Genomic DNA, 60064 nt, shown 5'->3' with positions numbered 1-60064 from the left:
AAAGAAAATCTTACAGTGGCTGATATACTCTCCAAATGCTGACAACACTAGCCGGAACTGGCCCCGGCCAAAGCCAGGAGCCCGGAACGCCATCTGTGTCTCCCATGTAGGTGGCAGGCTCCCAGGTACTTGGGCCATCACCTGCCACCTCCAAAGCACATTAGCAGGAAGCTGGATTGGAAGCAGAGCAGCCAGGACTCCAATTAGCACTCCAGTATAGGGTACCAGCCTTTCAAGAGGTGGTTTAAGCCACCGTATCACAACACTTGCTTTTAATCACCCCCTCTTTTGAAATAGCAGCTATTTTATGTTCTCTTTTACTTTAATTTTCTCAAATGAATTCAAAAGTAATAATATGCACACACATTAACACAATGCTCATATATAAATGAAAAGGGAGCAATTAATTAATGTACATTTCAACATGTTCACAGATGCAACAGCCCAAGAAGAGCTAAGGAAGACATTGGAGCTTGGGGTGTGGGTTCACGAGGTGTAGGCAGCTCAGGCATCATTACACACAAGAATGCGGGGAAACAAAAGCACAGGAGATGGTAGGATCAAAGACAAAACCTGCTGGTAAGGTGAGACATCACCAGCGCCCACTGTCTGTGTGCAGATGGAGAGAGGAGTCACTTCCACCCAAGCGGAGGATGTGCCAAGAGCCAGAGCATGTTGGTAACTAATGCTCTGCTGAGGCCATGGCCAAGGGCAGGGATGCGGCCTGGCAGCAAATAACTGCACAGGGAGCAATCCAAGCTCTGCCTCAGGCTTTGTTCTGCCTTCAAGTCTTAAAGAGCTCCTCTTGGCCACTGTCCTTGTCAGGTGGAGGTGACTGCTGGAAGCTGGGCTGTGTCTAGCGGAGTGGAGAAGCTGCCTGCTGATCATTCCAGAGTGAGATCATGAAACAACAGATAACCCAGAATAATCTCACCTGTCCTCCAATGTTGATCCAAAATAACCCTCCTTAGAGGAATGCAGGGAGTTGTCATTGACTGCTACTCAGCTCTAAGCCTGTACAACAGGACCCCATATATGTCTTTCACTAAATGTTTGCATCTGGTTTCACCATTGTTAGCATTCATGCCCTAGAAGCCTTTCCTGTCCATACAGAGTCGGAAATGGCCAAACCATTGACTAATGAAATGAGGAAACTCTTCAGTCACTGAGTTGCTGTCCGACTCAGCAACAGCCTCCCCTGGGTGGCTGGCTCTTCGTGTGGCTTCTGCAGAAACCTTCAGTGTCACAGGGCACTGCCACCTGACACACTTGTGCTTCCCATGGGCTTCCATCACAGGTGCACTGGCACACTGTGAGGGTGTGGGCCGGATTGTTGCTGTGTGACTATTCCACGTGTTGTGGGCTGCCCAGGATCTCCAACTCCTGCTCCCTGAAATGTCACTACTGCCCACTTTGTGGTGGCAGCCAAGAAATGCTCCCAAGAGATCTGTGCATTCAAATCCAGTTTGTTTCACTCCCATCCTCCTCATCCCCGACTCTGCACTTGGAATTTGAGCCCAAGGTCAAGGGCTGGCTCACAATCTCTCTTATTATTCTCCTTGTCCTTTTTATTTTTTGAAACATTTATTTTCATTTGAAAGATTTGAGAGAAAGTGAAAGACACACACAGAGATCTTCCATGTGCTGATTCACTCTCCACATGGTTGCAACAGCCAGACCTGAACTGAGCCAAAAGCCAGGAACCAGGAGCTTCCCCATGGGTGCAGTGGCCCGAGGACTTGAGCCATCCCCTGCTGCTCTCCCAGGCCGTAAGTAGACAGCTGGATTGCAAGTGGAGTATCCAGGACACACCCATATGGGATGCTTGCATTGCAGTCGCATGATTAGTTTACTATGCCACCAAGATGACCCCACCTTCTTGTTTTATATTGTGACCATGTTTCCTGCTGGCCAGGCCTTCAGACATTCTGGTGCTAGCATTTCATGTCTTAATGCCCCTCTGCAATGCTGTAGTGGCTAGAGCTGTTGGGCAGGTTGGGGCTGTGGCTGGAGCCCTGAGATCGCCAACTGTAGACCCTTCCAAAGGCTGTCATGAGCTCAGCCCCTCTGACTTCTAATCACTTGGTGACCTCCTAGAAGACAGCCCAGGTTTTGGATATTTGTTCTTGGCTTGAATGTTGGTACCCCACGGTGGGGGTGGGGATAGGAAGCCGGGAAGGGGGGCGGGGGGAAGAAAAGCCACTTGCTAGGGTTACAGGCCAGTCAGAGGAGTCAGGGCAATGCAGACTGCCCTGAGGCCCACCCATTCCTCACGTTCCTCTGTAGGCTACTCAGCTGCCCGCAGAGGACCCTGTTTTGTTCCCATCTGGCCTAAAAAGGGCTGGAATCCAGGGCCTGTCTGGCCAAGTGCACAGTGTCCATAAGCCTGTTTCCACACTGGGCTGGCCCCTGGAGAAGGGACAGGGAGCCAGCGCTCTGCAGGCTCTGGGGTGAGGGACCTCAGCTGCAATAAAACAGCAGCAGCTGGGTGTAGTGGATAAGGCCCTTATTGTGGGGACCCTGGACTCCAGACCCAGACACAATCCCCACCTTCTCCTGCTTATCTCCCAGAAGCACTGTAAGTACCCAACCAGGAGGATCATTCTAGAATATTCCAAAGACATTGTCAGCTTCCAAGTGGTCACAACGACCAGAACTGGGTCAAACTAAAGCCAGGATCCAGGAACTCTGCTGTTTCTCCAGTTGTGTTAGCAGGGAGCTAGATTGGAAGTGGAGCACCTGGGTTTCAAACCAGCCCCCATACGGGATGCTGGCACTGCTGGCAGTGGCTTACCTGGCTGTGCCACATGCCAACCCCTGCCTCAGGTGCTCTACATGTCGGCCAGCTGCCGAGACCCAGCAAGAGACAGTAGTGAGGAAGGATCAGAGTTGGACTCATGTGATAGAATCACCCACAGACTAAGTATGAGCCCCAGGAGCAGACCTCAGCCAGGGGAGCTGCTCTTAGCTGCAATGGGAAGTCAGTGGGAGGAGTGGGTTTAGTACAGGACATGGGAAATATGAGTTTTCCCAATCACCCAAGTGAGCTCTCAGGGTTGTCTCCTCCTACCAGTAGGGCACACAGGATGGCAACTGCACAAGCTGGGCTTCCTGAGGCCAGCAGGTGCCCAGTGAGTGAAATGCCCACACCATGGGCATCAGCGCCTATATAGCTGTTGGCCTTGGGATGCCCTAGGTCAGCTCCTGTCTTCACTCCCTGGGCGGCGGGGGTGGGGGGGGTGTCCATTCTTCTGGATGCCTTCAGGCCAGAAGGTGTGCTACATGTCTGGGCCAGACTCTGAGGCAATGGTTAGGTACCCAATAAGGTGTCCAGAAATGGCACGGGCTTAATTGTGCTCCTGTGTGTAAATGGTCAAAGGCCCTCTCACCAAGACATTATTGGCAACATTAACTCCCAAGCTCACATCTGTTGCAAAAACCATCTCACACGGGCAAACAACAATGCCTCAATAGATTACAGAATTCTTAGTGGGGCAGTTGAGTGTCCATGCAAAAGGGGGTGAGACTGTGTCAAGGTGGTTGCAGAGACATCCGCCGGGCCTTGCCAAACAGGGGAGCTGTTCTTTTCACACCCTCATGTCATCCACACCCAACTGCATGGACCCCAGCACCCCACCTTGTGTATACCTTGGGGTCTCTGAGAATAGCCCATCCTCCCGGTCAAGGAACACATCATTGAAGTAAGCAAGAAGGGCTTGACCATTGAGGTACCAAAGTGGCCAAGCATGGGAGACAGCGGGATGGGGAAGCTGAGGCTGTCCCCACCCACCAACACACACACAGAGCACAGGGGAACCCTGGGCCATGCACACTGAGCTGAGGTTTCTGAATGGTTATCAGAGGAATGAGTGGAATCCTTGAGAAAGTCTCTTTGGAATTCGGTGGAGCCTAGGGGGACAGGCAGTGGGAGGGGCTGCCCAGGTGTGGCCCTGGGCCCATGTGCCTCGCTGTATCCTCTTGATCGAGACCCACAGTGGGATTTTGGGTGGAGATGGAAGTCAATTCTGTTTCCTGTGCTGTCTGGTCTTTACACAGATAAGCGAATTCCAGACCAACTACGAAGTGGGCCAGGAGCCGCGTGAAGCCACAGCACCACCGAGCTCTGTTGTCCAGAACATGTACTTATCATGGTCAAGCCCCATGACCACTGCTGCAGGCAGGCCCCTTGGGTTCCCACCCCTGAGTGTCCCTACCCCTGGGAGAGCCAGGCCTCTGGGAACAGCCCTTAAGGAAGATATGTTCAGGCTAGTAAGCAAAGAAAGGCAAGGTGGGGCCAGCCTGTGACCAGAGAGAAGGAGATTAAAACCAGGATGGGTTTACTCCCATCCCCCCACCCCCAGGAACCTCCTAGCCCCAGCTGAGGCTGGCTGGGGTCAGGGGTGGGCCAAGTGCTATGGCTCAAGGAGGAGCTGCCACCAGGGAAGGCCAGGCCCTGAAAAAGCAAGCCTCCTCCCTCTGCCAGCTCAGCCTGGCAAAGCCACTGTTCCCAGGGGCCAGGCCAGGCCTGGCAGGATACTTTGTTCCAGTCCTGAGACATGAAGTCCTTCTCAGACCTGTCCTGAGCCCCTGCCTTCTCTCCGGACAAGAGCCCCTCCTTCTCCCATCTCCTTATTTCACCCATTGGCAAGAAGCAGCCTCCAAGGTGTTCTAAGTTGTCTATTTAACTACTGGGGAAACTGAGGCACTGAGCAGGGAGGCAACTTACCTAAGTTAGCTTAGCTAGGAAGGCAGTGGGCCTGGGTCTAGAACTCACCTTTGTGCGCCTTTCAAGTACCCACCCCGCAGGGCTGCCCAGAGAAGCTGGGGAGGGCCTGGAAGGGCCAGGGTTGCTGGGGACTCCTGTGGGACTGGGAGTCGGCCACTATCCCACACCTGCCAGATGTGCACATGACACCAGAGTCCACACATGACACGAGAGTCCACACTTCCCTGGTAATAACAACGTTGGCCTCAGGCCCTTTGAGACTGAAGCCATTTCCTTAGAAAAGGGAAACAAAAGAATAAAAAAATAAACAAAGCCATGCTGAGCTGTGATCCCCACCCGTGACCTGACTAGCAAGCCACAGGCTTACGGGAAATCTGGAGGAGGCTCGGTTTATTCCTTCACTCATCAAATCTTTGTTTCATCACCATCTGTGTTCCCAGTGGCCGCTTGGGATTTAGCCAGTTCCAGCTCTCCTGGGGACAGGCCAGTTGAGGGGCAACCACAGATAATGCACCAAGGCTGGGTTGAGGACACTCAACCCAGCCTTGGGGAGCAAGATCGCGGTCAGGGAAGGTGTCCCTGGAGGAGATGGCATTGGAGCCATGTAGGAGCTGGCCGTGCAGGTGCTGGGATCCAGACGAATGAAGGCCTGACGGCAGGTTCTCTGGGAACCTTCTAGAACAGATCACTGGACTCCTCTTAGCACATGGTTGGCTCAGTTAGTGCAGCTGCTTCTCTGAACTTCTGTGAAGCGAGAGATCTCAGGATGTTTCAGGTTGGAAGGTGATGGCCATGGCTGAGAGCATGTACCCCTCACAGAGTGCTCACTGCGGGTGTGGCCGGGCCAGCTGCCTCACTAACACCGCCTGTGCTTCTTAGCTGCAGTAGCCACCAGGGGCATCAGGGAAGCCTTGCCCGAGGTCATGGAGCTGAACAAGAGTGGGGCTGGGGGTTGGGAAGAGCTTGCCTTCTGTAGGACCCCAAGGCTGACACTGATCCAGGATTTGTGAGTGAGGGGCTTATTAGGGAAGGGTCCCAGTCGCAGCTGAGCTAGTGGGACAGCAAGGGAGGAGGCTGAGTGTGGGGGAGCCATCTGAGCAAATCCTCTGCTGGGTGGATGGCAGGGGCTGGAAGCCATCTGGTTTTGTACCCCATGGCGAGGGACTGGGGCAGCCACTCTCAAGCATTTCTGCTCATATATACAGCATCCATGGGGACCTGGAGAGAGACCAGGTATGGTCTCCTAGCCATGAGCACAGAGCAGGTGCTGGGCTGGAAACCGCAAAGAAATCTGGGAGATCTAAAGGCACCCCGAGGAGCCGGGAGCCCCTCCCAATCCCTGTGCTCACTTGTGCTGTTCTCACCCACTGTGCGCCAGGCTCAGAGATCTAGCAGAAAATGGAGCAGCCAGGTTTGGCCTGACTGCACGTGGAGCTTGGAAGGGTTGACAGAGGAGACATATGTCACTCATCATTCACTCACTGTCAAGAACTTAGGGTGGGGTTAGGGGGGTGCGGTTCCGCAGGGAGCCAGGACTCCCTGAGAACAAGAACTTGACTTCACCTGGGGGCAATCTGGGAGGGCTTCCCTGAGGAAGTGACTCTTGCTTAGGCTTGCTGGAGCCAGCTGGGGTGTGAGGAAATGGAGCAGGCACAGTTAAAGTCATGGAAACAAGCTGGCTGCCAGCACTTCCCTGCCAGCACTTCAGGGTCCACAATCCCAGGAGCACCTGGGGGAGGTGGACTTGGGTCCTGTCCAGGAGACCCGGATGAGCCTCAGCCTCCTCCCCTGGACAGGGCAGAGGGAGCTGGGGCTGCCGGTTCTGACCTCGGCTTAGGGCCGCCCCACTGAAAAGTGAGCACTCAACTACCTCGGGCCCCCCACAAGTGACCTCTGACCCTGTGGCCCCAGCACCCATCTGCCTGAACTTTCCCAGCTCAGACTGTGACCCTCCAGGGCTGGCTGTGTTGCAACACCACTGCCTGGTTCCCCAGAAAGTTGCCAGCTCAGTCACACATGTGCCCATAGAACTCTTCCTGTCTGCTGAGAAAATGCAAGTCCTCTGAGGAATATTCCAGAAACAGCTCAATTTCTGGGTAAAGCCTGGGCCAGGGGCAGCAAGACTGCGGGTGTCTGGAGCCTGTCTTCAGGCAAGCCTCGCTTGATGCAGTCCTCATGTCCCACTCTTCTGGAAGCCTTCAGGCCTGGGCTGGGCATGCTCAGTAACTGCACAGAAATTTCCCGAGCACGCATCATGTGCCAGGCACTACCCCCAGGCTCCAGAAATGACAGCAGAGAACAAGCAAACAACAGAGCAAACACCAGAAATGGTGATCCTGCCTGGGAACTCGCGGTCTGCTAAAGGGCTCCAACAGACAAGCACAGAGGCTTGTCCACACCTATGCAGAGTGGGCAAGAACTACAGAGAGCTAGAAAGCAGGGAGGGCCAGAAAGCCCTGTCTCAAGAGGCCTGAGTGCAGATTCAAAGGACATGAGAGAGGACACCACGTGGCTACCTGGGGAAAGGTTATTGCAGTGGGGAACAGCACATGCAAGGGTACTGGAGCAGCAGTATGCTCCAAGCACAAGGAGAGATGGGATGGCCGGTGTGGCTGAAGGCCAGTGATGGAGGTGAACCATGTGCTGAGCATCAGGGCTGCTCTGGGACAGTCGGGGTGTGTGTGTAGGAGAAGGGGAGGGGGAGGAGGAAAGAGGGAAGGGAACAAAGAAGAAGATGCAGACAGATTCGGAGACGAAGAGCTTCCTATCTCTCACCACCACCTCCCCATCTTGGCATCATCAAGATTAAGAGGGAGAAAAACACAGATGATTAAACAATTTAAATGTGCAAGTAAAATGACACCTCAGTGAGCACATTATGCAAATCTATTCAATTAACTTGGCAAATGCAGCGAAGCCACCCCGGCCAAAGAGTGAATTTCTCCGGAGGCTCCTGCTTCTTTTCCTATCCCTCCCTGAATGCCAGAAACTTTTTGGGTGGAAGGGAAGGGGTGGGATGCAGCCCATGAGAGCTTGGGTGCATGACGCAGTGAGGGAAGAGGTTAACGGATCTGCCCAGCTCCCACAGACTCAGGGGCAGCACCACCCCCTGGGGTAGAAAGGAAAACTGGGGATTGAAAGGGGAGCAATTAGAACCCAGGTCTCCGGAGAGCATGAGAACCTGCCACATTTACCATGGGGAGGTTTGAACTTCTCTGCAGGAGCCAATATAGTCTCTGGCTCAAGTCCTGGCTGCTCTACTTGCAGTTCCCTGCTAACATGCCTAGGCAAGTAGTGCAAGATGGCACACGTGCTTGGGCCAGTGAACCCATCAGTGAGACCTAGTTCCCAGTTCCTGATGTCAGACCAGCCAGCTCTAGACGTTGTGGCCATTTGGGGTGCTGACCCAGCAGATCGGAGATCTCTCTCTCTTCCTGTCTCTCTGTAACTCTGCCTTTCAAATAAATAAAATAAATCCTTATAAAAAGCCCTTTATTTATATGTCAGGATTGCATAAGGAATCTGGTTTAACCCGAACTCCCTTGTAGTTGTCCAGTAGCGAATGAAGGCTGCGGGTATTTTCCTTGCCTGCTGACCAACTTTCCTCACCTGAAGAGGCAGTGGAATGTTCTGGTCTCCTAGCAAGAGGAGGCTAAACCAGCCAGAGGTAGGGGAGAGTTCAAACAGCAGGACTGGAGTGTTGGGGTCTGGGTTCTGCAGGTGGAGGATTCAAAGAGCTTGTCCTACACCGTGATGTGAGCAGACTAAGAGAACTGAGTGGACATGACTTCGATGACAGCCTTTGAAGCACACAGCGTCACTCATGCCACATGCAACTGTCAAACCAGCTTCTGTGCAAAGGGAACAAAAAACCTATATCCCATAGGGCACAAGTAATTTACACGGCAAGAGAACCCCATGGGGTGGGGAGATGTGCCTGGTACATGGGGGGTGAGGTCCAGGTCCAGAACCTGGCTTCACTGGTCCAATACAATGCCCACCTCATCACTGGCAGCGCAAGTTGTTCTGACCCCACCCGGCAGCTCCAACCCAGCCTTTTCAACTCAGAGTTGTCCCAAGCTCAATCGTGGACCTATCATACAAATTCCGGGCTCGTCCTACTATGGTCCTGAGTAAACAGTCCCCATCCACTCAGCAGCCCCCGCAACTGGAGCCTTGTCAGGAAACGTGGCCCGGCAGACTGGGAAATGGGGACAGCCAAACCAGCTGGGAAATACCTCCCCTAGCCAGAGGATGCGCTGACACCCCAAGGGCTGGAGGGTGGAGCTGAGGTTCTGGCTGACCCGCAGAGAGATCCTAAGAGAACAGCTGGTAAGAATGAGCTCCCCTGCCAGGGGCTGGGTCACCCCAGGGTCACACAGTTGTCAGCAGGTGGCAGGGTGAAGGGATATCGACACTGCAGGTATCCTCCTCCCTGAAGATACTAGCTCATCTCAGAATTCTACCATGAGACCCTCTCCCCAGCCATGGGAGTCAGTGGGAAGAGGCCCTGGATGCTCAGCTACAGTCTTAGAGCTGAGCTGGATCTCAGACCTGGGTCGTCACCTCCTTCCCTTGGAGCTGTGCCATTGCCCACTTGTGGAGTTCTGGGTGCTGGATATTACAAGCGTCATCTCCCCTCCCCTCACAGCAGCCTGAAGGACAAGACTGTTACTGACCCCTTCATTTTCAGAGCAGGGGGTGTGGCTTTCATGTGAAGACATGGCTGATCTGGGACAAGACTGCCAGGGTTGGCAGTCACTCTCAAAAGCACATGGCAGGAGACCCTTGTTCGGTGTGCAAGGGATGCTGGGGTATTTCCTGCTCTGGCACCAGGCACCTTGGGACATCCTGTCCTGAGCCATGGACCCCCTAAATTCTCAGGAACCCCAGCTGGACGTGACTACATGGGCAGAAGTGCCTGAGAAGTATGGAAGCTGGTGGGACCTGGAGGCATTCCATCCCGGGGCAGCCCAGAAGTTAGAGCCAGGATAACTGCCCCATTTTAACCAATGGACAAACTGAGGTGCAGTAAGGTAGCTAGGACACTCTTTCCTGGGGGAGTAGGGAGTGGCAAGCCACAGCTGGCCCCTGGCTAACATCCTGCCCACAGCTCCTTCCCCAGGGCGAGCTGGATGCGTGGGAACAGGAGCAAGGATGGGCCAGCTGCTCTTTCTCTGCAGACATGAGCTGATCAGTTGTCCCCATGACTCATGCCTACTTCCCGGTGGGCGGACCTGAGGCTGCCCTGGCCCTCAGCACTGAGGGGGCATCTAGAGCACACCCTCTCCTCTCCCAGTATCTAGAAGATGTGGATCTTCAGTGAAACACATGGACTGGATAGGGTGTGATCAGCACAGGAGCTATTAAGAATTACTCAGGGTCAGTGGGTGTTGCTCTGGCTGCCAAGGGCCAGCAGATGTCTGGTCATCCTACTGGACAGTCCCTGCTAAACTCAAAAAGTCTTAGCAGCACAAATGTCACAGTCAGGTGTCAGCCACAGGCCAGGGTCAGGAAGTTCTAAGGCAGCTATATTTGTGAGAACTGCAAGAGATGGGGCATCCCTAGGGAAGTTCAAGTCTACAGGCAGAGGTTTGGAGAGAGCACCTGGGAGTGAGGTTCCTGGGTTCGCAGCCTGTCTCTACCACTTAGGGACTGTGTGAGCTCAAGCATGTTAGCTAACCTCTCTGAGCTGGTTTCCTAATCCTTCAAATCAACCTTCCCCCACAGGAGGACTGTTACACAGATGCGACTAAGTTAACTATTCACCAAACAGGCACAGAATGAACACTCAGGAGACAGGAGGCAATATTGCAGTGGGTTAGAGCTGCTCTCTGTGATACCAGCATCACGTTAAGAGTGCCAGTTCGAGACCCAGCCATTCTACTCCCCATCCAACTCTCTGCTAATGTGCTTGGGAAGGCTGCAGAAGATGGCCCAAGGGCTTGGGCCCCTGCCACCTATGTGGGAGAGTCCGGTGAAGTTCCTGGTTTCTGGCTTTGTCCTGGCCAACCAGGCCATGTGGAGACTAAAGAGTGAATAGAAGATCTCTTGGTGTGTCATTCAACCTTTCAAATAAATAAACAAATCTTTAAAAAACAAACCCAAGGTCATTATTACTTAGCATCTATTCAATGTTAATATTCAACATTAATTAACTCTTCCAGACACTGAGACATGAGAGCTAAGACGTAGCCCTGGCCTGGGCCACACACAGTTGAAGACCTGGTTAAGAGGGTTAGGCCTGGCCCTAAAATACAGAGCCAGACCTACAGGGTGGCCTCTCTGAGTTGGGTGAGGGTATCAGAGCAGGCTTCCAGAAGGAGGTGGCCTCTGGGCAGGCCTGCATCAGGCTCCATGGAAGACTAAGTGGGGCAGGAGGCTAGACAGAGCCAGGGCTGCTGCTGCCTTGGGGCCTCTAGGGACTGACACTCTTTAGCAGACGGTGGCCCCAAATAACACATATGCAGGGGGATCTATAGCAGACTGATCACATAGGGTTCATAAAGAGTTCAATACGGAATTCATTTCCCAGACAACTCATTCCTGGATATTAGATGTTTATCGGATTGATGGGACCCCAGGTGATTACAAAAGTTCCCGGTACAGAAGTGACGAGTTAATTCCGAAAATTCCTGGCACAGGGGGCCACTCCTTTAATGATTAATATCTCATTCTGTGGAGCCTTCTTAACTATTTGCAGAAGCATTTTTACAGAAGCAAGAGTTCAGCAAGTTAAACCATATTGTTCCTGTCCTAGTTATGACGTAGTGCCCTAAAACAATGGTGAACTTCAACAGTAGCAACTCCAGGTTGTTATTTTTATTTTTGCATATCTTAAACAATAATGACCTCACATCATCGTTACCTACACATTCTACTTTTACAGCAGTAGTACTTCCCCAGTAAGGACCACTTTCTTCCTTTGGTGGACACGGCTGGATGCAGTGACCTCTCTGCCCCTCAGCTGCACATGCTCAGTTCAGAAGCTGTCCACCTTCTCCAAAGTCAACCTTATTGGCTAGTTTAAGTCATGGGTGTGTCTCTTAAATCAGCCTATGACCCAGGAGTTGGTGGCACAGTGAAGGGAGAGAACTAAGGGCTGGGAGTGTTGGTTATTCACTGTTTATTCTTTGAAAAGTCAAAAAGCAGAGAGAGAGATCTTCCATCAGCTGGCTAACTCCCCAAATACCTGCAACAGCTGGGACTGGGCCAGGCTGAAGCCAGGAGCCCCAAAATTTATTTATTTATCCTAAAGGCAGAGTTACAGAGAGAGAGGGAGAGAATCTTCCTTTTGCTAGTTAAAGACCGCTAGAGCCAGAGCTGGGCCTGTCACAAAACCAGGAACCAGGAATTTCTTCCAGGTCTTCCACGTGGGTGCAGGGGCCCAAGCTCGGCTGTTTTCCCAGGCATACCAACAGGGAGCAGCTGGGATTGGAACTGGAACCTTTATGAAGGGTGCTCTCGGTGGCTGAGTCAGGCCAGTTGGAAGGGCAGCTCCAGGGGCTGCAGCCCACCCTGTGGCTGATGCTGCAGACACTTCAACCCCTATTTCCTTTCCCCATCCTGGGGTCAATGTCTGAGGTGTAGAGGGTGGGAGTCGAGGCAGAGGAGCAGGGATAACGAAATCAAGAAATAACAGGCTTCACAGGAACGGTAATGACATTTTAACTTGAAAATTGCAGAGATGGGGCTGTGGAGGCGTATGCAGATTTCATGTAGATGAGATGCAAATGTGCCTGGCTGCTCCTGCCTGGCGCACCTGGATACAGCTCAGCGACAAATCCTTTCGGGCACCGCGTGGCTGTGTGATTGATTATCGAGGCCAACTGGGATGACAGCCGCTCTTCTCTCCTGGGAGCTGGGAGAGAGGTCGGACTCTTGTTTCCAATCAACCCTGAGCGCCCTCTGATGGGGGACCATGAGGCATGACGAGTTCGGGACAAGTTGGCTACCCACAGCCCTGCCCACACCCATGGCAAACCTCGTTAATCAGCAATAGGATTCTTTCTGACTGAGCCAAGCAGGTGAGCTAGGAAGCCCCAACTAACCAAAAGGACTTGGCGTTCGTTCATTCGTTCATTCATTCATCTGACAAATTGTATTATGCTGCTACCCTGTGCCAAAAATACATTGCACTGGCAGGCTCAGTTCCGGCTCTCATGAAACTCCCCCAATTAGTAGGGGATGTGAGCATTAATTGCTGAACAGTCAAGGTCCACACCGTGAATAGTATTTTAAGAGTGTTTTAAGAGGATTTACTCCTTTACTTGAAAGAGAAATCGTCCATCCACTGGTTTACTCCACAAATAGCGGCAACAACTGGGACCAAATCAGAATAAAGCCAAGAGCTAGGAAGGCCATCTGCATCTCCTATGTGGGTGGCAGGGGCCCAAGCTCTTGGGTTATCATCTGCTGTTTCCCTAGGCTATCAGCAGGGAGTTGAATTGGAAGTGGAATAGCCGGAACATGACCTGGGGCCAATATGGAATGCCGGCACTGGCAGGTGGAGGACTAGCCTGTTGAGCCACACCATGCCAGTCCCCCCAACTTTACTATTTCTAAGCACACAGTTCAGTGGCATGAATGACCTCAGCCATGTGCGGTCATCATTACTCCCGAGAGAAGCTCTGTGTCCATTAAGCAATAACTCCCATCCCCCAGGCACGGTAACCTATAATCTACTTTATGTCTTTATGAATTTGCCAATTCTAGACATTTCACATCATGGAATCACAATATTGGTCCTTCAGTGTCTGGCTTATTTCACTGACTGGAAAGCTTTCAGGGCTCATGTATGTTGGTGCATGTATCAGGACTCCATGCCTTTAAGCACAGCCAGATGATATTGCAATGTGTGTGTGTGAGAGAGAGAGAGACAGAGAGACAGAGAGACAGAGAGAGAATGTGACCTATTTGTGTATGTGTTGTGTTGGTGCTTATCTGTCCCTCTGCTTAAGGATTTTTGAGTGGTTTGAGCCCTAGTGAATGATGCTGCCATGAACCTGGGTAGCCAGCTGTTGGGGTCCTTGTCATCAAAGCTCTTGGGGACATACCCAGGACTGAAATGACCAGGTCATTTGTGTTTCACCTTCTGAGAAATTGCCAGGCTATTTTCCATGGCAGCTGCTCCGTTTTCTACCCCGCCCCCACCATCCACTTGACTCTATCCACCATCACACCAGGCTTCAATTTCTCTGCATCCTCACCAACACTGGCCTTTTCTGCCATTGTTATTGCAGCCATCCTAGTCAATGTAAGAAGGGTTCTCTGGTGCTTTTCCACGTGCATTTCCCTGATGACAAATGACAAATCTTTGCATGTGCATGTGGGCTAGCCATTTGTCTGTCTCCTTTGGAGAAATTCCAGTTCTTTCCCCATTTTTTAATTGTGTTGTTTGTCTTTTTGCTGTTGAGTTATAGGAGTTCTTTATGGCGTCTAGCTAGTAAGGCTTTGTCACATGTATGATTTGCGAATACAGCTCTAGCTCTATACATTTTTTTCACTTGCTTGATAATATCCCCAGGTGCACATTTTTGATTTTGATGAAATCTATTTATAAATGTTTGCTCTGGTTGTCTGTGCGCTCAATGTCATTGCCAGGAATCCATCACCAAATCCAAATGCTCAAAGATTTACTCCTACCTGTCTCTATTGTATAGATTTAAGTTATATTTATGTTGTTAATCTATGTTTAGCTAGTTTCTATACATGATGTGAAGCAGGGGTCTAACTTTTTAAAAATATTTGCTTATTTATTTGAAAGGGACAGTGACAGGAAGGAAGACGCAAGAGAGAGAGAGAGATTATCCATCCTCCAGTTTACTTCCCAAATGGCTGCAACATCTGGGGCTGGACCAGGCCAAACCAGGAGCCTAGAACTCCATCTGAATCTCTAGGCGGGTGGCAGGGATCCAAGTCCTTGGGTCATCAGTAGCTGCCTTCCAGGGACATTAGCAGGAAACTGGATCAGAAACAGAGGCAGATCTTGCCTCCAGGCACCCTTATACAGAATACAGATTTCCCACATGGCAGCAAAGTCCACTGGACTGTGACAGCTGCCTTCAGCTTCCTTATTTGTGAAAATCCTATAGTCTCAATGCCATTTGGTAAAGACTTTTCTCCCTCCTCCCCCACTTGAACAGACTCAGAACCCGAATCAAAAATCAACTGACCACAGATGTATGGACTGATTTTACATATTTTTATGCTAGTCTTTAAGTTTATCCTGTTGGCAACACATACTGTTTTGATTACTATAGTTTGTAGTAAGTCCTTTCCTCCACATAAGAGTGTTCCAAACTGACCCACAAGTAGCCACCCCACTCTGTGTGTCTTCAGGTGGAGTTTTTAAAAATTGTTAATAGTGGGAGCTTTTAGTATACTTCTGACGCAGAATATTATCTTCAGTGGTCTTGTACCTGCCATTGCTCCCAAGCACTGCTTTGCTCTTGCCACATGATTTTGTAGGGAAACTGAATGATCCACTAGAGTTCCTTCCGCCTGGTGTTAGGGCTAGGAAGTGGTCTGAACTTGAACCCTGGTTTCCTTTCCCTCTCGGTTTCTCTCATGAACACCTCATCAAGCCATCTCCTCAGCTCTGCTTCTGGGAAACTTGATCACAGGAAAGGTGTGCAACGAACTGGCAGGTGGTATTGCCAGAACACACGTAACAAGGGGATGGGATCACGGAGGGCAGAGGTCAACAGATCACACACAGCTACTGTGGGGGTCACGGCCAAAGGTTGAGAGTCTATCTGGAGCACTTAGGGGTGCTCTGGGGTCAGGTAAAGCAGAGGTTGGCATTATTCTGCATTTACAAAGGCCCCCTGGGGGAGGACAGTTGGAAGGGGAGCCAGGTGGCTAGAGGAAGACCCCCAAGAATCCTATTGTCAAGGGAAGATGAGCAGAGGCTGGAAGGAGGAAGGAGATGATGATGAAGGAAGAGGAGACAGAGGACTAGTGAGACAGAGGTGTGGGGTTGGGGAGGGGGACATTGATCAACACAAAATCCGAAACTGTAACAGCAGAAGGATCCAAGCTAGGGTTAGGAACTGCCCCGTTCTTCTGGGATTTTTTGGAGGTGCCAGTACGCAGGTCTGCTGCTGACCCAACCACTGGCCCTTGGTGATCAACTCAACCATCATATATCCCCACTGCAGAGGCTATGGGGGGGGGGGTGCTAAAACGCCCAGCCCTCTAATCAGCCTTGATCTTTCAGGGACAGTCCTGGCTACTGTCCAGGGACCATGGGGCAGCCCAGCAGTTATTCAACAGCATACAACAGATAGGCTCGGCACCTGGAGATTCAGGGATGCTAGGGGCTGTGCTAGGCACCAGGGAGAGAGATAGCAGGTGCACTGGCTTTTTGTGTTAGATCACACTCCCATTTCACTGATGCAGAAATGGAGGCCTGAGGAGTTGCACTGTATCCCCACAGAGTCTGCGACCATGCCACAGACACAAAGGAAGGGGACCCCGGAGTCCGCTCTTAGCCCATACTGTTATCCAGAGGGTCCAGACTCAGAGAGCTATTTTTCAGCTTGGAGAGGCAAACCCTGGGCTACAGGCCAAGTCACAGGCCCTGGAGGACAGAGCAGCCTGTGTCGTGAAGACAGTCTGTGCCCTGACCCTGGCCAACCATGCCCTGACCCCAGCCTGGGTGTGGGATGTGCAGTCTGGGTGTAGGGTGTGGATCCAGAGGGCACGGCCGTGTGGGTGCCAGAATGGAAGTCCCTTACATTCTGGAACCTGACACAGATGAGAGCTCCATCTAGACCCAGTGGTCTCCCTTCCTCAGCTAGCCTCCAGGCTCTGTGAGCTTGGATGCATCTCCCTTTCTAGGCTCCTCATGCATAAAATGGTACACCACCAGGAATGACTTCTGTGGCCCTCAAGGTCATGATAAATGGATGCACAAGCAAGTGCTCTGTAAGCTGCCAAGCACCCCCACTCTGCCCCCATGCTGCCATCTGGCAAATTGGCGCAGCTTTGCTCGAAGACCATGGCTGCTCCAGAAAGGAGAAAGCCCACAAGAAAGGTCTTGTTACCCTCATCCAGAAGGCTTGGCAAACCCACGCAGCAGATGGGGAATTCCGAGGGCAGCCATCTACTCCAAGGCTGGGCTTCATTCAAAGACAGGATGAGAAAGCTCTTCATCCATCCTGCAGATGGGGGTAAACCAAACACCAGAGAGAGGAGAGAGAGAAAGCAGCTTGCGCGGGCTCACCCAGGTCACCAGCAGCAGGGCCAAAGGGCACAAGCAGCTGCTGAGTCCAGGCTGTGCTCTTGTCACACTCGTTGCCCAACTGCCCTTGCTCTTTCAAAGGGGGTCCCATCCTCACATGTGCAGGTTCCATGAGGTCCACAGGCAAACTTGGGGTTCAGCCCCAGCTTCATCCCACCAGGGCCGACTGCCACCTTCCTGTTGAACTCCCATGGAGGCACCCCGCAGCCTCCTCCTCCCCTCCTTCCTCCCCCTCCGGAGAACCAGCCCTGCGGGCGGAGCTTTAGCAGGTTCACAGTTCCTGTGGTCACGTGTGGGGAGTTGCACCTGCACGAGGAATCTCCCTGCCCTGAGCCCAGCCAAAAGCTCAACCTCTTCAGCTATTGGGAAAGAAAAGGAATTCAAAATAAGAAAGCACAGAACCCACAGCATTCAGAGGGCAAAGCTCCTGAGATGCAGCGGGGGGCCTCTAGGGAAATGTCTTCCTCAACTGCCATGGAGGCTGGGGCTGCCAGGACCCGTGCCTAGGTATGGCCCCTGGGTGCCACTGGAGGTGCCCTGACTGTATCCCAATTAACACAACTAGCCTCTGAGAGCCTGGCATCCTCCCTCGGTGGGAGAGAACACCCAGGCACAGCATGCACAGTGTAGTGGAGCCTGAATGGGAGCGTGCTCACCTCAATTCTGCGGTCCATATCGCTAACCACTGGGCTACTTTACCTCATGCGCTAGAATAGGGCTGCTGTGAAGGCTTCCCAGAGGACCAAGCTCAGCCTAGCCAAGGTCCCCAGCACAGCAGAGGCTAGGCCCAGAAGAGCTGTGTGAGGGACACACACCCAGGGTCCCTACAAACGTGGCAGAATGAGTACCAGCCTCAAGGGGTTATAGTGGGAAAGTCACACGCTTTGTATCACTTAGCATAAAGCAAACTATGAAGAGAATACAAAAGAGACGCTGGCTCTCACGGTTATATTTGTATATTGTTACTCATGGTTATGCTGCAATTCTGCATCCCCTTCTCTGCCAGGGTCTGTGTGAGCACACAGGTAGTTGGGGGATAGCTCTTTTGGGAGAGAGAAGGATGTAAGACCTTGGGGACCCCTCTCCAAAGCAGTTCTCTGATCACTTACCCCCCTCTTTGCTAGCATTAGCTATGGTCTCCCCAAGTCAGTTTCTATCCTTGTACCCCAGGCCTCCCTGGCCCCTTGCCTGTAGTCCCCACAGGTTGGATGCTGTTGCTATGGCAACAGCTCTGTAAGAGCCTGTGCCCCCACTCCCCCCTCCCTGAGGCGACAGGCGTGGATGGAGCTGAACTGGTCTACTGGCTCTCTTCACGCATGACTGGGCTTCTGGGTGGCAGGCAGGGAGCGGAACACAGAATTCAGAGCAGGCTCAGGGTGTGGGGCTGACTCAGGCATCCCTGCACTGGTTCTGATGTGTGCAGCCTGCATACCTTCCCTGCTCTCCCGGCCCCTGCCTTCACCTCCATGCCACAACGTGGAGCTGGGGCCCTCAGGAGGTGACTGGGTCATGGGGGCTTGGTCTTCAGGAGGGGTCAAGGTGGGTGAAGGTCCTCAGAAGCGGTGAGCTCAGCCCCTGCCCTCACTCCCCCTGACACCTCCAGGCAGTGGTGCTGGGTTTCACACAGCACACAGGCACTGATGCAAGCCCTCTCTCTTGCTGAGTTGCATGGGGAACCACACAACAAGTGGTTCCGAATGCAGATTCCAGGCCCCTAGCCCCAGGAAGCTGGCTAGAAACATTCAGTGGCTGGGCCCCCGACAGGGCTGCTTTTCACTCCTCTCTGCTCACAGGCAGGCAAGCCCCAGTCTGCACCTGGAGAGATCTTGAGTCTCACAGAAGATTCTTGAAGGCACTGGGGCCCAGAGTATGCGTGATTCTCCACTGAGAGTCCTCCTGGGCCTGCAGGCTCCAGGCCTGCCTAGTCTCCCTGGCCAGACCCCACAATGAGAGGATGTCCGTATTCACTTTGTGCTGAGGCCAAGAAAATTCCAGCTCAGCTGCCAGAGAGCATTATGGGGGTGCATCCCACAGCTGACGGGAATCAGGCTCTAGCTATGGATCCTGACCTACTACATGGTGATGCTGGTCCCTCCTCCCCCTCTACTCCTATGTTATACAGCCCCACATTCCGGGGCACCAGCGGCTAGGCCTGGGTCAGGGATGGAATACGGGGTGGAGACGAGGATGGCTGAAAGCCCTGGATGGACAGGCTTCTTTCTATAGTACTGTGGGCTGTGTGAATCAGAAGGGTGGCCCAGGAACCAAGGTGGAGGGGGCGCAGCAGCCTCTCCCACCTCTGCCTTGCCCTTCCCCTGGCACGCACAGAGGTGACCCCCGGCCTCAGCAGGAGGTGCTCTTGGCTGAGGCCAACGGAGCTTTGCCGGCAGCTCACAAAACTAACCTCCAGGAGCTGGTGAGTGAGTAGCCTGGCTCTCACAGGCCTCCGTAGGATCATCGGGGGCAGGTGCTCACGTTCTCAGCTGCCTTCCGGAGGAGGCCCGTGTGGGAGGCTGTGGGATTGTAGACCCTCCATTTCCTCTCCAGACTCGGCTGCCCTGCCCTGTGGATCCTGGGGTCACGGCCAAAGTCAAATCCAATCCTTGCTTCAGGGGGTGTTGCCATGGTACCCTAAGGCAGGAAACCATTCCCACATCTTCCCAACAGTGAGCTCCTCTAGCCTGGAGCCCAAGGGGGCAGCTATGTTCCTTCTTCAACTCAGGGTGGCAGCTGGGCCTGCCTAAGCCAGAGCCCCCTGGGAGGGTACACAGTGATGGTGGTGTCCCCCACCAAACCTTTGCACGCTTCATGGCAGGTATCAGCAGGGCCTGCCCAGAATGTTCTGCAGTGGTGGGGACAGTTGCTTGTCCTCCAGGTACAAGTGAATAAGGGTTTGACAGCCTTGAGTCTGGTGCAGCCCATGGGTCCACAGCTAGAGGGACGCAAGGGGACTGGTCTGGGGTGAGTCCTCCAGGGATGTCTGTGAGTCGGTGCCCTCTGAAGAGAAGCTGCCTCCAGGGGTCCGGGGGCCCCGGCTGGACTTAGGGAGTCGTGGCCGGAAGAGGGCTGCAAGAAACCGCTCGGGGGCGAGCTCTGTGTGCCCAGCCTGGCCAGACTCGCAATTTCCGTCTGGCCTCCCTCGGGCACCCCGAGGCGGCCAGCGGGATTTGGCCAGCTGATCCATACCTGGCGAGTCCTGCAGGGGCACGTCCCTCTTGCCCTTGGAAGTGACCTCTGCATTGGACCCCTGGCCCTTGGCAGCCACTCCCCTCAGCTCGGGGGGTGTCCTGTGGGCAGTGGGTAACCCCGTGCTTGGACAGTGGGCCAGGGCCTTGTGCAGGAGGGCCTGAGTCTCCTCGTGTCTTGCCCGGGCCTCCTCCCACAGGTCCTGGCCCAGACCGGCCTGGCTCAGGGAGGCCACCTGCAGCTCCATGGCTGTGAATTTCTCGGTGGGGAACTCAGACACCAGGCGCTGCATGTAGCGGTGAAGGCGGCGCTGATCCCCAGGGCTGGCCCGTTGGCCTTTGCCCAGCCTGAGCTGGCTCACCAGGTCCTGACAATCCATGTGGAACCAGGCTAGCTGAGGAGGAGAAGAGAAAGCAGGGGCTCAGGCTGGCAGGGGGACCCTGGGAGGGGCTTGGAGACAAAGAATCGCTGGAATGAAACCCGGGCTGGTCATGATCTTCTTGCTCACGCTGATGATAATGGTTCTCCCATGCACCTGCCACTTGGAAATGGACCCCAGCCCCTACACTATCCCTGGGCCCACCAGGACCTTCCCTCCTATGAAGTGGGAGCTGCATTAGATGATAATATGTGAGAAGCCTGGCTCCTCGGTTCAGGGTGCTGAGGGAGGGGCTCGGTGTTGCGCCTTGAGTGCTGAGTGTTCGCCTGGCACTGAGCATGTCCTGTCTGAACATAAAGAACTCAACCAGCAGTCCATTTCACACAGGAGCAAACTGAGACTCAGGGCAGAAACTTCACTTGCTCCCAATCATACAGTGAGTCAGGGTGGAGGGACTGGGGATTGCCATTCAGATCTGTTCTGTCTCTGTGGGCAGAGCAGAAAGTGGCCCAGGCAGGGGCGTGCCCCGGCAGTCACACAGTAGGACAGGCATCCACGTCAGGTGGCAGGCCACACCCAGCCCTCCACCCCTGCGATCCTGTGCCACTGGCTGTAATTCTGTTTATACCCATGTCCCCCCTCCAAGGGCCTGCAGATTGCCAAGGAGGCCGCACACTCCCCGCAGCTCGTGAGAAACATAATCCTTCTCTCCATTAATTCCGAGGCCGACAGCGAGCTGTTAGGCGATGAGGATTGGAGGGCCATTTTCTCCGAGGAGGCCATCTTTCCATGGATTAAGGGAACTTGTCTTTAGATGAATGGCTTCATATTCGCGGCAGCACACAGAGCTCATGGCTGGCAAAGGGCTCCATAAATCTCCCTGAGCCGCACCATCGGGTTATTATTATTTAGGGCCACAGCAGTGGCATGCACGCTCCCCGCCTGGGGCCCAGCCCAGCACGGGGCTGCTGGGTCATCTGTCTGGCCCCAGGCTTAGCTGTCCAGGCCCAGCTGGACACATGGGGCTGGCAACTCAGGAAGCATAGTGCCCACAGTGCCTGAGGGCCAAAGCATGCCAACTAGCCAGAGAGGGCTGTGCTGGAGACTCCAGCCCGGGGGTGCCCGGGCTAGCATAGTAGAGCCGAGAGTCACACTGGACCATGGCAAGTACCAGGCAGCAAAGAAAGGGGCAGTGAGAAGGAGTAGGGACTGGTGGTGGTGTGGCAGAGAGGGCCTCCTGGAGGAGGAGATCAGAGTTCAACATAGGAACCAGCTCACGGCCACGAGGGGCCTCCCAGGCTGAGGGTCCAGTATGTGCAAGGCCCTCAAGCCTAGAACAAATTCAGCTGAGCCAGGGAAGGCCAAGGGGGCTAAAACCCAGGAATTCAGAAGAAAAGCTTCTAGAAGGCCTCCACCAACCTTCGAGGTGTTGTTCCTGTTCGCCACAGGAATGAGGACTTGGCCATTACACTCACACTGTGGACCAGGCCCTGGGTTGGGGGAAATCACAGCATTTTGTTTGGTCCCCAAGCCAGATTCCTGGCTTGGCAGCCCAGCTGTGCCATTAGGCAGCTGTGTTCTGGGGCAGGGTTCTCCTGTGTGAAATGGGCGTGCTCCTCCTACAGGCTGGAGCGGCTCCTCCTTCATGAGATGGGTCTATATTAGCTCTCCAGAGAAGACACTGGAATATTTAAGGGCAGGGTCACAGCTGTGCCCAAAGCCACCGCTGCCTCCCCAGCAGGACTGAGGAAGTAAACCACGCCAGAAGGCTGGTGTCAGGCAGAGCGCTGCTCAGCCCCACTGCACCTGCCACATCTGCCCTATTTGCGGGGATGGAGTCCAGCCTCACCTTCTTGCAGAAGCGGTGCAGGTGGAGCAGTGTCTCCAGGTCTGTGCGCTGGCGCTCGGCTGCCATGTAGAAGTGGGTCAGCTTAGCTTGGAAGGCCCGCTGTGTACGGGCGAAGGCTGCCAGCTCCGGGAATCCTGTTCGCCCCGCCTCGCCTGAGCCGCCTCCGGCTGCAGCTCCCAGCTGTGCCGCCTGCTTGGACAGCTCCAGGCCTCGGCGGTACTGGGCCTGAGGGTAGAAAGGGGGGGACCTCCACTCAGGTCCTGACCTGGGGGATTCCCAGGAGTCAGGAAACTCCCACTGCCACTTGGTCTCTTCCTCCATGAGATGAATCTGTATTAGCTCTCCAGGCCTCTGCCTTGCTGGACTCCTGGAAGATTCTCTGAACCCAAAGCCTAGGTCAGGGGCTCTCCACTGTGTCCCCACCACAGTCCCTTGTGTTTCTTATTTGCTGCCCCCTAATCTCCACCAGCCTGGGAGTTCCCAGGGGTCAGGCAGGTTCACTCTGTGCCCCAACACCAAGGGCCCCATTTCTTGACCTGGCAAAGCCCTTGATGTCTGAGGCTGACTGAGCAAGTCCGAAGTAAAGCCCTGGACACTGCATTTTAAGAAACACCCTTAGAACTTCCGAGTGGACTTTGGACCGGCAGTCTGGGAAGGCTTTCTGGAGGAGATGACATCACTGCTGACCCACCCTGGTCTCCTTGCAGTTTCCTACCTCCACTTGTAGGATCACCCCTTGAACGCTGTCATCCCACCCCAGGTGTTGCACCCTGTCCCGTGGCTCAGGACGCACCGCAGCCTGCAGGAAGAAGTCTTCAAACTCAGCGTGTGCCTTCTCCACAGTCTCCAGGCTGCCATCCTCAGGGGTCAGCGCCTGCAGGCACCGGCTGCCCTGCTGCTCCATCCACTCGCTGACCTAGGGTGGGGAAGTTGGTGAGCTCCCTGTCTCTGGAGCTTCTCAGGGGGCCTAGGCCAGCTTGCCCCCATTTGCTGGAGAACTGTCCAGGATCAGGAGTATGGACCAACACTTGGGCAAGGGGAGGGGTGAGGAGGGCACTCTTTAAATCCTCAAAGGGAGGGGCCACTTAAAGTCACAGGGTAGCAAACGCAGCTCCCTGGGTGGGTCATAATGGGGCAGCCTGGGGATGCAGTGATGAGCGCCCCGACTCTGGGGGGATGCAAGTTCCAGAGGTGGGGAGCAAGGCTCCGCCCACACTGGGCGGGCTGTTTCCTTTTCCGGAGCTCACAGGTGAAGGCTTGGGGTGTGGGTACGTGACTAATGATAGTTAAGTGGTGTTCTCTTCTTCTGTATACCCACAAAAGCACACACAAGCTCTTTACCCTGATGAAACCCGTCACCTGCTCTGCCCCAAGGATGGATGCCTAACACAGGAGGGACCACTGTCTGCCAGCCCAGAATGTCAGGCTGTGCAGGGCCTCCCCTGACCACTGCCCACCCCTACCAGTGTCCCCTTTCACCTGGTGGATGGCACCTTCCAGGTGACCCAGGCGAACTCGGAGATCCAACTTCCCTAGGAGGTGGTTGGATGTGGCGACCAGGACATGAAGCTGCTCTTCCACGAGGCCATACAGAGTGGTGGCCTCAGCCAGATGGGCCCTGGGGACAGGGGCAGGTGGAACAGGTACTCAGTGCCCCCCCATTGGCTCCACTCCTACCCCAACTCTGGGGCGCCAGCCTGAATTTCCAACTGGTGACTTGCTCTGTGATCCTGGGCAGTTCCCTACACCTCTCTGGGCCTTCAGGGGCATGGGGGGACCCAGGCTGCAGCAGTGAGGACAAGGAGCCACCCTCCAAGGAACACAAGGCCCACTGGACACAACTGGCTTCGAACTCCAGTGGTTCAGGACAGGACCTGTACAATCCTCTCAGTGCTTGGCTTTGAAGTGGTGTAACCACACCCCCCTCATCACCAGGTCTCCATTTCACAGAGGGAAAAACTGAGGTCTCCCCCAGCCCCAGATAGGGAAATGACGCTTACTGTGGTGATCTGTTTGGGTGCCCAGTGCAGGGCTGTTTCCACATAGGAGCTCAAGAAACAAGCCAAGTCAGGGAAGGGTGCAGGCGGGATGTGAGGCCAACATGGCCATCCATGGGAAATGAGGAATGTCAACTCTCAGCCCTCTCCCCTGTCCGTTATGGTCTCCTTGGTCTGTCTGTCTGTTTGTAGCTCCCCAGGGATCGCTGGCCTTCCAGGGAAGGGTGCAAGGGCAGCCTAGTGAGGGAGGGAGAGGGTTAGGCAGGCTGGGCCCACAGAGGCTCATCAGTGGAGCAAACCCTCCTGTCAGCTCCTGTGGGACCACAGCGCCCCCTGGTGGAGCTTCCAGCAGTCAAGCACACTCCATAGGAGCAGAGCCTGCCACCCAAGCTGAGTGAGGGGCACCCCACCTCAAGTTGCTGCCCCCTCCGCAGAGTCACTGCTAATCCCCCAGTTCCTCTGTGCTGACTTGCTCCAGAGTCTAAGGGTGCAAGTTAGGGTGGTGTGTTCAAACTTCTGGGGCCAAGCAGCCCAGGGATCACATCCCTGTCCCACCACATCCTTATTCTGTGATCCTAAACTTGTCCCATAACCTCTCTGAGCCAGACTCCCCTACTATAAATTAAGGCTAACACCAGAGCCTGTCTCAGGCATGGGAATTACATGGGTCAGTATTTGTAAGTCCTTAGAACAATGGTGCACACACGGCTAAGCGCTGTTTAAGTGTTGGATCAATAAACAAATGGATGTTAAAAGCTTAGGCAAGCCTCACACTTGACTCCTGGATGCAAGTAGCTGCTTTATAATTGAAAGAAAATACTTCCAGCTTCTGACCTATTTCTGGGTTTTTTAAAATGTATGTTTTGAAAGGCAGAGTTACACAAAGGGGGCAGAGAGAGAATGAGAAAGGGACAGACTTCCACTCAATGGCTCATCCCCAAATAACTGCAGTGGCCAGGACTGGCCACAGGTCTTCTATGTGGGTATAGGGGCCCAAGCATTTCAGATATTTTCCCAAGGGCATTAGCAGGGATCTGGGTTGGAAGTGGAGCAACTGGGATTTGAACCAGTATTCGAACCAGTATATGTCAGTATTGCTCAACTGTCTGTGCCACAGTACCAGATCATATGACCAATTCATTACTGACTCCCTCCCACTCCCTAAATGCAAGAAAGTGGGGTACAGCCCAGAATGCCTGTTAGCAACCAGGAGATCTGAGACCCCTGACAAGCCATGTGGTTTTCCTGGGCAGGCCCAGGAGCCTGCAGGGAGGGAGAGCTGTATCAGGGTGCAATGCCCAGGTGGCCTGACTTCAAATTCCCACCAGCCATTAGCAGCTGTCCACATTACTGAGCCCATCAGCCACTTGAGGACGTGGTTGGGTCCCACAGGGTTCCCACTAAGAGCAATCTATTCAGCCTTTGAAGGGGCTTGATCCAGCCTACAGGTCTCGAAAAAAATGCATAGTAAGCAAGGGTGACCAGGAGCAGGGAGGTCTGTCCTCTGGTGCCCACCTCAGCCTGGGTATGGCCACGGCTGAAGGACAAGGCGTTTGTCAAGAGCTTGACTCCCAGCTGCTCTGCTTCTGATCCAGCTCTATGCTAATAGCTGGGGAAAGCAGCAGAGGAGGCTGAAAGCCTTGGGATCCTGCACCTGCGTGGGAGACCCCTGGATGGAGCTCCCAGCTCCTGGCTTCAGTCTGGCACAGCCCAGGTTGTGGTCCTTTGGGGAATGAACCAGCAGAGGGAAGATTTGTCTTTCTCTTCCCCTCTCTGTCATGCTGCCTTTCAAATAAATCTTCTTTTAAAAAAGGAATTTGCCAAGGTGTGGAGTGGGGGGCCTGGAGGCGCCTGATCCCGGCTCCTTGGGGCCTGCCTGTGTGTCTCCTAAGTGTTAGAGTGTGGGTAAAATGTTAGAATGCTAGAATACTAGAATGGCATGTTTTTGTTGGGTAGTGTGATGAGAAAACTGCTACTTTGCTAGGCCAGGAGGCGCCTGGACTCTGGGAGGATTCCGCTTTAGCGATAAATCTGTTCTTTGCTACCCTGCAACCCTGTGCTCTGTCAACTAACCCAGGTGCAGGAGGGCAAGGGCACAACTCTTCTCTGGTCCCAGGAACAGGAGGAAGATAAGGGTGTGAAAATGGGATGAGCCATAAAGATAATGGGTGTGGGAACGGAACAGACTGCCTGCCTGCGCCTGAAGGCCATGAAAAATTAACATGTCTAAGGTTGTTACTTTTGATGTATTTCTCAGCCCAAAAGGGCCTATATAATCTTCTGCCTTGGGCTAGTGCGAGGTCCGACTGCCACTTGGCTGGCCTGCATGCCCCAAGTACGGTCTGACCCCAGTATGCTGGGCAATAAACTCTGTTCGCTGTTTGCATTACCAGCGAGACTCTGTCGTTCTCTGAAGGTTGACTAGCTTGCACCCTGGTGTCCTGGGGCTTTAGCCCGGACTCTACCACTCAGCAGGTGGCTTCCAGGTCCCCGGGGTGGCAGGGTAGGAATTGGAGAGGAGAGAGTCAGCGTCCATACCTGACGTCTGGGTTGGCATCCAACCGGCCAGCCTCACCCCGCAGCCTGGCCAAGGTGGCACCACCTTCCCGCTGGAGGCCCAGGAGGCACGGATCTCTCAACACAACCTCCATCAGTTCCTTGAACTTGCTCATGTACCTGGTGGCCTCCTGTAGACACAGGGAGCTACCCTCAGATCCTACCTCACTCTCCCTGGGCAACCCGCCAAGGGCTCCCCACACCCAGATCAAGCCTGACTTCTCCATCCTCTAGAAAGTATATACATTTTCATACACTTCTCTCATCACCATGGCAACCACACTGGGCCAAGCCTTAGCATCTCTTGGTGTAACACCTGTCTCAGCCTATGCCTCGCTCTCCTTGCTGCCCTCTGGCTCCCCCCACAGTCTGTTCTACACATGGCAGCTGAAAGGATCCTCTCCCTGCTTTAAACTCAGCAGGCTTAAGAGGAATCCCAGCCCAGATCCTCCTTGCCCTTGCCCTGCATCCACCCTCCCCTCCCCCGCCCACCGCCCAGTGATTCCTTCCACTGGTCTCCTTGCCATGCCTGAGTTTCTCACGCAGAATCCTACTTCAGGGCCTTTGCACGTACTCACCCTCTGCCCGTCTCAAAGCCCTGTCCACCCCTTACGTGCCAGTCCTCCCTTCCCCATCATTCTCCATCTCTCTTCCACGGCAGCTGGCACACGTTGTGGTCCCGTCTCCATGCCCTGTAGTCCACGTTCACCATGAGTGCCAGGAAGGCAGGGACAAGTCGGCTTGCCCTGGGCTGGGTCTCCAGCGAGGTCTCCGCTCTGTAGTGGGGGGCCTAATCCATACCAGCTGATATAATCAGCCAACGACGGGGATGGTGACACCCACTCTGCTGGCCCTGACCCTGAGCCCTCGGCCCCTTGAGGCGGGCAGTTTCATGTGGCTTCCTTGCCTGTGCCCCAGGCTCACCTGCACCCCCTCAGGGAGGTCCCCCTTCTCGAACTCCTCGATGGATGCCCGTAGCAGGGATGAGGCCTGGTGCAGGGCAGCCAGGAAAGGGTCCAGCCTCTGCAGGCAGAAAGGGAGTCACCCAGGGCCTGCCAGGCGTACGCAGGCAGTGCCCGGCCCCAGGGGTCCTGCTTCCAATCCTCAGGCAGGGCCTGAGAACATGCATTTCACACAAGTTCCCAAGGGAGGCTGAGGCTGCAGGTCAGGTGGAGGTGGGGTGGGCAGACTATGAGAAGCACTGGTGTTGAAAATGGGAGATGGAGGAAGGAAGAAGATGGGCCTAAAGACTTCTCGGAGCAGTGGGGGACATTTCATGAGAGGGGAGGGACAGCAGAGGGTGGGCTTTGGGGCACATCCTTAGCTGGGTCCCCTCTCGGCCCAGTTCTGCCAATTCTGCTGTGACACCTGGGACAGGTTACTCACCCTCTCTGTGCCTCTGTTTCCTCCTGCATCAAACAGGCTCAGGAGGACCCCTATGTCAGAGGGTTGTGTGAGGATCAGAAGGGTTCATGTGCTCAAGGCACTCAGAAAAGAGCCCAGCACACACAGCTAAGCTCTGGAGGTACTGCTATCACGGAGCAGGCAGGGGCCAGGAGGCGGTGAGCCGCATGGCGATACTGAAACAGTTCACAACAGAAACCAAGTCCCTGGCCACCAGCAGTGCCAGGCTGGGGCTGGGCAGTCCAGAGCTGTTTAGGGGTGTGGGTTTCTGAGTGGTCTAAGCTCATAGTTCACGTGCCACGGTGCAGTCACCCCAGGCCACGGGTCCTCGGGTGATAACAGAACATGGAAACTCTTCTTGCGGGGGAGAAGGGGTCGGGACTGCAGTCCTGCAGGGAGGGGCCCAGCAGAGTTTGTTTATTCCCTCCTTGGTGCAACAGGAAGCTATTCTGCTGTCCCCATCACACACTGAGCGCCTGAGCAGATCCCTAAATGCTGACTCTCAGCTAACACAGATAGGTCTCTTAGCAGGTGCCGGACAGACCTCTGAATTGTTTAATTCAACCTCACAAGAAACCCTCTGTGAAGGGGATCCCCTTCTGTTGAATGAGGAAACCAAGGCCCAGAGAAGGTGAGTGACTCAGCCGAGGTCACACAGCAGTGCTGGGATAGGAGCCCGGGCAGTGTGGCCCCGCACAGTCGGTGTCTATTTCTGAACCAGACCAGGGGTGATGGATTCAAGGGACAGGATGGTGAGGGAGGTGTGAGAGGGAGTGAGAAAACTGTGATGGCAGACACCTGGAAGAATTGCACCCACTCGCTGTGGCAGTAGGGGAAGGGGCCTCCCAGGGCTGCGGGCAGCTGGCCGGGCTCCACGTGCTGGCTGAGGGCCTCCAGGGAGGGCAGCACTTCCACCTGCAGACAAAGCGGTGAGTCAGGAGGACCACAGCACAGTGTGGGGACAGACCTCTGAGACAGTCCTGCCCGGATCCCTGCCCGGCACCAGCACCAGGAAGGATCCAGGCCTGACCAACAGCCTCCTGGACAGCCAATCGTTTCCAGAAGCTCCAAGAAATCAAAAATTCAGAACCAGTTTCTGGAGAAGGAATGGCAAGCAGACAGCACTCACACCGGTGCTCTCCCAGCCTGTGCTCACGGCAGACCTCATTAATCAATCTCAGCACCAGGCCCCGCTCAGCTGCCTCCTTCCTAGCTAGCTCCCCAGGCAATCAAGTCTTGGCTTGAAGTTGGTCTCCCTCCTCATGTGATGCCTTTGTCATTTTTGTGCCATTCTCTGACCACCCCAAGATGCTGTCCTCTAGGCTTGTCCCAAGGGCGTGACATCCTCTGCCCCTCCTCCCTGCACTTGCCAGGAGCTGCCGAGCTGGTCATAAGGAAGCAGTTCTGGGACAGCTGGCATTTAGTGCCCTAGCCCAACTGTGTCATCTCCAGCGCTCCTGACCCGGTATAGCCACCGCCTTCTCTCACCTGGACGTCGGGGTTCGTCTTCAGCTGGAGAGCTCCCTGCTCCTCCCCCAGGAAGAGGACATTTCGGATACAGGCAGGAGCCAGCGCCTGTCAAGGACAACTCAGAGACACTCTGCACAAGTGAGCATCAACCCCTCCACTCCCCCTTGCTCTCCTCCTGCCCTCTGGCTCGGGCAAACAGACCACAGGGACCAGGCAGCCCCCGCCAAGGGCTGGGACTAGCTGCAAGTGCAGACAGCAGCAGGTGTCCCAGAATGGTTCCCTCCCTGGGCCTCAATTTCCCTACCAGTGAGGTTTGCATCATCTCAGCCAATTAGTGTGCTGCATTTCCTGGGTCTGATGGCTGGCTGGCTGAACCCATCACAGCTCAGACACCTGCTCTGCGACCTCAGGGGAAGAGCTCTCTGACCCCCTGCTGGTGAGACGCCCTGGGAGGTTGGAGCTGCCACCAAGTGGAAGGGCCTGTCCCAAGGGGAAGGGCCGGTCCGAGGGCGGCACCTCCTGGCAAATGGAGAGAGGAGAGAGACAGAGCCTGGTGGCATCCTCTAAGTGCTTAGATGGCACTACATCTGCAGCTCATTAACTCTTGGGTGGTCCAGCTTTGTGACTAAGGAACACCCTGTGCTTCTAAGCCTCCTGAGGCTGAGATTTCTGCCCTGGGCACCCCAGTACCAGCCCTGAGCCCCCAGGCCTGATGTCTGTCAAGAGACCCTGGCTGCACCTCCCACTCACCTGGGCAGCCTGCAGGGCACCCAGCAGACCGGCCTGTGGGGGCTGCTTCCTGGCATCCATCACCACCACCACCCCCTTGGCTTCCTCTTCGGGCCTGTGGATGTAGCAGAGTGGCAGTCTCAAGGGGTGGCCTCAGGTCTTGCCAGGCAGATGGGCCTCAGGGGAGACCTAGGCCGCTGGCCACTGAAAGACCTGAGTGACAGGTGACCTTTCTACCCTCTGATGTCCTCCCCCAACGAGAAGCCCTCCACCAGTCCCAGGCATAGGGCACGGCTCGCTCCATAGCGAATCAGAAACGCTCGTCGCCACTGTCCCGGTTTCCCACACATTCCCCATGTTGTCCGAGAATCCATGCCTTGGGGGCTGGCTTTTAGTTGGTTGAAGCCAACCTTAGTCCCAATGCCTCTAGCTGGCCATTTCAAGTTGGGATTTCTAGTCCTCATAGCCAAATACCCACCTGGGGTAACCACAGTGTATCAAGCTGGCAATGGACCGTATGTCAGTTTCCCAAACTGGCCCAATTGTCTGGCTCTGGGCCCCTTGGAGCAGGCACCAATGCAGTGTTCATTCAGAGTGCACATGGGAAACCCACCCGGCACCCAAGAACCTGGTGTGCACCCCATTCACCATGCATACCCACCTCCCCACCTCATATAGCTCTCCTTTGCGCTGGGAGCCCATTTGGCTGCCCTACAGACAGGGGAGGCTGTGTGGCAAGCTGGTGGGGTTCTAGGGTTGAGTCCCCCACACCAAGCCGTTTCTCAGGCCAGGCCAGGAGAGCCACTGCATCTTGAACAGGAGGGAGAGCACCCTCAGTGGCCAGCAGGTGGCAGCGTTGGTTCCCACGGGAAGAAAGTTGCAAAAGATTCTGCCCTCTTTCCCCTCCCTGCTCCTTACCGGCCACAAACACCTGCAGTGGGAGGGGACGATTGGGGGAGGCGACAGGGGGAGGGGGCTGTAGCCTGAGCAATATCTGCCCTGGCTAGGGGCCGAGCCTCAGAGGGGAGAATGGTGCTTTTTCCCCAGATGGTCCAGCTTTCAGTCTACATGTGAGTTGAGGGCTGAACTGGTTGGAAACCAGCTTGGCTCACTCCTCCCTCAGTCATTCACTTTTTCCTACATTTACTCCACAAATCTCACATTCAGGTGCCAGCTCAATGGCCACCTCCTCCGGGAAGCCTTCCCTGCTTTCCCACCCTTTCCATGTTCCAGTGGGACTCCGAGTGTGGTCCTCACTCCAGTAGCACCACCAGTAAACTTAGTGGATTTAGAATCATGCATCTCCCACATGCCTCTCCTTGCTGCACCCCACGTGTGCCCCTGCAGGTGCTGGGCCATGGCCGAGGCTAGCTCTGTGAATAGATGCCTGAGTAGAAGGATGTGGGGCCCAGTCCAGTGTTGAGGCAAGGATGGGGAGGGGTCAGGCCCTCACCTGGGGATGGCACACAGGTAGGACAGCAGCTGAGTAACCTCTGAGGCTGTGCACCAGGACTCCTCCCAGGCCCCTTGGCTGGTGGACACCAGCAGCAGCGGCCGCCCAGCCCTGTCCCGGCTGCCTACAGGAGAGGACACAGGAGCAGTGAGACTGTGGGTAACCACCAGAACTTCCTTGGAAGCCTCCAGGCCTCTGCCAGCTCTGGTTCACCTGGAAGCCCCTTTCTCTCCTCCTTCCATGAACTCTGAACCCTCAAGACCTCGCTGAAAAGCCCCTTGCTAGAGCCTCCCTCTCACTCCCTCCCCCTGTGGAGATGCTCACCCTCCCCGGGACTCCCTCTAGAGGGCGCCCTCAGAGGCAAAACTCAGAATGTGCTCCAGGCTCACACACAGTCTGGGGCTCAGGCCCCCCCCACCCGCCCGCTCTGCCTTCTCTGTGTGTCCTTGGGCAGGCCCAGGCCCTTGTGACTTAGAGTCCTCATCCATTATGTGGAGCAACTGAAGTGCTGAGCTGGCCAGGTTGATTCTAGGGTGCCCTGGGACAGCTCCCTGCTAATACAAACCCTGGAAGGCAGCAGGTGGCCGGCCAAGGACACGGCCCCTGCTGCACGAGTGGGGGAGACCCAGATGGAGCTGTGGGCTTCTGGTTCTGACCTGACCCAGCCAGCCCTGGCTGTGGTGGGAATTTGAGAATTGAACTAGGAGATGGAGGATATCTCTCTCGTCTTTCTCTCTCTACTCGTCTGTGTATCTTTGCCTTTCAAATAAAATGGAAATGAAGAAAATATCAGGAAAAACCTAAGAAAATAAATAATGCAGATGCCAAGAATCGCCTGACATGGATGGGCTTGAAGGATGCTGGCTGTTGGGCTGATCACCCTTGCGGTGTGGTCTCCACCTGGCTCAGTGTGTGTGCAGCCCTGGGGCCCCAGCTCACTGCGCTGCATCATGTGCCTGAACCCATTTTCCTGGTACAGAAATTGAGGCCTGGCAGGGGCAAGCAGTTTCCAGATCTCTCACCCTCAGGCCTGCCAGGGCGAGACTTGCACCTCATTCTCCCCGGAACCTTGGGTCACACCAAGAACTGGAGCTCAGTCACAGGTCAGTGGGACTCCTCCCCTGCTCTAAAACCTGCCGTGATTCCCTGGGGACTTCAACCTGGTCCTTCCAGCTTCACTTCACCCCCTGAGTACTATGGGATACACTGTCACTCCCTCCCCATCAAGATCCCAGAAGTCCCAAACCCCAGTGCCTGAGCCTGCGGCCCTGTTGGGAGTTGGGGCTTTTAAGGAGACTGCTGGGATGCCATGTGGTGCCTAGGGTATGTGGGCACAAGCAGAAACAACTGTTGGCTCTATAGGAAGAGGACTGTTGCATGCCGACAGCGGACTCCAAGAGAAGCAGACTCCACCAGCTAAGGCGGGAGGCCTTCAAAAGCTTCAGATCTGCCAACACCTTGACTTTGAACATGAGCTCCAAACTGTGAGAAAGTAGATTTCTGCTGTAAACCCACAAATGGATGCACAGCCTCCCCTGGCTACCTGTGACCCAGGAAGACAGGTGGTGGGCGAGCCAGAGAGAAGCTGCAGTAACAGGGAGTCAAGATCAGGGCCAGAACAGCCAGCTGGGAGGGAAGGGCCATAGGGGGAAGGGGCTCAAGAAGCAAGGCCAAGATTGCTAAGGGTAAAAGATGGGGACGGGAGGAGAAGTCACGAGGGTCCTATCCATGCACCTGGGGCCCATCCATGTATGCAGCAATGCCCAGGGATGATAAAAGCAAGGGTAGCAAGTGAACCAGTGTACCTGCACCCTGTGACACAGGGAAGCAAGTGACTTCTGCCACGGCACACAGCAGCCGTGAAGAAGCTGGATCCATAGGTGCCCTTCCTCCCCAAGCGGAGTCCTATGATGGCTAGGACCTGAGAGCTCAGAACATGGCAGCCCTCAGAGGCCCGGGACACTGTGGGCCCCATGGCTAGGGGAGCAAGCAACAAGGCTCCCAGAGAGGTGACCCAGGGGCTGTGAGGTGATGCTTCTGGGAGATGCATGGACAGGTGGAGCTGAGAGCCTTATAGAAGCATCCAGCTCTAGGAAGTCGGATGGAATCGCAGGACGGTCCCAAAGCACTGTGGTCCCTTTTGCTCCCAGGCCTTGGTATATGCTGTTCCCTCTATCTGGAATACTGTTTCCAACTCTTTACCTGAATGACTCATCTTGCAACATTGTGCTTTACGCTGCTTCCAGCAGGAAGCCCTCCCCTGGGCTGGGCCCCTCATTTGTGCTCCCACAGCTGCTGTACTTCCTTGTTGGTTTTACCCTGTATTGCACCAACCTGCTGGGAAAGGCTGTTGAGTGTAGGCACGCTGAGAGCAGGGAGTACATTAGACATATTCCCTGATGAAGACCAGGGCTGAGGGCTCATTCACTATTCATTGAGTCAACAGTAGAGGGGAGGGATAACATCTGCTGTCCTAAGAACTGTTCGTACCCCACCCAGGCCCCCAGCTGGCAGAGCACCCACGCCCTGGCAGCTGAAAGGCCTCACTGCAAGTGGCTTTTAGACGCCCCATTTCCGAAGAGTTGCCCTCGGCTGGCCTGGACCACCGACTCGCTCAGCATCTGCTTCTACGGTTAGCTGCAGGCGGTGACTCACACGTCCTGGGTTAGGTCACAGTTAATGGCTAACAGATCCAGGCTCACAGAACATCAGCCCCGCATGCCTGAAAATGGAGCCAGCTCTGTGGTGTGGTCGATGCTCCAGGGGTCAAGTCGTAGTCTCGCTCAGTTCTTGCCCCTGCCCTGTCCTGCTTTCTCCCCTTGCCATCTCCTGAGAGCCCTCCTCCAGTAAACCACTTTCCACAATCCATGTCTCGGGCTCCTTTCTAGGAAACCCTATGTCCACCTTGCCTCTCTAGAACTTAGAGGATGGATGGATGGATGGATAGACAGATGGATGGATGGACAGTTGAGCTGAAAGATGGAAAGCTGGATGGATGGAAGAACAGAGCAATTCATGTGTGGATGGATGGATGGATGGATGGGAGGCTGGATGAGCCAATAGATGGATGAGCTGACAGATGGCTGGCTGGTTGGATACCTGGAAACTGTTTTCATCTAATCCAGCTCCTTCATAGGAAAGATGAGGAAACTGAGACTCAGAAGCCAAGCCTCCAAGGCTTTGCATACCTCTGCCCCACCCACCAGCACCTGAGGATGCCTGGGACCTCCCCCACCAGCTCCCCGCCCCCCACCCACTCCAATCCCTGGAACCTGGCAGGCATGCTATCCTGGAGTGGAGAATCTTGTCACCCGGAGCCCCAGTCCCTGGTGCAGGCCCTAGGGGCTCCTCACGCCCGGCAGTGGGGCCTCTCTGGGGGCGGCTTGCTGAAGCTGGTGGGAAGGCCGTCTGAGCTCTGGGCCCCAGGCCTGAGTCAGCGGCTGAGCCAGATGTTTTGGTCTGAGCTGTCCCATCTGGGAAAAGCAACAACAAAGGAGAAGATGTTAAACAGAAGTTGGGTTTCCGAAGGGAACATGCTCTCTTTTTCACCCTCTGACTAATAGCAACTGCTTACAACTCTTCCCACTCACAGCTTCCTACTGTGTGCCAGGCAAGGTGCCAAGCTCTTCTGGAATCTTCTTGTGCCGTGAGAACAACTCTGTGAGGCAGGTGACATCCCCACTGAGCAGACAGGGACAGCTGGACTCGGAGAGATCAAGTCCTTATCCAGGACCACACAGGCCAGGGCATGGCAAAGCTGGGCACACAAGCACAGTCACAGCACCTTGTTCAAGTTCAGACCCACCAGGCTTCCAGCCCCTTCACACTGCAACTAAACCCCTAAGCTGAGCCAGCTCTCTGTGCCTCACAGTAAGAACCGCCCTCTCCAGCACCCGCACCCCACCCCCGCTACCTGCTTGTTCCTTGGCCCATACCTTTCCCTAAGGCTTTGGCTTCCTGGGATCTGGGGGAGTCCAGCTGGGGTGAGGCCTCTGCTGGAGGCACAGGGGACGGCTTCGGCCCTTCTAGCAATGAGAAGTGCAGCCCAGGAGTTGGGGACCCAAAGGAGGAAGGGTCTCCACCAGGACAGACCATGAGCTTGGGGAGTCTCCCATTTCCATGTTGGGTCTTCACCTTGGCTGCAACAGCTGGGGCTGCAGCAGAGGCTGGGACCAGGCGAGGAGAGGAAGCCTGTCTGGGTCCGGACCTGGATTGGGTCCTGGTCTCTGGCTTTCCCAGCCACCTCTGTGTCTCAGAGGCGGCTGGTTCTTTGGAGACACCAGCCCTAAGGTCAGTTGTGCAGTCCAGCCGCTCCTCAAGCACATCCAGGTTGGGCTCTGGGCATTGCTGTCCCAAATCACCGGCACGTGCATCAAGGACCATCTTTGGTTTCTGGCGTCCAATGCCAGGTTCCTCTTGGGAGCTTGCTGGCTGCACAGAAGCCAATCCCAAGGCCAGTTCCCCACTATCACACGGGAGTGGCAGCATTCTCTGACAGTCAGGGATGTCCTGAGTTCCAGAGAGCCTGGTTGGTGTCCCCAAAGCACCAGCCCTGGGGGACACCACCTCCCTCCCAGGAGACCCTCCATTGCTGGCTTTGGATAAGTCCAGGAGCACCACATAGTCTCCTCCGCAATCCTGGCTGACCCCGTGGTCCAGCTGCAAGGCCTCCTCACCAGGCCTGGCCTGCTGCACCTTGATGAGCCCCGGATACTTGTTCCCATGAGTCCTGCCCTTGCCCGCAGCCAGACCCTGGCTGCCAAACACCCCACTGCTTGGGGAGCCAGCCTCGTGCAGCTCTTGGGGGTCACTCAAACTCAGTGCTTCTGGTGGAGGGGGCCTCCCAGCTGGAGAGACAACACTCAAGGCTTGTGGTCCAGCATCCACAAACTCTGGACTAGTGAGTTTGGTCCAAGACACAGGTGCAATTCCATTTTCTGAAGCGACCAGGCAGTTCCGGAGGGCTCTTCCCTCCAGGTCACTGTTGATGGCCTCTAGCCACTCCCGGGTGAAAAGCACAGGGTAGGATGATGCAGGGATGGGCTTCCGGTCCACACTGCGGAGGTCCGAAGAGAGGTACTTGACGGTGATGCGAACGGATTGCTCCTCCCGGGGCTCGACTTGGAGATAGAAGTCCCCAGGGCGCAGCAGGAGGGCACTGAGAGGAGCCAGGTGGAGCACAACCTCCTCCCGCAGGCAGAGCGGCCAGCCCTGGTGCAGGAAGAGGCGGTGCGAGTAGGGGGCCTGCGGAGACATGGGGTGGCATCACGCACGTCAGCCCTAGAAGCCTCACCCTGGGACTTTTTTTCCCCCAGAGGGAATCTTGCCAGGGTCAGGGACAGGCCCACCATGTTCCTGGCAGCAAAGCAGCAGGGAGGTCAGCCATGCCCATCTGTGGTGATTTGCTGGCACAGACAAGGCCTGCTTTGTAATTCTCACTTCACAGATGAAAAAAGAACTGCGGCTCAGGGAGGGAAATCTATTGGCGTGGTCACAAAGCAAATGTGGCAAACAGAGCCTGCTGTATGTCACCAAGTCCCCCGTGACTCCCCCTGTGCAAGTGGCCTCCTGTGTGTGGTGACAGTTAAGACAGTCAGCTGGGGAGGCTGGCCCCTTGCAATTTTACAGGGAGAAATGAGGAAGTGTGCCAATACAACCATACCCCCTGGGCATCTGCTATGGGCCAGACCCTGGGCTGATTGGTGAGAACCAGCTCTGTAGTCCCTGCCATGCTGTTACCCCTAGGGAACACAGACACTCAGAGAGGTGAAATGCACACCTCTCCACCCAGGAGGAGCCTGGATTTGAACCTGGGGCACCTGGCTGCAACGGACACACTGCCCATCCCATGTTACTCCCTTCCGTTCTGAGATAGCATGGGTTTGCTAGAATGCCAGCCAAGCTGAACTCACTGACAGTGAAAGATAAAAACGTGGGAAAGCCAAGACCCTGTTCCTGAGAAAAATGAGGAAGTGCTCAGTGTAGTGCGGCTTTGATGTCCAACCAGAGGAAGCGGGTGGTTGAGCCGTTGCTCCTTGGGGGAGAAGCAAGGATGGGGCAGGCCCCCCACGGAATGTTGGCGTGGATGTGGGGAGTCAGCTGCGGGTGTAGTTACCACAAGCTGCCACAGCTCCAGCCCCTGGATGGTGGGTGGGTTCTAGCTGCCAGGCTCTAGGTTAAGGGATTCCAACAGGTGGCCTCTCTTTCCTTCTGCTCCTTGCCCTGGAATTGCCACACATGATTATCTTCTCCAACTGAAAGGACCCATGCAGGCCTTGTCTTGGTGCTGCTCCAGATGTGTGCTCCCTGGTGGGGCCGGGGAGCTCCATGGTTCTCAAGGTTTGGGTGTTAGAGGGTGGGTACTGAGCAGTCACAGAGCAGGGGACAGCAAGTAAACCCGCCTAGGGTGCAGGCCTGTTCCCCAGACGGCATGATCTCTTCGGACCCTTCTCTATCCTTTTCTTTAGAAATCTCCACTCACAATGCCTGTATTGGTACAGTGGGTTAAGCTCCTGATTGTGAGGCTGTCATCCCATATGAGTTTGGATTTGAGTCCCAGCTGCTCTACTTCCAATCTAGCTCCTTGCTAATGGTCTAGGAAAACAGCAGAAGATGGTCCAAGCATGAGGGCCCCTGCCACCCATGTAGCAGAGTTGGGTAGAATTCCAGGCTTCTAGTATCAGATTGGCACAGCCTTCTTGGTCGTTGCAATCATTTAGAGTCAACTAGAAGATTTCTCACTCTCTTCCAAATAAATAAATAATTTAAAAAATATTTATCCGTTTGAAAGGCTAAGTGAGAGAGTGGGGAGAGAGAGAAAGATCTTCTGTCCTTTGATTCACTCACAAAGGCCAGGGCTGAGTCAAGCCAAAGCCAGCAACCTCATCTGGATCTTCCAATGGGTGGCAGGGGCCCAACCACTTGGGACATATTTTGTTGCTTTTCCCAGGCCACTAGCAAGGGGCTGGATTGAAAGTGAAGCAGCCAGGGCATGAACTGGAACCCGCATGGGATGCCAGCATTGCAGGAAGCAGCTTTAGCTGCTACACACACAGTGCTAGCCCCGGCAAATAAATCTTTATATAACCTGGGACTGGTGCGGTGGTGCATCAGGCTAATCCTGTGCCTGCAAGGCTGGCATCCCATACAGGCTCCCGTTCATGTCCCGACTGCTCCATTTCCAAATCAGATCCATGTTAATGACCTGATAAAGTAGTGGAGGATGGCCTAAGACCTTGGGCCCCTGTGCCCACGTGGGAGACCCAGAAGAGGTTCCTGACCCACAGCTTCTGACCAGCTTACCTCTGGCCATGTGGCCATCTGGGGAGAGAACCAGCAGATGGAATATCTCTCCTCTCTCTGTCTCTTTCCAATTTCCTTCTCTCTCTCTCTCTTTTTAACTCTTTCAAGGAAAAATAAATAAAGCTTAAAAAAAATTCTCAATCCCTCAACCTCAGAAGGCACTGCATGACTCAAGTGTGCCATGCTGGGAGACCTAGCTCCTCTGGCACAGTAGTTGGTCTAGCAATAGATGGCAGGAGCTTGGCCAAGCAAGCTCCTTCCCTGGGATTCTTCTACCTGCCGTTGCTGGGGGAAGAGTTAATTTTCCTCTCTGGGGCGGAGCGAACCCCTATCCTTGCCTGAGTCCAGCTGGGTAGGAATTCCTAGGCTGTAAGTGGGATGCTGGGAAGCAGGGGGGCAGCATGCAAATGTCAGGAGCCGTGATCAATGAGTCAGCTCAGGAATATGAGGTGTGACTCCCTGAGGACTCAGTAAGGGCTCGGTCCCCGTAGTTGAGGAGCCCATCCTGACGGACTCTCCTGTCTACTTCATGGCCAGAGAGGCCTCCTGGAGATCAGGGAAAGCAGCAATAGTGCTGAGGCCTCAGGGGCTCCATTAGACCATTCCCTGTCCCTACTGCAGCTTTGGCAACCTGGTGATGCCCACAGTGCCACCCAGGGATGCCTCTGTCTAGACCTTCCTCCCTGCTGGCAAAAGTGCAGAGGTCAATGACTTCCTGATGTGCCAGGGCAGCAATTGTGAGGCTCTCCTGCTCTAGCTGGGGCAATAGGGAGGGCAGACACCTCCCTGTGGACAAGCGATGCTTCCCAGGAAATCGATGCCTGGCCCCAGCTCTTCCCGTGCAACACCCACCACCCATCCTCTTGTCTGCTCCAACTCTATGGCCTTCTGGGAGGAGAGCTTGTCCCCTGGCCCTGTGCCCCTTCCGACTTACACAGGCTGCCTCTCGCACTTGCTCACACAAGCGCTTGGCTGGGATCAGGAAATTCAGCAGGAAGCTCAGGCCGTCGCCCCCGAAGTCTGAATCCAGCAGCCGGAACACCTGGGCCAGCACAGTAGACGCTGTCGCCTCAAAGGGAGGGTAGAGGCCGGCAAGGGTATGCTGGATGGCTGTGTCCAGGGATGGAGGGTCCTGGGTTGGGATTGGGAGGCGGCAGGAGGAGAGGTAGTTGAGTCAAAGCAGTGGCAACAGGGGCTCTGGCTACTTCCTGTGGTTACCCAGGCCTCTGGGGACCTCTTCTGTCCCCCTCTTTGCCCCTGAAACCACAGGGACCACTTCTTCCTCCTCCTCGTTCATTCCAGAACCTTTGCACTAGTGGTTCCCTTCACACCCACCCCCTACTACCACCACCACTTACATGTCATCCCTTGGCACAAGGTCAGGTGAACCCACGGAGGTCAAGGGTTGCATGCCACCACCTGGCTGCCCTGCAGGCCTGCACCTCAAAGCTGAACCACCAGAGAAGCCCAGCCTAGCTCACACTCCTCCCAAGGCACATGCAGAGGCTGTTGTTGGCTGTTCATTTGAGGTTTGTTCCAAAACAAAATCCATGCCCCCTGGGAGCCTCATAGCTGTGTCCCAGGCACAGCCCATTAAGACGGCAAAACCAACACAGCCACTTCCCAAACGTCCTCCTCCCCAGCCCTGCCTCAAGGACAATCCTTGCTGGAGCTGCCTCCTGGCACCCCCATAGCTCAGTCAAGTAGCTAAGTCTCCCACGCTCAAGAAGCACCTGCCCCCTGCTTGTTGCCGCAACCCCCAGCCCCCGCTGCAACCCTGACTCCAACTCCAACCATTCACAACAAGTGGACAGACCCTCCCGCCTGGTGCTGCCCTGAAAGCCACACAGACCTGGCCACACTTTGATTTTCAGCCCAGCAAGGTAATGTTGTTCTTCTCCTCTGTAAGAACCACAAGATCATAAATGTGCATTGTTTCCGGCTGCTAAGTCTGTGCTCCTTTGTTACAGCAGCAAAACACACTAGGGAACAGGTGCTAACTCAACTCTTCCCTGGCCCTGGGCAGGACCCAGATGAGGTGCTCAGTGCATTTAGTGGAAGGATGAACAAAATCCCCCTACTTGAGCCACACCATATATATATATATATATTTCCAGGCAAGTGTAGGCTTTCAACTCACAAAAACCATTTGGGTGGTCCCAAGCGAGGCCAGCTCTGGGTCCCTCATCTGCTGCTCAAAGGTGCAGGCAGAGAAGGTGGTGAGGAGCCAACGTAAACACAGCTGAGTCAGGAGGGAAACAATTTTTACAAACAAGGTCTCAGGAGATGGAGAAACAAAGAGGGGCCTTTGAAAAGGAGGGTGAGGACAGTTCTCCACCCCAGGTCCCAGGAGGCTGTGATGCAGAGGCCAAGGTCAGGCCCACCTGTAGCCCACAAGGTGCCGAGCACAGGTGAGGCCTCTCTTGCCAGTTGCAGAATGATGGGCTGAACATTTACAGCACCGTCCGGAAGAAAGCAGGTCCTGGCCCAGGAGAGGCTGTGAGCTCACAGAGGGTGAGGTACCCACAGGTGCTGTAAGTGTACCTACAGGATAGAGCAAGGCTCACCTGGCATCACCACCCTCTGTCAGGAAAGACCAAACTCTGACCTTTCCCACCCCACACAGTCCTGGCAATGGCAAAGGGAAGAGGCATCTGCCATGCCCAGACATGCAAATCTACCAGCTCCATTAGGTCAGCACCCTCCCCTGCCACCAACCCTCCACACTCCTCCTCATCTGTCCTGGGACACTGACGCAACTGTTCCCACTTCACTCCAGGGTCACAACTGTAGGATCCTTTCCTCTCTGGGCCTCTTCTCTTGTGTGCTGATTGAGTTGGGCTAAGCTTGTGTTTTCAGAAATTTTATTTGTGTTCCTTTCCTGGTGTTTAGTATATTCTCCTACTCATTTTTTTCCCATTAGATTAACATTCACTGTGGGAAAACTTAACTGGGATTGAAATGGAGACTCTACTGAAGCCCAGGCTGTCTGGTTCTGGGACCGCTGCCACGGCAGTGCAGTCGTTAAGCCAGACTTCCCCACATATCATGTAAGTGCTGATTGAGTCCCGGATGCTGTGCTTCTGATCCAGCTCCCTGCTAATCTGCCTGGGAAAGCAGCAGAAGATGGCCCAAGGGCTGGGGTCCTTGCTACCCACAGGAGAGATGCAAATGGAATCCTAGGCTCCTGACTTTGGCTTGGACCGGCTGTTGTAGTGAACCAGCAGGCAGAAGGTCTCTCTCTCTCGTCTCTCCCCCTTTGTCTGTCACTCTGCCTTTCAAATAAAATAAATATATCTTTTGAAAACAAATTCTTCGTTCTGTCACAGAGTTATTTACTGTCTCATGCTTTGTTTTCTTTATAAAGTGGAGATTGTAATTGCACTTGCTTTAAAGAACTGGCAGAGATGGATCACCGGCACACGTTCTCTGCACAAGACTAGGACATGGGGAAACACTCACAAAGGATGCCATGGCGTCTTGAGGATGCAGCAATTTAGGACGGTGCTTGGCAGGCCTGCATCCTGCATCACAGTGCTGGAGTTCCAGGCCCAGTTCTACTCCAACCCAGCTTCTTGCTATGTACCCTCTGTGAGGCAGCAAGTTATGGTCCAAGTGTTTGGGTCCCTGAGAGTCACATGGGAGACCTAGACGGAATCCCAGGCTCTTGGCTTTGACCTGAGCCAGCCCTAGCTGTTGGAGGCATTTATGGACAATGGATGAGCAGATCTCTCTGAATTCCAGTGGCCATCATGTCAGCCTGCTGCCTGTGGACTGCAGCTCAGGTCTCTCCCTGCATCTCCCCAACTGCCAGTGGGGATCCCTGTCCCCAGCCTGTCTAGCTCATATGATTGTTCTGGGGCTACCAGCCATAGGAGGTCTTGAAAGGAGCCCAAGGCACTGTTGGGCTGTGACTGTCACTGTTCCAGATCGGTCCCTTCCACCCTCTGCCTGAAGCTCTCCTCCCTCCCACTCTTTTCTGATTCACTGCTCACAGCCCAGGACTAACAGCAGCCTCCAGCAGCAGCTTCCAGTGGCCACTATGCACCAGGCCCGGCTCCGACTTTTTCACTTGGCCCACACAACGATGTCAGTGGCTAAACAGGGACTTGGACGGAGAGAGAGAAATGGATGTTGATCCTGCCCAAGATCACAGGAACAAGGAGCAAGAGCCAGGATCCAATCCAGATGTGGGTCGGCCCAATCCGCCCCCGTCCCCTGCTGTCTGCTCTGCCTGCAGCCGGCAGCATGGGGGTGGCCTGCCCAGCTGCCCGTCTGGTACTGTTTCCAGCAGTGCCTGAAGAAACTGTTTACTTCTCACACAACAAGGCTCGCAAGCTAAGAGCCCTTGGCTTTCATGCATTGGCTCCATTCACCACACACCACAGCCATTTAAGGGGCAGCCAGTTCAAAGGGAGAATGTTCCAGATTCCCAGAGCAGTGCAGGACCTGCTCCAGGATTGTACCCCAGTTGTCCAAGGACTGGGGCAGACACACCCTCTGAACCTGGCCAACAGTGAGGAATGCTGGCCATGCCACCTTCCAAACCCACAGCCCAGCCCAGCCCCGGGACTGCAAGAACCCCAGCTTCATGAGCCAGATGTGGGCCCCTCAATGTGATTTCCGTGAAACCTAATCACTTGTTTCCATTCCTTCCCAGGGAGGAATTGCCCTTCTCAGAGCTGGCCCTTCTCAGAGCTCCTCCTGGAAGCCCAGGCAAGAGTGTGGCTTTGAAAAGGAAGAAGAGGAGAGAGTACAATCCAGGGTGAGAGCCTACAAAGGGCAGCAGGAACCTTCCAAGACTTTCCCAGCTGACCTGGGGGATCCAAAGTGGCACCAGGGAATACAGAATAGTACTCCTAGCAATGCTGCCTGGGCAAGCTTACCTACTTCCACGCTAATGTCTTCTTTGTGAGCCTCTGCTCCCAGTGTAATCTTAAGTGTGATCTTTATCCGGTAGAATGAACAAACACAAAATGTCCAGGTGGGTTCATTTTTACTTATAGGCAACCCCCTGGGACTTTCCTGTAATTGTTTTAAAAGTTCCCATATAACATAATCTATGGTTGGCGTAAATGCACATGCATGCCTAGCCCAGGCCCAGGTGCCTTTAAAGAAAGCATTAACTGCACTTGCTCCTGGGGGCTGGGAGAGGCAGGCAGGGGCTGCTCACAGCAGAGAGTTAATTTTTTCCAAGGTTGGCTGGATTTTTCAAACATTCAGTCGGTAACTGGCTTGCGGGCTTTTCTACTGTGGAGTAAGAAAAATTAAAGTGTACTAGTGTGTGTGTTGCTAAGTCTGGCTCCATTTGTTAACAGTCTTGCCAGGTGTTATTAGCTGGGCTTCTCGCAAGTGAGTTGGACTTTTCTGAAAGGCCTAGACTTTGCCGTTGGCTCCAACAGGCCAAGATATTAGGATCCATTCGGCAACAGCCACCTCCTCGCTTGGGAAGAGATGAGATCTATAAACCTGCAGGTGGACCAGGTCTCACCCAGGGTGGCCTTTAATCCTGCCCTACTACCCAAGGAAGGCAAGATTTTGCCTCTGGTTCACGGGAGTGCCTTGGCCTCAGTTTTCCCATCTGTTGGAGGGAGGCCCTGGGCCCATCTATCTCCAAGGGTCCTCCCAACAACAGTTTGCTGGAAATTAAGGTAAAATCAGGTGCAGGAAGCTCTGGCGCCGGGACAGAGCTACCAGATGGGGATGGGCTAGTCCTTGGCGGTTTTCCTGGGGCCACAGGAGACGAGGGAGACAGGAGAAGACTGAATGTGAGAAAGCAGCCTCTTCATGTTGGACCCCTGGCGGCTAGCTTCAGTAACAGGGCACACGTCACAACTCATTGGTGCTGGTCAAAGCTTTCCTTGCTTAACGTTGCTGATTTTTTGTAAGACCGCCCAGTCGTTGTTGTCTTGAAGGGTTTTCCAAAGCAATCACATCTGGAAGCCAAACACAGCCCAGGGATTGTGAGGTTATGGCCCCAAGTGGAAGCTGGAGCTGGGACATCCCACTTGAACGCGTGCAGCAGTCTGCATTTCTAAAGGCAGCACCCTAGCGGCCCGGAAGTCCTAGTTCACGTCCAACAAAAACCTCTCCTGCTTCAAGCCCTTTCAGCTCTTTTGTGGGTGGTGGTAGCATGGAGAGCCAGCTTCTGATTAAATAAGCCCTTCAGAAACCAGAAAAACAGCTTGGAGGCAGTGAGCCGAGAAGCCTGTCTCACCTGCATGACCTGGGGCGTATTGCTGCCTGTCTCAGAGCCCTGATTTCATGTTTGCCTCTGTGTGTCCCCTCTTTTTTTGCCTCTCCCTGGGCTCACCACCTCCCTCCCAGTCCATACAGCAACAGTGACGCCCAGAGCCACTTCTCACCGGGCAAATCTGTGGAAAGGCTTCACCTTTCGCAGGTACTGGTTCACTCCAGCATCAGATAACTCGAAGGTTTGAGTATTTGCATTCCCATTTTACAGATTAGACAACTGAGCCAAAGCACTCCTACTAGTTAGTGGCACAGCTGGGGATGAATCAGGCTCTTCTTTCCAACACACAGATCAAGTTGTGACCCTCCATTGCACCACCATCACAGGTGGCTCCCCACTGCCTTAGCCACCTCTGTGCCTGGTGCCTGTGCCCTGACAGCCAGCTTCCAGCGTGGGAACACACACATTTTAGCTCTAGTCCAGGGTTCCCCAGCCATGCTTGTGCCCACATGGGGGCTTTCTAGCCCTGTCCACAGATCCTGTTTTGAGATTCCCTTGTTATTAGTGTCATTTACTTAACATGCCTTCTGACAATTCGTCATCACCTTTAGTTTCTTTGTTAAGTATCATATGCCTGTGCCATTTAAATCAGTCCCAGCTTACCCCGCAGGAGGAAAGGAGGTGCAATAAGAAAGAGGACTCTAGGGCCCAGCAGCAGCCTAGCGGCTAAAGTCCTCACTTGAACGTGTTGGGAACTCATATGGATGCTGGTTCTAATTCCGGTGGCCCCACTTCCCATCCAGCTCCCTACTTGTACACCAGCCTGGGAAAACAGTGGAGGATGGCCCAAAGCCTTGGGACCCTGCACCCACATGGGAGACCTGGAAGAGGCTCCAGGTTCTTGGCTTCGGATTGGTTCAGCTCTAGCCACTGTGGCCCCTCACACAGTAAGGGCTTATCCAGGCCCTGCTGTGCAGTAGGAATTTTTTTTTTTTTAACAATGTTGAATGACTTGAACTAGACTCAACCCATTTTTCTCAAAGCTTGGCATGAGATGGCAGGTGACTCCCAAGGTCATCTTGTGAAATCACAGCAGAACTGTTACCCCAGCTCTCTCATGGCCACCCCATTTCTCCTCTGGGCTGATTCCTCTCACTGAAATGAAAGAGATACTCAGGCTCAGCTTGGTCCAGCCAGAGAATGCTAGGTGGCCTTTGCCTGGAGAATGTTTACAATGAGCTTCTCTTTGCAATAACACATACCGATTTTTATAGCTGTGCTATCAAACTCCTATCTAAATACATTTTAAATGTATAAAGTACATTAATTGAAAGGAAAAATATAGAACAGCAATAAATAGTAGATTTTGTTATTTTCTTATAGTGCATTTGACCCAGCGAGTAGACATCTAGAAGTGGTTCCGACGACATCGACACTTGGGAAATGTGGGACTAGAACAAACCTCACAAAGCCCTTGGCCATAGATTCTCCATCATGAGCTGCTACCAGACACCAGAGAGCCATCAATCAAGTCACACCGCACAAGCTACAACTGTGACAAGTGCTGCAGCATACTGGAGTGAGAGTGGGGGCAACTGGGAAAGGCTTTCCTCAAGAGGTGATGTTGGAGTGGAGATTTATAGAATGAACAAATTCAGTCCAAGAAGATGAGCCAGCCATGAGGGACGGCATGAGCGAAGGTCCTGTGGGGGTGGGGGAGGATGAGCCAAGATCAGATGACTGGAGCAGAGGTAAAGCAGGGAGGTGAGCAGTTACAGGAGCTGAGCTACAGCCCCCCAGCATTCCTACTCAGTGGAGTTGCTCAGGCTTTGACAGCAGTATCCCAGAGTCTGACCCTCGCTCTCAGACACCATGGTCCTGGGACAGGCTTCTAGATTCTAGAACTAGTCCCTAGGTTAGGTGCCAAACCAGGAGTGGTTTAGCATGCACCTGTTCGTGCAGGTTGTGGCTCTGTGTGACAACTGAGTGAAGGCTCAGCATTCTAGCTGCCCTGATGTGATCTTTCTGATGGAGTGAACTTGGGCAGCCTGTGCTTGGGCCCCTAACTGCTGGGTGGAGAGATAGGTGGAGCCAGTCTTAGAGCTGCACTGAGTTCCGTGAACTCACACAATGTAACCTGCCTCCCTTGGGGCCTTCATTGCAGGCGGAGATGGATAAGCTCTAGTCCATGGAACTGCTTGTAGTAGGCTCCAAGAGCAGTGTGTGTGTGTGTGTGTACATATCTGCTGGGTGTGGACTCGGTTGCCCTGTGCGGGCAGGTGGGTGTTCTGTGTTAGCAATATGGGAGAGCCTTGGGCAAGGCTACGTATAGGGCAGGGCACTGTGCTGAACCCTGTGAAGCCTTGGGAGTGTGTTTCACGTGCTCTGTGTGCGCCAGCACAACCCTCTGAGCGACATTCCTCAGCAGGTGGATCGCACATGTGTGCAAACCACTCCAAGTCAACGCACTGCATCACACTCAAGGGGTTAAACTCCTCGCCTGTCTTCACAGTCCTTGTCCAAATTCCCCTGGGATTTGGAAAATGGCTCCTGGGAATCTGCCTGAGTTTCTGGGCCTGTCTGGAACTGGGCTGGGATTCCTTCGAAACAGACTTTTCTTTCTTACCCTGTACCCACATACTGAGCCAGGCAGGGAGGGCCCACACACACACACACTGACGCAGGCACGCATCCACATCGCGTGCACCCACAGTATGCCAAATCTCGGGGGGGGGGGCAAACCCGCAAGGTGAGGGCTGGAAGTGCCGCTCCTCCTGGCCCTGCTCAGGTGACCTACCCATACAGGTACCCCCACAGCAGGTGCTTCCAGACAAGGCGCACATCTGACTTCCGGGCCGATGGTAAACTAACAAAAACATCCCAAAGTTCAGTTCCCCCTCCCCACTGCTCACCGCAGAGCTCCCCGCCCCCTCCCTGTCTGGTGAGACTAGAAGGAGCCTTGAACTTGCACGGCCATCCTCATCCCACGCAAGACCCTGTGCCTGTCTGCCGTGTAAAACGCAAAGCCTCCAAGAGTTTGGCTCCAGGCCCCAGATTAAGGATTCAGGCCAAAAACACTGGCCAATCTCACATCCAGCACACGCACCAGAGGCCCAGAGAGTGGCCGGCTAGGCAGCGGCTTGTGCCTGACCTGCTGGCATGGAGACCCCTGAGCCGGCTCAGCGCGAAGAGCCTGGGTGCTCCCTGGCTCCTTGGAAGAGGGTTCGCGCAGGAGATCGGGGTGCAAGTACCCCGCTGAAAGCGGACAGAGCACGGTGATGTTGCCCTGGGTGAGCGTTACCATAGTGAAGGGGGCGGTGGCGGCGGCTCCTCCGCTGGGCGCCCGGAGTTTGGTTCCTTGGGTCCAGTCTGTCCGGCGCAGCCCTCACCCCGACCGGGTCTAAGCCCGCCGAGCCGGCGGGCCCCGGGCGCCGACCCCGGAGTCGTCTCCGAGGGGGCAGTCGGGAGCCGGGGAGAGAGCGCGAGAGGGAGGAGCAGCTGGGACCCGGGGCGGCCACCAGCCGAGGGGCGGCCGCAGGGGCGGGCCGGGCGGGCGCGACAGCGGCCCCTTTGTGCGGCGCCCTCGTCCCGGCCCCGCCCGCCTGCAGCCGCCGCCGCTGCCGCCGCGGGTGATGAAAACCAGGCGCCCCCGCCCTGCCCCGGCCCGCGGCTGCCAAAGGAACTCGAGCCGGTCCTGCTGCGTTTGCTTCCCGCGGCGTCTGCGACCCCGCCCCGGGTCAGCTGGCTCCCCTCTCCCCGTCTGCTCCAGAGCCTAGTGCCAACTCTGGGCCTCAGTGTCCTCATCTGCGCAATGGGCTGCTGATCTTGACTTTGCCTCTTAGACGTGAGAGCAAACAGCAAACCTCTCTCAGCCACATCTCCCTCCCCGCACATGACCCAGTTCAAGGCTGTGAGATGACCCTGCTGTTTGTTTGTACCGTAGCCAAGTTATCCGGCTCTCCTGGGCCTCAGCTTTGGAGCCAGACTGAGAAAGAAGATGAGGAAGGCTGTGTCCCCAGAAATGTGTGTGTGCTCACTCAACTTTCCTGGGAGGTGGTGAGCTCCTGTGAGCAGTACCCCAGCCCTCAGAAACTACCCCATGAAGCAGTATTGCTCCACTCACCGTGGGAGGCCCCAGATGGAAGGCCATATGTGGTGCAGGCACTTGACACCTAACCTGCCCAGCTCTGAACTTGGACTTTCCTGCTCTACAACAATGGACAGTGACTTTCTCTCACTCGTGGAGATTTCATTCTAGCCACCCCCAACAGACCATGACAATGGCTCAGGCTGCTTCAGGTTGAATGGCTCAGGGATTCTTCCATTTGCTTATCAAACATGGTGCTAAGCTCTGAGCCAAAACCGAGTCCCTGCCCTCTAGTCAGATAAAACCTAGCGGGTCAAAGACAAAAATTAGGACTGCGTGAGGTCATTGCCAAAAACGAAACAGACCAATGGGACACTGGAGACTGGAGGGGGTCAGCTTAGGGCTGATGATGCAGGGAGGGGATGAGAAGCCTATATCTGAGATGGGGTGATGAGATGAGGGGTGTACGTATGTGTGCATGTGTGTGTGTGCATATATTGTGTATGAGTGTACATGTGCCTGTGTGTACAGGTGTGCATATATATGTGTATTCGTGCATACATGTGTGGAGGTGTGCGCTGTACACTTGTGTATCTGGTATACATGTATATTGTATGTATTTGTGAGTGTGTATGTGCATGTGTGCACAGTTCTACGTGTGTATGTGTGTGCACATCCCATGTGTGTAGGAGAGTTCAGAGAAAGAGTCCCACGGAAACAGATCAGCATGTGCAAAGGGTCTGAGGTGGCATTAAGGCTACAGAAGTTAGGAGTGAGTGAAGAATGGAAATGGGACAAGCGCCGAGGCTGTTCCACCCACGGCTCATCTCCCACCCCGCATGACTGGGTCTGGGGGAGCCCGAGCCGGGAGCCGTCCCATGTTGCTATCCAATTGCTATCCCATGTTGCTAAGGAATTGCTTTGACAATTCCTTCCTCTCCCCAGACCCTCATCAATTTGGGATGAATAATCGACCACCCCCTGCTTGGGGAGCCACACAGGCTGGAGGAGCTCCACAACCCCAGGGAGCCACAAGTGATATTGACGAGGCAGTCAAATGACCCCTCTGCCGCCTGCAGGAGGCGGACTGGCTGATTTGAGTGTCATCTCTCTAGATGTGACTTCGGGAAAGAGTGGTCCTGGTGATGCTGTTGGCTGCAGACTTCCACTGGGAGTTGAGGGAGCATGACTTGGAAGTTTCAGGATTTCAGCTCATTGTGAGAGGGAAACTAACGCTTTGGGGTTGTGGGCAACACACAGGGTTTCTGAGACAGGTAATCGAGGGCAGAATGAATTGATAGGGTTTCAGCGTTTGCAGAATCAATAAGAAGGCTGATGTCTCACGCTGGAAAACCCTGGACCAAGCAGGTACTCTTAGGATCTTAACCCATAGACTCCCTTAAAGACTGATGGGATTGTCTCAACACAAACACACTAAAGTACAACTGCACACCCCCCAGGGATAACAGCTGTAGGGAGAGTTTTATCACTGTCCTGTTTCATAGAGGATGAGCCAAGGTGCAGCTTGTCCCATATCAGAGAATCAGTAAACTGCGCATGCCAGACATGGATAAGGCTACCCGAGTCGAGAAATTATGTTGGTGATCACCTTGCTTTGCCATTTCAATGAATCCCAAGCATTCTTTCTGTTCGGTGTCATGGCCTGCTAGACTCGAAGCCTTAAAGCAGAGATTCTGATTGAGTCATGTGTCCAGGGCCCTGCACAAGGACTAGCGAGTCACCCGAAAAGGCAGTAGGTGGTATGACACGGAGAGGAAATGGTCACGAGATGATCTACAAACAGGGGTGGCTGTTATAGCCCTCCCATGGAGATCCTGGCAACCTGTTCACCCTTCGTCCCAGGCACGGTCTTTGCAAAATTCTCTCTGTGGCTGCATTGCCACGGTTCTGCAGGCTACCATCAACACACACATACCCTGCATGCCCACCTCTGTGAGCCCCAGAATCATCTTTTGTGAAACAGAAGCACCCATCCCCCCCTGAACTGTGGCATAGAATAGACAAGTGAGGGGATGCTGAGTGCTTTGCCCTGGGGCTGGTGTAAGGCCAGGTGGACGTGCAGGAGCGCCCAGGGCAGGGCTGTGCGTGCCCGGGGACCACTGGCCGTAGAATTGGCCTCCGGGCTCCCTCAGCTTGTTGCTCTCTTGGGGACTTTCCGGGAGATTTTTCTGAGGAATGATCAAGTGTTCACTTCCTGTCTCTTTGGCACACAAAAATGACTACTGCTCCAATCATTGCCCTGGATTTTGAGACATAACAGAATCTGGCCCTGGTTTTCCATGCAGAGGCGTGGAGTGGCAGGGAGAATCGGGGGTGGGAGGACAAGATGGAAAGGACTCTGGCACAGACTGGCTGCGCAGCCTGGTGAGGTGCCTCCCCGACCTGGGCCACCATCTACAGCTAGGGATCACCATCTATGCGTCTTTGGCAAGTGCGACAGCTCCATGAGGTGCTGCACTGAAGGAGCATAGCACAATGCCTGGCATGCTTGGGGGTCCTCAACAAATGGCAGCTCTCCCTAGGATTCTGAAATACTCAGAGGCTGGTAATCAGACTCCTCACCAGGTGGTAGACTCACTCAGGGAAGGGTGCTGCCGACTGCCTAGTTGAAGCAGAATGTCATGGGGTTTAGTTCATTCACATGAGACACGTCTATTTCCTTCCACTGCAAGGATGCCCATATGTGTCCTTTCTGTACCCATTACAGACATCACCAATCAATCACAGATCTTCCTGCTGAGCCTAGCAGCAGGCTCAGCATTCTCCTCAACACAGAGCACATGTCAGCAGGCAATAGGAGTTACCATCCATGGGCTTTACCATAGGAAGCAGGCTGGCACTGAGGACATGGACTTTGGAGGCAGGAGGCTTGGGTTTGAATCTTGCCTTCAGCACCCCTGTTGATTTCCATGACAACGAGCAGCCACTGAGGCAGCGTGTCTGCCGTGAAGCCGCTCTGAGCTATCTTCCACTGGGTTGAAAGGAGTGCTGCTCCTTTCCTCTGGAAGCCAGGCCAGAACAGAGGTGGCACCAAGATCACTGCGAGTGCCAGGGGCAAAGAGAGGCCCAGGACGAGGCTGAGGGCCACCGTGCATGACCATGGCTTCCCTTGGATGAAACTGGCCTTCCCCATCAAGCACTCTGGATTGCAAATGGCAGTAGAAACTCACCCTTACTGCAATAAAAGCCTTGCCCCCAGGGGCAGTGGTGCCAGAGCTGCTGTCCTCCTGGCTTCTCCAAGGAACCCAACATCTGTTCCCTGTTTTCTTCAAAGTAGGAATTCTAGGAAAGATTCTGATTGGCTTTGCTTGGGTCACATGTCTGTTCCTCGAACAATCCCTACGGCCAGGGTAAAGAGGATATTGTGACTGGCTGGAATAGATTGAATGCCCACTCCTGTGGGCAGGGAAGCATGCATGGCAGCTCTTCTCTGTGTGCCTAGAGGCAGGCAGGGCAGACCAGGCCCTGCTGATCCGAAAGCTTGAATTTTCTTTTAGGGCCGTGGAAAGCTGTGGGAGGAGAGTCACAAGGGAGTCATAGGATCTGATGAGTTTATTTTTTTTTTTCCTCAAAGATTCCTCCAGCTGCTGGGTGCGGGAGACAGTAAGAAGGGGGTGAGCCCTAGGGGTCACCCACTGGGCAGGGGCTGCCCTGGGGCTGGAGAGGAGTCAGGCTCCCTGGTTGTTAGAATCCAAGAGCCAGAACCCAAGGGAGACATATCCCCCCATGGCAGAGAGATCTAAGGCCAATGAACTCCCAGCAAGGACCTCTCAACTCCAAGCCCCCACTCTTCCTCCAGGGCCTGTACCCTGGGAGTCTCCTCCTCCCAGTCTGGCCTCTCCTTGTTTTTGTGGGACACACTCCACGGGTGACTCATGCAGCACTTGTGTTTCTCGCTCCAGCCATCTCAGCTCCCTAACAACTCTGGCCTCTTGGGGCTGGTGGGTCTTGTCCCTCACTGTGTGAGAAGATGGCCCAGGCCCCGCCTGCTGGGGCAGATCACAAGACCAAGGAGCCGGGCCCTGCCAAACTCAGGCCCACCCCCACGCTCCTGCTTTTGTTTTTATTCATGCTCCTAACTCAACCAGATCTCTTCTCTGCAAATCCTTCTCCTGCTTCCAGGATCCCTCCTCCTGGAAGCCCTCCTAGTAGCCCTCTGTGCCCAGAGATGCATGCCTAGTCACACAGCCCTTAGACTTCCAAAGGTCTGCTGAAGGAGGTGTGGCAGAAACTGTGGAAACAAGTATGGCCAAAGCCTAGAGGAAGGAGCTGACCACATCTTCTGGAGGGTGAGCCAGAAGAGATTCCCAGACAAAGGGACATGCCCACTGGGGTTTTGAAGCAGGAATAAAAGTTCACAGTGGGGAAAAAAGATGAGAAGTGCATTCAAGCCAAGGAAACAGTGTGTGCCAAGGAATGGATCCCAGCAGCTTCCCTCCTGCCCCGGAGTCCATCTCACCATAGTCCCCAAGTGCTCCAGGTCACTCACTTATGCTCGTGGACCTGGGTTGGCAGCCTTGAGTCAGCCGACATGCTCCACAAGGGCTGAACTATGGGGCTGTTTGCAGGGCCAGGCATATAACAGGTGCTCTACGAATGTTTGTGGGCATGATGGCTGGCTGGCGTGGTGGCTTGCTAACCCATTCAGAGTTCTTTTTAACTATCCCTCCTTTCCAGAGTAGAGGTCCATCCCGTGTAGCCTGGATTTAGACACTTGCCACCCCAGAGTTCCACATGGAGGATGTGATGCTGTGTGATGTATAGACCGTGGGCTCTGGGGGCAGCCAGCCACTTGCCAGGAGGATACTCAAGCAGCCCTTGAAAATGCTCCAGTGGAGAGAAATGAAGGTCTCTTGCCAGCAGCCAGCACCACCTGGCCAGTCATGAGAGCAATCCTCTAGTTCAGCCACACCTTCAAATGGCTGCAGTAGGCAACTTGGCTGCAATCACAGGAGACCCCGAGCTAATAGCCCTCAGCAAAGCTGCTTCTCAACACCTGATGCGCAGCTAGGTGAGATGGAGAAAGCCATTGGTGTCATAGCAGTTGAGGTTCACTATTATGGATCAGCAGGTAACTAGTCTGGATGGATGGATGGATGGATGGATGGATGGATGGATGGATGGATTGGATGGATGGATAGATGAATGGGTGAGTGGATGGATGGATGGGTGGGTGGATGGGTGGGTGGGTGGATGGACGGATGGATGGATGAATGGGTGGGTGGGTGGGTGGGTGGGTGGAGTGAGTGGGTGGATGGAGGGATGAGGATAGGAAGGACTGATGGGTGTGTGCGTGGATAGTGTGTGGTTGAGTGGGTGGGTGAATAGATACAAGGGCTATTAAGGAGGAGGGAGTTTCCACGGCAAATGGTAAGGATCCAAATGGGTTTCCCATCTTGAAAATGTAGAATTTGGTGACTTGGGGCTGTCATTGCCACCTCTGCATTTTAGGCAGGTCATTCAGGGAGCTAGGCAGGGAGGCTAAGCCTTAAGGCCAGCGGTCAATATGTGTTGGTTGTGGGGTAGTGACAAGGTGCTCTGAGCCTCCAAATCCAGCTTCTCCAAACTCTTCCCTTGTCCCAGGCACATCACTCCTTAGTCTTTAGGCCACCACCCTCTGACTGTGGAAAGGGCTGGGGGCTGGAGCAGTTCTCAGAAGCCAAGCCTCTCCCCCACTCATTGTAGTCTGAGTGTAAGTCAAAGCTCCTCCTCCAGCAGGTAGGGGTCTCAGGGTGAGGTCAATAGCCTTCAGGGGTAGTGAGAAGTTGTGACGCTCCATAAAGATCCCACTGTCCCCAAAAGCATGTTGAGGAGTTACAGCCACCAGCCATTTACGGGATCAAGTCAACTATGAGACCCAGCTTAGTAGGGTAGTTGGAGAGGCTTCCAATGTGTGCCCTAGGAAAACAAAGACAGCAACGGGCCAGGAGAGATTTTACTGCAGATAAAAGCTGCATGAAAAGGCCCTTTCTCATCTGCCACTGCGGCGGAAGCTCACAAGTTGGCCTCACATGTTGACAAAGCACTGGGCGAGGCGCCACCGTCATACACGGTAGGTGAGCAGGTCAGGTGGTAACCAGCAATATAGCAGGCAGCTGGATCATTTCTTACCAAGTGGCACCTGCTCTGACCCTCCCCCCAACCCAGGAATTCTACTTCTAGAATTACCCTAAAGATACAAGTCCACAGATATGAAAGAACTTGTACATAAGGGCTTGAGGCAGTATCTGCCGCAGCCAAGTGCTGATAACACTACAATGCTCAGCGATAGAAAACTGAACAAGTTAGGGTGCCACCTGAGGGGCTACTCTGAGCTGCAAGGGACTCAGGTCCTGGGACTTGACCTCCAGCATATATTGTTAAGTACAATAATAAAAGAAAATAAAAATACAGTGCAAAGGACTGGATATGGTTGCTATCTCTCCATTAACAAAATCAAATAAAGTTTGTATTCATTCACACACATCCTCATTTATTCAGTTATGCTAAAGAAACCCAGGAAGGGAACATTAGAAACTTACTGTTATTGGCTCCCCTAAGGTGTTGGTGGAAATATAATGAAGAAGAAGACAGGATCGAGATTTCACTGAAGATATTTTTATATGGCTGGGAGCCAGGAGCCTCCTCCAGGTCTCATACATCGGTACAGGATCACAGCATTTTGGGCCATCCTCTGCTGCTTTCCCAGGCCATTAGCAGGGAGTTGGATGGGAAGTGGAGCAGCTGGGACATGAAACAGCTCCCCTGTGGGATCTCAGTGCTTGGGAGGTGAAAGATTAGCCAATTGAGCCATCACGGGCCCAACTAAATCTTTAAAAATAAGAATCCTGCGGGGGCCTGGCAGCGTGGCCTAGCGGCTAAAGTCCTCGCCTTGAACCTGCCGCGATCCCATATGGGCACCGGTTCTAATCCCAGCTGCTCCACTTCCCATCCAGCTCCCTGCTTGTGGCCTGGGAAGGCAGTTGAGGACGTCCCAATGCTTTGGGACCCTGCACCCGCGTGGGAAACCTGGAAGAGGTTCCTGGTTCCCAGCATCGGATCGGCGCTCACCGGCCCTTTGCAGTCACTTGGGGAGTGAAACATCGGATGGAAGATCTTCCTCTCTGTCTCTCCTCCTCTCTGTATATCCGGATTTACAATAATAATAAATCTTTAAAAAAATAAAATAAAAATAAGAATCCTGGGGTCAAAGCCAGAGCTGGGGATGCAATCCAGGGCTCCCATATGGGCGGCAGAAACTCAATTTCTTTTTTTTTTTAAAAGATTTATTTTATTATAGTCAGATATACAGAGAGTAGGAGAGACAGATAGGAAGATCTTCCATCCGATGATTCACTCCCCAAGTGAGCCGCAACGGCTGGTGCTGCGCCAATCCGAAGCCAGGAACCAGGAACCTCTTCCGGGTCTCCCACGCGGGTGCAGGGTCCCAGTGTTCTGGGCCATCCTCGACTGCCTTCCCAGGCCACAAGCAGGGAGCTGGATGGGAAGTGGAGCAGCCGGGATTAGAACCGGCGCCCATATGGGATCCCGGGGCTTTCAAGGCGAGGACTTTAGCCGCTAGGCCACGCCGCAGGGCCCGAAACTCAATTTCTTGATCTGTCACTGCTGCCTTCCCAGATCTAGACTGGAGAGAAGCTGGAGTCTGGAGTCCAGCTCAGGCATTAAAGCCAGGCTGCTAAGCTAAATGTACACTCCTGTGGCTGCAGATTCCAATGGGAGACAATGCTATGGGGGGATTAGGGAGCAGCCACATCCCCACCAGCAGCTAGCTAAGTGCCAAGATCTTGGTTCCTGAGTGTTATTTTCCTGTAAATGGAGCTGGGTCTTTAGGTAGACCTGGAGCATTAGATGTCCCAAAGCGATGAGACATTCAGGGAGGGAGGAGGCCAAGTCCAAAGACACCAACCTAAGGAGCTCCCACTGGCCAAAGTTCAGGTGATTAGATCATCAAAAGAATGATGTTGGTTTCTTACAATTAAGGCCAGAAATTAACAGGAAATAAGGGGCTAGACTGACCCACATGATGAAGTCAAAGCCAAGACCGTGGCCACATTAAGGTACAGACGTAAAGAGGTAGACCAACAGATGAAGGCAGAGACATTTACTGGTGTGTGTATGCATAAACAGCACAGTCAAGACACACATGAGGGTATTGCAGAAACCTCTGGAAAAGTGGAATTAAAATCTAAGCTTCTTTCAGTGCAAAAATTTTTATTTCATCTTTCATAACTTTCACATGTCCCATGAACTTTTTGAAGACTCTGCAGATGTGTGTATTTACAAAATGCTTGCACCAAAACAAGCCAATCATTCAATTCCATTTTCTACAGACCTCCTGGAGTGCTCCCACGGTCTCTGATTTCCTTACTACATCAACCGAGAGAACTTAAAAACACAAGCATCCCAGGAACAAGCATATCTTGAGTCCAGATCCTGGTGCCTAAGCCCATTCTCCAGGATCCCCGGGAGAAACAGCTGATTCTGAGATGGGGATAACAGCTGAAGAGAGCCCAGAATGTTCGATAGTGGAGAGGGTCAGAACACAGGAGCAAGTCCCAGGGACACTGGCAACTATAGGCAGTGCTGCTCATGGCCAACTCTGCAAGCACCAAAGCAGGGAAAGACACCCTTATCCTGATACTCAGAAAAGAATGGACAAGTGAATACATGAGACAGAACAGGCACGCTTCCCAGGTGAAAAGATCGCCCAGCGTCGGTGCACATGTTGCCTCTAGAGATTCAGCTCCCCTATCCCTGAGCACACTGACCTCCTCCCAAAGAACAGAGAACTGGGAATATAGGCGACCTGACAGTGGGGAACCCCACACCCCCAAAGCCTCCCTCTGCAGGTGGCCGGCCAAGGGCAGCCTCTGTGGTGTGCTGTGTATGGCATGCAAAGAATTTTTTTTCTTTTCTGTAAGGTTCAAGAAACAGGGGAAAAGGTCAAGCAGGAGGAGAGCCTGGTCAGGTTTAGCTTTGGAAGTTTCTCTGTTATGCATAAGAGGGATCTGGGTGAGGAGCTGCTGTAGGAGTCCCAGCAGGAAGTGATGGTGGCCTGGCTGGGGAAGGAAAGCTGAGCTGAGTCTCAGGGGGTGAAATCCCAGGGCTGGGCCACTGACTGTCATGGAGGTTTCTGGGAGAACTGAAGTCCTGTAGGGGGAGGAAGTGGAGGGTGGGCAGAGTCGAGGTGTACAGGTGCAGCGGGCTTCTGGGCTGGAGGTACCCCTTGAATGTCCCATCCTGGACTCTGGAGGGATCTGAGCTGCAGCAGGAGACTTGGGGGGGATGACAACCTGATGGCACTGGGGAGATGGCTCTGACTCCTGAGTGGGACACAACCCCAGTCCCCAAGATATCCCAGGGTCTAAGGAGGTGGGACTAAATACTACAAAGGAACCAGAGAAAGAGTTTTTGGGGTCCCAGGAGGATCAGGGAGGGAACCTCTCTGGGGAAGCCAAGTGAAGTTCCCACGAGAGAAGATAGGGGAAACCTGCCAGGAATGTGAAATTTTGCCACCATTCTCAGTCCATCGTTGAGACTGCCTGTTGCCTGCTCTGCCTGAAGAGGGACACTCCTGGCTCAGGTAGCCTGCTCCCCGCACCTGCCCTTCTTGTAACAGCGGTCAAGCGGGAGCGGGCCGGCTGTGACAGGCTTGTTTTCACTTGGGGACCTTTGCAAAGACCAAAGATCACTTTTACAAACAATGCCACAATCTGCAGTATAAGGGCATGAGGGTGGCTGCATAGGAGGTTTGGGGAAGCTGGAATTCAATCCACTGTCCTGGGATTCCCATCTAGCTCTCAGGACTCAGGGAGAGCAGGTTAGCCAGGCGGGAGAGGCCACCGCAGGGAGGGAGGAGCAGAGGACTGGAGGTCAGGCAGCTGGGCAAGTGCAGACAGCCCCAGGCGGGGGTGACTGCTGGACATCTGGGAATGGAGAGAGCTCGCTCAGATCTCCTGCTGGAGGATCTTAGGAGCTGAGATGGGAAAGAGGGCATGACTCCATTTGGAGACCCTGGCTTTCCTGGGAGCTGAGGAGGGTGGAGGAGGAAGAGGCAGGTAGGATGCATGTGTGTGCACGGGTGCATCAAGTTGGCATACATACATGTATGCGTGTGCTGTGTTCTCTGTCCGTGGATGGGAATGGAAGAGAGAAGGCAACCTGCCAAGAAGGAAGGTGGTCCAAGAGCCTAAGTGTGAGGAAGGGGGCAGGCTTAGAATGTGGTGAGGGATTCCAGAAGCTTGGGGAGGGGGTTCCCCACCACAGCTCAGTTCCCACACCCCATCCCACTGCAGCTTCTGTCCTTGCTGTTTCCTTCCCGTCTCCCCCAGGGCCTCTCTCCTGACGCCTCTGCAAGTCTCTCCCTCCCTCCAGCTGTCCCCGCTCATCAATGGATGCTGTGTTCTCTCACTCTCCCCCTTTACATGTTCTCCTTGCAGAAGCCACATGGCCTCAGCCCTGGGAT

The 60064-nt window shown here is 54.3% G+C and overlaps 1 protein-coding gene across 1 annotated transcript; it reads right to left on the bottom strand.

Annotated features, from left to right (window-relative positions):
* Positions 1-19191: 19191 nt before the first annotated feature.
* KIAA1755 (KIAA1755 ortholog) lies at positions 19192-49072 on the bottom strand. The gene is made up of 14 exons (XM_058679646.1): positions 48793-49072; positions 40233-40430; positions 35932-37240; positions 35269-35469; positions 31997-32120; positions 30565-30658; positions 29833-29919; positions 29143-29259; positions 27865-27963; positions 26923-27071; positions 23867-24005; positions 23181-23303; positions 22388-22612; positions 19192-20553 (listed from the first exon to the last, which is right to left on the bottom strand). The coding sequence occupies exons 1-14, from the start codon at positions 48793-48795 to the stop codon at positions 19906-19908; spliced, it is 3516 nt and encodes a 1171-aa protein (XP_058535629.1). The 5' UTR covers positions 48796-49072; the 3' UTR covers positions 19192-19905.
* Between the last annotated feature and the right edge of the window lie 10992 nt (positions 49073-60064).

The sequence above is a fragment of the Ochotona princeps genome, chromosome 22, assembly GCF_030435755.1.
Source record: "Ochotona princeps isolate mOchPri1 chromosome 22, mOchPri1.hap1, whole genome shotgun sequence".
Lineage (NCBI taxonomy): Eukaryota > Metazoa > Chordata > Mammalia > Lagomorpha > Ochotonidae > Ochotona > Ochotona princeps.
This window is presented reverse-complemented; position numbering and strand designations above follow the sequence as displayed.

Bases quoted from the DNA above. Each gene is read 5' to 3' on its own strand.
- KIAA1755 (XM_058679646.1), bottom strand. The intron at 23,304-23,866 runs GTGAAAGGGGAC...TCCCCACCCTAG, and splicing joins TGGAAGGTGCCATCCACCAG to GTCAGCGAGTGGATGGAGCA. The intron at 22,613-23,180 runs GTGCGTCCTGAG...TTCTACCCTCAG, and splicing joins ACTTCTTCCTGCAGGCTGCG to GCCCAGTACCGCCGAGGCCT.